Source organism: Rhyacophila brunnea, unplaced genomic scaffold (genome assembly GCF_057557595.1).
Source record: "Rhyacophila brunnea isolate RB1 unplaced genomic scaffold, BYU_Rbru_1.0 scaffold_7, whole genome shotgun sequence".
Taxonomy (NCBI): Eukaryota; Metazoa; Arthropoda; class Insecta; order Trichoptera; family Rhyacophilidae; genus Rhyacophila; species Rhyacophila brunnea.
In genome coordinates, this window is record NW_028233339.1 from 24,768,673 (window position 1) to 24,840,761 (window position 72,089).

Sequence of the window (72,089 nt, forward strand, 5' to 3'; positions counted from 1 at the left end):
CAAATGTAATGCATAGATCAATGCTACATATTTTTTGGAAATCGATATTACCACCGGTTTTTGTGTGAAGGACTAGTCTGACTTTAACAGTTGATGAATAACAGGAATGTATTTTATTTATAAATAACACTGATAGTTAATATATTTGATTTGAGAATTTTTTGTATTTCAATTTGAAACGAGAAAAGGCGAATCAATATGTCAAGCAATCTGGGATCTGATTTTGACAGCTGAAAACTGGACCACTCGTTGCTTGTGCAAAAAGTTATGCTATTAATCTAAAGACGGCGCTGGTGTGATGATGACACACAAAACTTTTCACTCGCTCAGAAGCCAACAAGCTAGCGAGTTGAAACCGTCATTTTTGGTACTATTTTGGCAAGACGTATTGAGTAGTTCGTTTTTTTTACCGGCAGGTCGCCACTATCGCTCTACTGCGCAAACGCATATCGGCCCACACGCCAGCGTGTAGCGTGTAAACCAGCTTTCAACTTTTCTCAGTAGATTGTTTACAATCTGCTTGTTAGCTTGTTCGATGATGACACTGGGCGAGTTTACAAGCAGATTGTAAATTCGCCAACAAGCAGCTTGTAAAGTAGTTCAATGTATAATGTATGTCATCGAGGCTTTAAGTGGGTAAAATGAAAGACGACATTGGTATCATTCTTATCAAGTATTTATTATTTCTTGTAACAACACATATTCTCATAATTTTTGTACAGAAACTTATGTAAGAATGTTGAATAATGAATATTATGTAATAATACTTCTGATACTGACTGTACATCACAACGATTATTTTAAACCGACATTTCACTTGGAAACCAAATAACAAAGCGGTCTCCGGCTTCCTGGAGTTTTTAGGTTTTCAATAATAATTGTAAAATAATATGTGATCATTGATATTTTTTATCACCTTTAAAATATGATCGTAATGTGTCTTTTACAATGTTGTCCACAAATTCGTCTAAATTTTTTCGAGAAAATTACCTATTTTATACGATTTTATCAAATATCCAACGAAAACAATAGATTACAGTAATAATTAAAATAGAAATCAAAATCAAAATATATTTACAATTTATATATTATTATTATATTTTGACTATGTATTTATTTTTTATTGTGACTCAGTAAAATGTATGTGACATGAAATATTACTTATGTAATAAAAAGTTTAATGAACAATAATATTATTCACAGTAATAATTTAAAAAACAATTAAAAACGATACAACAAAATCACAGATTTTTACGTCTACCATTGCACAGAGTTGAAACAAATAAGACATTATTATTATTTTTAATACAAGCACCTAAAAGTTTACCTACTGTACATTCCACCGCAGGAAGTTTCCCGAGTACTGAGAAACATCATTTTCATTAATACATACGCCAAATTACTTACATATATATTGAATATACACCAAAAGTAAGTCTTTAAATATGACTACACAATTTAAGTATGTGCCAGATGAATATGAATACAAAAAAACAGCAACCGATTAAATTTACTCGACTAGATAATAAAACGCCTTAAAGTTGTATACATACACTCAGATGAAACAATTATTATATCAGCAATCATTATATCTAAAAACTGTACAACGTAACTTAACTTTTGGTAACAACACAACGACTTTGGATTTTTATCATTATTATCCATATTTGACTAATAATTCTCATTTGAATTATACATATTTGGTGAATAAATAAATAAATTAAATAATTCATTAAAATACAAATAAATTATTATAACAAATGGCCAATTTATATAAAAATTATCAATGTATTATCATTTCATGTTAGGTAGTAATCCTTCTAATTTTCAGTTATAAGCATTATTCAAATTTTATAAGAGAAACTGATACCTACATTAAAACACTGTCAATTAAAATTGCTTTGGTCCTGAGATTAAGATGAATGAGTAAACTGAAACAAGAAATATATAAAATAATGAAATTTTGTGAATTTTGAAAATATACCAGGTTCTTCATAGATGCTTCATAGACAAGGCAGGAATACTAATTATTATGCTATGAATCTCAAAACAGAAATTTTAATAATCGGTAAGCAAGCAATAATTAGTAATTTACACTGTAGCCATGAAATATGAATTTGAATGTTTCATTCAACCTAAACAATATAATTATAGACAGGTATTATTAGGATTTTCACAGCTGGAGTCTTTGACTGCCTTTATATGACAGATTGTTAATTTTATGTTCATGATGATTCATTACTAATTTAAGTAAGTCAATGGAGTTATCATCTGACATAATAAATTTTATTCCATTCAGTTCAAGCATTTCTCTATTACTTAAAAGTCTTTGTATTTGTCACTGTTTTTATAATAATATCAAAGTGATTATTTTGTCTTGCACACATCATCGACTGATCACCGCCAATGGGATAGCGATTGTTATATAATAATAATAGGTATTTAATTTTTCACTACAGATGGCAAGCCATCATCTTCTTTTCTGTCTTTGTCTGTATAGAATTATTTTTAAAAAATACTTCATTAAAGTATGAACACTTTTTATCGTCTATACTCTATCGGGTCAGTTACAACGCACGGTTGTAAATGTGGTCACGTTTCCGTTTGATGGATGTGTCGCACAGCGGAAGAGCAAGTATAGATTCACGTATCGGAGTGGTAGGGCGGCGGCGTTCCGCTCTCGCGTGAGCTGACAGCTACGTCGCCGGCTGATCCTTATATGGGCGTTGGCAGTACGGTGAAGTCCTGCAGGGCGGACTTGACAGTCTCGTAGATGGGTCTGTTTTCCTCAGCACAGTAGCCGTCGGGGGCGCACAGTGTCTGCAGTTTGCTGAGGTAGCTGTCGAAGTTCTCGTGGCCGGGTTTCTCGGGGGGGCCGCCGCCACCTCCGCCTCCCCCGCCTCCGCCACCCGGAATCCGGACATGCTCCAGCAGGGTGATGACGTTGTTGCGCAAGCTCTCATAATACTCATTCAGGTTGTTGTTTCTGTGCGATATCAGTTGATTTTCCTGCGAATGGACAAGTTTCATTAAAATTATTGGTATTTTTAAACACTAATAAATAATTAGGATGAAATTACAAAATTATCAAGATAAAATAAATAAAATCAAAAAAATAGAAAATTTCATATAATGAAGTATTATTGGCAAAAGATTCTAATTCATATGAGAATTGAATACTGGAAATATCCATTGCTTGAACCTTGTACTGATTTACTAATTAAAACTTATTTAGTGCTAACACCGAGACTGGCGCGTTTGGAGCAGAGTTGGCCATTAGATATAATTAATGTGTTATTTAAATGTGATAATTAAAAGGTGATTAAAAGGTCAGCAGTGATTGTGTTAATGTTTTCAGTGACAGTGTCGAGAGGTGGATGTAGGCTGTTAAGATTGAACGTAAATAGTGCATACTAAACTTTCTCAATCATAGGTACTTATTTATTTTTATTGTGCTGGTTAGTTTTTAAAATTCAATTAAACCCTGCCTAAACTAAACCAAAATAGTTTAGGTATGCTATGGGTGACCCGACAAAAATAGTGCACACTTTTTCAGTCATACTTTTATTTGTTTTCATTGAATTAAGAACAAATTTTCCTATTACCGATGGTGTCAGTTAGTTTTTTTAAATTCATCAAATCTTGCCTCAAACCATAATTAATAAAAAAATATTCTTCTATCTATAAATTACCTAAAATGATGTACAGTTTAATGGCATAATTTTAGATATTTTATAGAGAAATGAATATTTGTAGACTAAAATATCTACTATGGCTTTGATTAGGCAGAGTTTAATTGAATTTTAAAACCTAACGAACACTTTCCACTTACACATAATAGTCTTAGTTTAATGAAAACAAATACAATTATTGACAAAGTTTAGTGTGTATTATTTATGTCAGATCTTAACAGCCTACCTCCACCATTCGAGTGGGGAGAGAGAGGTGAGTTGGATATACTGTCACCAGTTTGTGTACTCAAGTTTTGGATGAAACTACCCATACTCAGTATGTGTGGCCCAATAAACTTATTCCAAAAAAACCGTGATATCATCGTGAGTAGGGATTCCAATCACGGGATCCCGAGCTATTTTCGATACCTATGAATCCCGGGATTGATAAACGTAATCCCGGGATTTCGGGATTGATTTTTTTTATCAATTTTTATGGAACAATAAAAGCGAAAATATAACAGAAAAATGTTTTTAATAAAAAATAACTACATTAGAAATAAACTGAGTTTGAATGAAGCTTGATTTATACCTTTGATTTCGATTTATACCTTTGATAGTTTGATTTATGTGTAAGTTACCGATTCATTTTATTTTTTCACATAAATTATTAAAAATGAGAAAGATTGGAAAAAAACAATGCTTCGCACTTTTAACAAAGTAATTCCACCATGATCTCATACGTTTTACGGCAGTTTCATATTTGGCTGACTAATTAGATTTATGAAGCGGAAAGGCCATAAGTACGCCATGATTATTTGCTTTACTATTTTAAATCTCGCTAACCCATTCATTAGGTCTTTATTATCAGAAACAGCAATCTCGTATTAAATTCACATTATTATTTATATATTTATATATATTTAATATTATTATATTAATTATTTATATTAAATATTATAAATTATACTAGATTTAGGTACTGTTCGGTTATACGGAATACAGCGGAAAACGAATTTTGAAAATAGCCGATAAACTGGATTACTTGTTAGTTTGGGTTAGTTTAGGTTAGGTTAGGTTAACCTAACAAATAATCCAGATTATCGGCTAATTTCAAAATGCGTTTTCCGCTGTATTCCGTATAAACGAACAGTACCTTTTTGACCGATTTTATCAATGTTATATGTAATATATAAAAAAAAATATACGTAAATAATTTTTTTTTGTATTAACAATGGAAAAAAATGCCAATCCCGGGATCCCGGGATTGTCAAATTGTAATCCCGAAATCCCGGGATCAGAATTTTGGCTCGGGATTGGATTCCCTAATCTTGAGTCGCTGTTCTGTGTACTCGCCAGTTGGTAGACTTTTAACACTGTTGACAATAAATACATGCTAACGAAATAGCACTTGAATATAGGTATATTTTAATTTATTAGTCTATTGTTTTCAAATGTATGAATAAGGTCATAAATTTTGTGTCGCAGCACAGTGGTGACATGACGCACATTAGTGGTGACATGACGCACATTATAATATGGCTCAAAACATGTTTAAAAAAAAAAGACTGTTATTCATTTTTGTTAACATGAATATTGTAACCTAACAGAAAAACAACTCATAAATTTAAAATGTGTTTAAAATTTTATAATAAATGGGACTATTCGACAAGTGGAGCCCAGCGTATTTTTAGTGATTATATTGAAGCTGACACACAGTCTGAGTTCCCTGAGCCTATACGTATTTCAAATACTAATATTATGGTGTTGGTTTTAGTTTCAGTCGAGTATGAAACTTTTGTCGCATACGCACGCCAAACGCTCTATATAGTATTCCAAATACTAGTAAGTATTTTGGAACAAGTTTCTATACTAAGTATTTTTTTATACTGGTGGTAAGTATAGAGGAAGGGTGCCTATTATGAGATAGGTGCCTAATATGAGATATAGCAATAACTCAGCAACCGGACGATAATAAAATATGGTGCTGGTGTCACGCGGTAGCGAGGAGTAATAGCTCCAAACGACTGTCAGTGTGCAGCGTGCAGCGCCTGTCTTTGTTGGTGTATGTGTGTTTTCGTCGATCACTCGTCCAAGAAATTTTGCCGCGTGCTACTTTTGATGATCGTAGAACATCTCTAATGTATCGTACAATGTTTATTTCTTAATTATGCACTTAGTTTGGTAGTTTACTTTATATTTGAGTATCTTCTGTATCATTATCGACTCTAGAAGAAGAATAGTTCATTTTATTATGTCAAATTTTGAATGAGCCTAAAATGAGATACTTGGGTGTGCCCAATATGAGATATCTCATATTAGGTACACATTTTACTTTGAAACCATATCAACGTTTATAATGTGTATGTATGTTTTATATTATATTTTCCATAGATGCCTCCGTCAAAAAGGAACAGCTGGGACCTCAAGTCTATGTTTCAAGCTCTGAACGCCGTTTGCAAGAAAGAAATGGGATATCTGAAAGCTGCCAAAAGGCACACTGTACGTTATGTCAAAGATGATCGAGACCCAGTAAGCGAACGAAAAGAAAATACAAAAAGAAAAGACGGCTGAGGAAAAAAATAAAATAGAATGGAAAAAGCGATGGGAAAGAAAAATCAGAAAGAAATTAAAAGGAACAAAGAGGAATCAGAGTCGTCGTCAAGCGAAGGTGGAGAAGAGATGATATTTAACGATGATAGTGCTGATGACGACGATGAAGAAAATGATGCCATGCGTATTTATTTAGTGTAGTTGGAATTTTACGGAAGATACAAGAGCATAAAAATGGGCGCAGGTGTTTCAAATGGAGTCATGAAGACTGGGGTAATTTAACAGCAGGAGATGTTTTTATTTGTGTTTTTTGTTACGATAATATTTGAATAAAAAGTGGATTTGGATTAAATGAGACCACGTGAAATGTAAACAAATATATAATTATTCATATCAATTACAGCTGTTGTTTTTTTTCATAATGTTCCCAATATGAGATAGTCTCATATTAGGAACAGCGACTATCTCAAATTAGGAACACTTTTTGGAGAACAGCTTATTTGACATTTTTTACTAAAATGCGATTCTAAAATAAACTGGCTGAAAGAAAAATCTCATGACTACAAATTTATTAGTAAACAGTATGTTTGATGTATTTATGATAATAGATACCCTGCAATGAGTTTATTTTAGGTTTGAGAATGTCACAAAAAAAAGTATCTCATAATAGGCACCCTTCCTCTACTTAGTCTTCAAAATAGACCAGTTTTCCCATCTCTATAATCGTCACTGGTGTATGAAATAGGATATTTTGCTTCATAATATTCTTTTAAACACTAGTAGTAATTCCCAATCTTTTTTGTTTGGCGGAACACTTGAAAATCTTGAGAAACTCCTACCTAGACTGCACTGCGACTTTTATATTATCGAGACATACACGTCACTGCAGTCGTTTCTGGAAATAAAACCGTTGCAATACCGCCAGCATGCAAAAAGCGCATGACTTAATACTGTCATCACATATGACGTAGATGTCAATTTATAGAAGATAATAAAATAAAAATAGTATAGCAATAAGTCAATACTGGATATTAGAAACAAAAGGAACAGTGCGTGTAGTAGGCTGCTTCAAATTCAATTTCAACTTCATTCATTATTGGTGACCGAATTCCTTAATTTATATACCTTCATTCCTTGTGTAAAGAAATTAAGATTTTTTTTTTACTTTATTACCTACCTACTTACCAAAAAACGAAAACAAAACGAAAGAGTTTTTTTTGTAAATATCTTTAAGTTATAGTAGAAGCCCTGACATTGCTTTTTGGTTAGGAATCACTGAGTATGCGAGTAGGAGAAAGTTAAAAAAAATAAGAATTATACCTACATAAATTTGTATATTATGATTTACTTATACAGTTTATCTTACTGTCTGTTCACCTGCTAATACGAGAAAAGTACATACCCTTTCTCCGTGACTGAGATGAGACTCCATAGCATTGATGTCGGATTTGAGTCGCATCATCTGAGATTCAACTCGAGCATTCTCCCGCTGCAGCTCGGTTATTTCCGCTTCTAGAGTGATCAGATCTTCTCCGCCACCCGGTGGTTGCATTCCCATTTCCATGCCTGTAACACAAACACCATAGGTATGAGCACACAAACTAATCAATCACCACTATTCACTGAGAAAATGAGTTGCATTTATAAGAGCTTCTTCACCATATTTAAAAGATTAAACTCTAAGTATTGTAACAATTATTATCACAAAGATGTTTTTCATTATTATAAACAAAATAAGTGCTTCATTTTTGGTTGGCATCTGTTTTCATCGCAATCTCAGCAACATTCGGAACTGTAAAAATTTTCATTTTAACGTAGGATTCTTTATACTTTATAGGTAGGTAGGTACTTCTTAGAATTCGTTTTAAAATCTACAGTTGTCGAGTGAAGTAAAGATTACCATTGGTGACTCATTAGGTACCATATTATGTAGTGAATATTTATTTGGAATATTTTTCACAGTGGTGTATAAAATTGTCATTGATGAATTGTAGACAAAAAGTGAGAATAAACTGTGAAGCTTCAGGTAACTGAGAAAAATTCTAATGGTTTCCGCGCTTACAGAATGAGACTGATGTGTCAGCGTCCGGAGGTTATATAGGTATATTATGTGATAGAAAAGTTTTGCCAAAAGGTTGATAGGTTCCGATCGTGTTGGCCGATTTGCAAATGTAGTATTTTGGATGTCGCAACCGTCCCCGAGGGTCCCCCGAGCCCTGAGTCCTTACCCGAGTAAGGTTTCGGATAGAGGGGCGGCATATCCTCGGGGTACTTGTGCTTCTTGCCTGTCTGGCCGGCGGCGGGGCATCCCGACAGCGAGCGGTGCGTGAGGAAGGAGCCGTTGATGTGTCCGGTGCCGTCGCATCCGGGCGTGGGGCAGTTCACTCCCTCGAACTTCATCGCCGTGGCCGCCGCAACCGCCGCTTTGTGCTGCTCCACGGTGCCTCCGCTCTCCAGGACGCGCATTTTATTCCGGTTCGCTATAGGACAGCCGGACGCACTGCGCACAATTAAACAAATATTAATGTAGTAAAAACTAATTTGAGAGTACATATTATATAATAAGAATGTCCTCACAACAGGGTTCCCATCCGTGTTTTTTAAGGATATCATACAATTACTCAGGATTGGGAAGATTGATAATTAGACACCTGCCTTTTTAATTAGAACAGCTGACATAATTGAAATAAGTGGTGATACCTACATTGTAACTTTTTATTGAGGTTTAAATTCATCACTTCTGCACCGTGGAAATTTTAATTACCGCGCCTATAGTTGCACCGTAAATGTATTGACAAGGTCACAAATCGTCGTTAAGATATTATGAAAACCTCGTAACGAAAAATGTTAAAATGTTCAGGAGGATGAAAAAACAGTTTTACTCAAAATTTTCTTCAAGAACATGATCAAAGTTTTTTTAGAAGATAATTAATTAATCAAGTGGCGCATTTTATAGATTCGGCAGTATTTGAATGATAAATAAAATGAGTTACGAGTTTTTGTTATTCCAATGCAAGATTTTTATTGAGTTCGAGGGTTCAATTTATATAATAAATAGTTATATTTTATTTTCTTTGAAAAGAAAACACATTTTGGACCTTTCATTTATTAAATAATCTTTAAAAAGGAGATGGAAAAATATAATGAAAAAATAAAATAATAATTCAAATTTTAAAAACTTATAATATCAAGTAAGATTGTTTGAGATACGAGTATTACAACTTATAAAAATAGAATTTTGATATACCTACGAGTTTGTGATTTTTTTCAATATCTCAGTACCTAACTATAAATAAATACCACATATGAGTTAGAAACCTACATAGCTCATCAAATTGGCTATAAAATAAATAAAAAATCCAATATCGTAAAATTTGAAGTTACGAGGTTTTCATATCTTAAGACGAAATTTCAAAAAACTGTTACATATTTATACACTGTCATACTGAAGAAAATTTATAATAACCGTGAAATTGTAAAGCAATAATAATGCGTACTGACCACATTGTTTAGCGACAAATTAGATAGGTATACCATTTTTTAGTAGGTACTACGAATTGGAGTGTCCCCTTTATAATTTTGAATAGTACGAGTGTACAGTGAATTAATGTACTTATTTCGTATACCGGAGGATTTTTCTTTGTATCCACGTGTGCAGGAACCATAAAATAAATAAGGAAATAGTAAAAAATCCTGAAATTAAAATATATCCTCCGCGGTTAATTATCCGCGCCACAGTTAATTTTTGTGAACCGAATAATTCGGTTCAGATTGAATAACTCGCAGTGGCGTAACAAGAATGACTTTGAAATAGGACTAATACAATAAATTAGGTAAGTAATAGGTATACCTACTTAGGTGAAAAAATATTTTCGCTAGGATAAGTCTTTATGTCAAATTATTAAATATCAACATTCACAACAGGTACACTGTAATCATAATGTATGTAACTTCAACAGTGTAGATACGTAATTATTTTTTTTACAACTTTACAATTTTTATATTATCAATTTAAAAAAAAACTTGTATTTTTATTACATTCGGTAGGTACATAATAATTACGTAATAAGTGTAAACACATAAAAACTACAATACGGACAAAACAACATAATGACCTTACACAGAAAGAACAATGTAAATCGCATTTCACCCACCTTCTGTGTGACAAAAATTTTCCAGTGGCGTGACCAGATCCATCACACCCTGGGATAGGACATCTGTGGTAGCGTGTAAGTTGTAAAGAGGAAATGAGTAAAGTTTAACCGTTCACATTATTTGGCACCTACTAGCTTACATTGTACCAAACGTTTGTACGGGGAATCACAATATTAGGATGCGAGTATGAAAATAAATGTATTATTACTTATGTAAATATTATTAAAACCCACATTTTAGTAGATATTATTATAGTTTTTTTTTGTTTTAATTTACTTTCTATAGAAAGATTACTATATAGAAAGTAAGCGATAGATATTATAAATAAATACACACATATGAGTATATTATTTTATTTTAATAACATTGTTGCAATTTTCCAAAAAAAAAAAAGTATATATATACAAACCTCAACGGTTCGGAGTCTTGGCCATCGCGGGGTTTGCTTTTGGGCTTGTTGGCTCTCGGACAGCCAGAGAGGCTGCGGTGCGAGGAGTAGTTTCCGGTGACATGGCCGGATCCGTCGCAGCCGGGCGTGGGGCACTTCAGCTCCTGAGAGTGCGCCTGCAGCTGCGACCGGTCCGCGCGAGGACACCCCGACAAGCTGCAGACAAACAGATCATCCTGTCAATATCCCGAACCACTAGTGCACAAGAAAATTCTCCAGGCATTAAAGTCAACCAAACACAAAGAGCGACATTATTGTACAGCGTTTTTACTACTGAGCATCATTGATCCGAATCTATATAGGGCAGGGTTGGCGAACCTTTTTACGTACGCGTGCCAACATTTCCCAATTATTTTTCAACTGTCTGACGTGCCAAGCAGTTTTTCATGGGGGACACCAGAATTAAGGCATTATCTCGCTACAGAGTTGTCTCAAGCATTGTAAATCGATCAAAATTAGAGGTTCGCGGCGCGGCATCCCCCGCCCCGTTAGTGTGATAATATTATATGTGACGCACAAAGTCCAAGGACCGACCTATCCAATTATATATTCTCTTCAAACGCGTGCCATACAAAATCATCTCGCGTGCCACTGGTGACACGCGTGCCATAGGTTCGCCTCCCCTGATATAGGGAGTAATAAGAAATTAATAATTTTGCTTATATATGTTTTGGTCGAGGGAAAAAATTGTTATCGTTATCGGTTTTTGGTATCCAAGCAAATATCAATGTTAAGCATCAACATTCTATATAATAAACGGGAACCACCAGTTGCAAAATAAGACTGTTATTTTCATACCATTCGCTCTTTGGGAACAATAATTTACATTTTTCTGATCGATACTGACTGCGTTTTACAGTTGGCGTTATTCCTTCCTTGCCCAGAATAAACTAGAAGATTGATTACCTATTGTAAAATAGATATCGGTATCAACCGAAGACTATTGTATTACTGTCGTCCAGAAAATAGTTATTAATTTTTACTAGTAATGCAGGTAGTTAATGTTGATAGGAGGTACCTATTAATATTATTACTGGGCATATGTACCTACCGTTGGCGTAGGGAGGACAATACATTTTTATCTGCAAAATTTTGACTGGGATGAAAAACTGTACCTACTTACTTGGCAATGTATAATTAACGACAACACACGAAAAATAAGGAGTTTAAAAAATCAACAATGAATATGTACCATCCATCTTTCAGATTTTCCACAGGGTTTGTTTTTATAACTGAGTAACTTTTAACCACTATTTTTTCTAGAAATAATAAATAAATAAAAAAATTAGAATTTTCTAAACAGAAGAAGTAAAATTATAACTCTACGTTCTAAAAATCTGAAAATATAAGTATTTACTTTACTTAAGATATGTAACTAGCTGACAGGAATATATTATTTGTATAGCATAATTTGGGTTGTTGAAATTAAAATTTGAGTTAGTTCGTCTATTTTCAAAATATGGTTAAAAGTCCACAAAATATGGTTAAAATCCAACATTATTTTATATGTATAATTTTACACAAGAGTGTGTAATGGTCTAAAAAAACTTCCAGAATCCACCAAAAAATACGAATATAGTATGTTTAAAAACATAATGACATATTACAGAAAACGATTACTCAATTAAAATTGTGACGATTTATCAGATTTTATTTTGCGAATATTTATTGCAACAAAGGTTTCATCGGCTTGTAAAAATGGGCAAATTGTTTCAATTTGAAAACACAATACCTACCGCCGAAAAACCAACCATTTACACTCGAAAAACAAAAACGACGTTTATCACAAAATAAGATTAAATTACGGACGATATTTGGAAATAAACACCACGATGACAGAGCAAAAATCGCTAATATGTAGATACATAATATACCTATTACATATTCTATTAAAGTACCTATACAAGTAAAAAATAATATTCAGCATACTCGTTAGTGTTAGTTAGTGGGTTATGTTGTTATGTATAATAATATATTTGTAACATAATAAGTGGCACATTTTTTTATTCTCGAGAAACAACACAATGTACTAATTCTACACAGCACATTCACATTAGTAGGTAATACGATGCCATGTTAATCAGCCATCACTTCGATTTTTCAATCCTGAGTGTTTTATGTGTCAAACATCTAAATAAATATTATGTGGACGTAAACTGTTAAGTCGTCACTGGTCTTCAGATTAAACTGATTGATTAGATTAGATGATATTAATCAAGCGGGTACAGCATGGCATTCATTCGGTTTTAGTGTAAAGTTAGTAGTTACCTACGTAAATTAGTAATGGATGTTACATACTTTGAATTAAGTGAAATACACGATCTGACTACAATAATAATTATTAGTTATTATATTATTAATACCTATAAGTTAAGGACGTTTAAGAAAACTATCAACATTATAATATGATAAATTGCGTTAGACATGGATTATTATTAAAGTAAAAAAGGGATGCTATATTATTACATTCGGTCCTACAAGAGCGGCGCGCGGCTCATCCCGGCAGCGCATTTTCTGTCCAAGTTACTAACCATTATAATAGTATTCTAAATAAGGAATAATTTATTACGAGTAAGTACGTAGTTTTTATTTGGTTTTAAATTGATTGTCCGGGAGGGTCGCGCACCCCCTTGCGCTCCGAATTGCGGGCACACTTTGCTTGCCTTCTGTGAGTTGCGTATTTTCCGGAAACGTGGCCTGTGCCATCGCAGTCGAGTGTGGGGCAATGCGCAAGGTCTCTGGTGTCATGGTAGCTACCCGCCGCGGACACTCCATGCTCTTCAAGCCTGCATAATATTCGCGTGAGTGCTATATTTTAATGTCGGGGTTGAGTTTTTGAGGGCACCCACCGTGCCCTGAGCAACCGGAGCAGGAGTTGGTGCGCTTGGGATTGAATCCCACATGCTGGGTCAAATTCACGCGGTGTTTCCATCAATGTACGTGTTTGGATCCAATGCATCTACCTAACCTAACCTAACCAACGGGATAAATGAATGGGCAACAATCGCTCTCAGTAAAAGTATGTTGGCTACTTCCACGAGGTCCATGTCCATATCGAGGTTGCTATTAATTCTAAAAATCAGTTACTTATAATATAATTAGTACGTCGATACACATTTATTCTATAATTTATTGTATGTCAAAAGTATCAAGAATATGGTAAATTTACCACAGTAAATACTACTAATAGTTAGAATACCAACACCGCTAATTGCAATAATTGCACCCTCAATACCTATGCGCAATATTTTAAACTGCAGTGATGACTTACTATTCTCCTACCTATCAGTTTAAGTTTTACTTTATTTTTCAAGTGGTGGTCCAACCAAACCAAAACCAAAAACCATTGAAATATTATTCAGTTACGTTGTAGGACATTGCCATACTTATAAATTTTGCATTTTTTAGAATTGTATAATATATATATTTTAGAATTATTAATAACCATGTCCTTGCTTTTTCGTACAAGGTGGTTGTTAGTAATTTTGAACAATCACAAACACCCAGGTTTTGAGAAAAACACATAAATGTTTTTGTCATGACCGGGAATCGAACCCAGAACTCTCGGGTGGAAGGCCAGCGCCTTACCCACTGCACCACGAGAGCCGATAGAATTGTATATTATGGTAAATTATTAGGTAGGTATAACAATAAAGGAGATTGGGCCGATCGGAGTTTTCTTGATAGGGGATGGAGGATTATAATTACGTCAGTGACAGTGACGTCATTGGGCAAAGTACCGCCCTGAAGCAGACTTAGAATGCCGTTTCTTTTCATTTTTAGTTTCAAATTGTTTGCAAATCCATTAGGCACCTAGGTACATACATACATATTTTAATATTTATTATTTATATACACAACAAATTTAAATGACATATATCTACACCATTTTAAAAATAACCTACTCCCAAATAGTGATGGTTTTAGTTATGCGGAGGTCTGTAGCGCTGGAAGGTTTGACGGCACCCTTGTGAATTTTTTTTATGCTTCGTATATTTTTTATACTACAATGTCGATACTTTGTAAGAAAGTGATCGCATCGCATCGTCTTGCTTTATAAAAAAAGCTCCGCTGCTCTCAAAATATGTAGTATTTGTAGTCTTTCCTACATTAGCCGCCCCTATGCAACGTATAACCTGCCTACACCAACGGGACGTCACCAGTGTTAATACTTTATATTAAGAATACTTATCTTTAGTACGAATATGACAAAAATAGTAGTTGTTTACTGATTTATTTACATTAATTGAATATACGGGTTACTAGTTAGGACAGTTAGGTAGTTGCAGGATGGTGCATTACTACTGACACGAGTAATTATAGCTACATAATTACCAATTATCTAAATAATTTAAATTTACCAATACATGGTATGGTAGAATACTTGGACCCATCAATGAGAACCACCGGTGGCGCATCCGCACAAACGCTGAGTTCTTCGACCGATACCAACCTAGGAATCACTAATATTCTGAGGTCAAGAAGGCTCAGATGGGCGGGCCACGTTGTACGATCTGAAAGATCTAGAACTCTCTACGGGATTTACAAAGGCACACCAGCTGGCACTCGACCTCTTGGCCGCCCTCGGCGGAGATGGGCGGATATTATTCAAAGGGATGCGGAAAGGCTGGGGATAGTCAACTGGGAAGAGAGAGCGCTGGACAGAGATTCCTGGAGAAACGTTGTGCAGTCGGCCATGGACCTGAACGGCCCCTAGCGCCAGTTTAATAATTATAATAATAATACATGGTAGGCTTGTGGTTGATAAGAGCAAAACAGGGAACTCAGTTCTGTGGAGCAAAACTATATTGAGTATTTCAACAGACATGACATTATTGGACGTAACGACTGATTTATTTGCATTTATAATGTAATTACACAGTACAATGTAGATAACTACATAATAGCGCCTGTACACGTGCATGAATTTACTGGCACCAATAGTGTGTAAATTCAACTACTTATCGCAAAATTAACTGTTTACACGTAAAGTGCTGATTGTCTCGCCAATCATTCTTCAAGCAGGTATAAGCGAGGCGCGTTGTTGTCATTTTTGGTGCTATTTGACTGGTTGTGAAAAATAAATTGTAAACGTCAAAATGCTTTGCGAGGCGCGCTGTCGTCATTTTTGGTGCTATTTGACTGGTTGTGAAAAATAAATTGTAAACGTCAAAATGCTTTGCGCCGTGTATTTCGTATTTTTCCGACAGTTTCACCACTATCGTTCTACTGCGCAGGCGCAGATATAAATTACAATTATTGTCGCGTGATAATTCAGAAGCTTCTGAACTCTTTTGCTCCTTGCATGCAATCTTGCAATTTGCACGATAATACGTGTTTACACGTGCATGTTCTTGTTATTGCCGCAATAATACGTACTGTCAGCAGTAAATCCATGCACTTGTAAACGGGGTATTGATAAGTGTAAATACCTGTTCAACATTCACAAAAAATAAAAACTAAGTATGAAGAATACGTATTTAAACCGCGAGATCGCAGCGCGGCGATAAGATAAAGAAATTCCTGCAACTTCGCTATTCAAATAATTGAATATAGGTAAATAATAAAACAACAGTGACAAAAAATGAATAGAATGCTACCTATTTTTTTTTTGATATCCTGTGTAAATCATAATTATTGTATCAATACGTAAACAACAATGTTAAATTTATATATTGTACGACTTTGAACTGCACATCCTATGGCATTTAACCTTTGAGCTGGAATTACTAGAAAAGAGACTAGTAATATTATTTGTTATTATTATAACTTATTTTCGTAAATAAAATTGTTATACTATGGTGGTGATCGAAAGATGAATGTTATATTCTTATTTTAATAACTAATTTCAGCAATTGAAATTTTCATAGTATTTCACCGATTTAACCAATCAATATTTTTGCATAATTATAATAATACAATCACCATGCTCAATCGGGTAACACAACAGTAAAGCTGTTGAAAAATATTTCCCCTGAATAAATTTGTTAAGCTATTTTTCTCTCTGTCATTAATTATTACTTGTTCTTTGTTCTGAATACATAATGATTGTAATACAATTCAACTGATAGAAATTAATCCCTCTAACGAATATAATAACCTACCTACGAGAATGCTATTTTCTTTTTAGATTGGCAAATAATACAATAATTTGAAAATGTGGTCGATAAAGCAGTTTTCCGAAATAAAACCAATCTAAAAAAAAATGATATTATATATTACCCAACAAACGAAAGGAATATTATAAAATTCAAACAATAAAATTAATATGCTAAGGTAATTTACTGTGACAAACAATGACAAAGTCCATAACAATAGGCAGTTAGACTAATAATTATTTGAGGTGAAACAATTATCACCAGAGGAGATATTTCCCTATTGTTTTTTATAGTATAAGTAGGTACCTAGGTACTTAATTAATTAATATTCTGTAAACTTTTTTTTATTGTGATTCACATCTTTAGCATGTTGGCTAGTAAAAAATTAAAATGTCAAGTCTATAATTAGTGTGAGTACCTAAATACACTTTTATTCAATGACTTTGCAGCAAGAGTAAAGTGAGTTGTATTATTCTAAACTAAAAATAATATTAGGTATTCCTTAAGCTCGTAATTATTAATTCGTTAAGAAGTTGATAAGTATTATTTTAGACACTTCTATACCTACTTCATCGGGTATTTGCTAATAAATTTATTTTAAATAGTTATTGTACATATCTATTAAGTATTAAATAGGAAAAGCTGAAATTATCCGTTAGCCTTTGGCGAAAGAGTTATGTATAAAAAAAGTTAAATTTGCAAAAGTAAATACAAAAAGTAGACAATCCAAATGTTTTTTAACTCTGTGTCAAGTTATGCACAAGAAGAAAATCTAGAGAGTAGTTTACTTACTTGTACTTGTATTGATACATCATGCTCGCAAGGTAAAAAAATAGAAAAGTTATTTACGAGCGCAACTAGGTACTGAAAACGTCACTTTTATCAACACAATCACACACAGCCACAAGCCAAAGTATCGCAGTAAACTTGGTTATCATACGTTTTAACTGACAAATGAGTGAAAACTACTTCAGTCGACAGCTTTCTGACATGAGTTAATTCTGCATTGAATATTCACTGATGAAAAATGAATTACTGGTCAGCGCATGATGGTTTAGTTTAGTTCACTGACAACATTACAATATTATTAGTTGGCAAATGCAATGCGCTTTGCCCGCGGTTGTGTTTATCGGCCGCCTGACGCGCTTATCTCGCGACTTGGAATGGAGCGATATTGAAATAGCGGCGCGGCGATGCCCTCCGCTTCTACACAATACAGAAATTATTGTAAATAAGTGTGAGGAGGCGCTGCATGCCACTTGTCTGGTGTAAATTTAGCAGCGGATTTATTTTATTAATAGGACAGCAGAGTTCAAAAACTGAAAAGTCAGCCGCTGGAACGCGAGCACGTGTGCACTCACCGGACGTGGAAACACTATGAATTATTATGAACCCGCACGTCAGATTAATAAGATTATAAATGCGAAAGTCGGTCGCCTTAAACCGAGACTTTGACGGCGGTTTTGGTTTATGTAAATTCCTTAAATACAAGAAATACAGAGCTTCCCGAATGTCCTTAAATCGCGTGGTGTGGTACAGACGTAGGTAAATATTAAAAACAACATATTCTTTGACACGTGTTAAGAGTTTATCCCACATTTCTCTACATTTGAATTGTACCTTCTTACAACCACACCCAGCAGGTAACGCACAACCCATTATTTGTATGTTCTCTGTTATGAACTATAATGATTTTTTAGGTACATTCGAATGTGGCCAAAAAGATATTTCATTTTAGCAACCATTTATCCCTTGGTAATTGCTATACTTTTCAATATACGCTATAAGTTACTACTAGGTATATTGTATCGACGTAGTCCTGATACATTATAAATAATTTTCTAGTGTATATATAATTTCTAGTATGACGTACCTACTAATGGAACTTTAGGAATATTCTACATTATAAATAACGATGCAGCGTATCCCTAACTTGAACGTGCGCGAAATAAATAAAATAATAAAATAAAAACAATCGTAATATAATACCTACTTATATCATAATTTTTCATCGTACATATAGCATTTCTGAAATATTGTAATATACAATAGCATTATGTACCTATATACCTACTATAGATATGATAGATATGATTAACGCTAGACAAAGCAAAAAACCTTAATATTTGTGATAGCTACAATACAATTTGCTGTGTGGACATGTTGAAAATAAGATTAAAAATAGTTTTGTGTTGGCAACTTTAGTAAGTACGCAAATAATATGTTTTTAACATCTGTTATTGTATTGGTAATTTTATAGAAATTAACGAATGTGATAAATTTTATTGTTATATCCAGATTTTATTAACTTTTCACTTATCCAATCCTGATTAACATATACTCACACAATTGTGAAGTATCGTATAGTTTTATTAAGTGACAAAAGTGTTGACAATCACTGGTAACTTAGAAACTTCTCCACGTGGTTGCCACAAAAAAACAAACTTGTAAACGTAAACAAACTCACGGTGAGATTCAAAAATACGTCATATACCATGCATCGATTGTTTATCATTAATCCCTAGACCAGACCAGATGTCCATAAACAAATAAACATTGAATAAAAACTGTTAACAAAATAAATACAAAGATTTAAATATTTTATTGTATCCCACAGCGAATGGGGAAACATCATGGACATGTTTTCAGGAAAAATACTGTTTTAAAGTACCAACGCATGGTACGCTGTTTTGATTAAAGCGCGCAAATTTGTACTCGTACTATGTAGATTGCCTAAATAACATTTTGATTTAATAGCAATATTTGCATTTATTTTCGTTGGGTTTCAAATAGATTGTATGTGCGATTGTGTAGCAACAAATGTTTATAAACCATTATTATTATAATTTGTTGGCGAACGTCCAGGGTCTGGACTGGGCTAAATATTTTCATTTTTCATTAAGACTTATGTATTCTTAATTAGAGCTACCTATAAACATATATCTAATTTAATATATATAATTTAATTAGTTACTATATACCTACAAATAGGAGGTAGGTATCTACGTTATTAAATGCATTATTTTCGTCGAATATAAAAAATGTAGAAAACAGTTAAATGTATGTTAGGTATTAAGAGAGTTACACACTGTTGAATTTGAAATACATTATTATTCGTTTACTAAATTAATAATAATTGGCTAGCAGCAAAAGTGACTTCATAAGTGAGTGAGTGCGCCATTACGAGTAGGTATCTTATCGTAGCATGTCCGAATGAACGTTCATAGTACAAAACCGGAAATAATATAAGAATGCCGTATCGGGATGATTATTTTAGCATAAAAATAATAAAATTATTTTTAAATCGGCACGCAGTATGCATATTAATCATTGTAAATTTACCGGCTTGGTTGCCGTAAGTTTTGCAACGATTACCTGAGTTGTAATACATTCTAACATTACAAATCAAATCAGTAAAATGATAGAAATAATGAAAAATACTTCGGGAGGATAAGCAAATATGGTATGCAAAACGCATTATAGGTATTCATTTGTCAGCTAAGTGTGTATTTTTAAAAACATGTTTAAATGAATTTAATTAGAAAGATACGTATATAATCGTACGAAACAAAATACCTAGGTACCTACATACTTCTTGCTCAGATGACCGGTTCTAATGCAAGTGTTAGTATGAGTATTTATTTTATCAGATTCCCATAAACAGCATATAACAAGTAGTATTCAGGTAACATGAAATGTGTGCGAAATTGATAGCAGTGAGTATTTTGTAACACTCCTACATGGTTATGTAGGTACCTACGTAGGTACATTAACAAGATGACGTCCGTGACAAAATGCAATGCATCTACACTTTATTATTTGGCATAGAAGTAGATTAAGTTAATATCAATAAATGTTTATGTCAATAAATTGTTGGGAAAAATTCATCAGCATTTAAACGATATTATTTTGTTGATCTCCAAAAACACTTAATGGAATAAAAGTAAGTAAGTAGGTATATCGTGCTAGGAAAATGTAAACAACAGTCTAAATATATTCCAAAACAGATTTCACATAATAAAATAGAAATAATGACCTTAGGCATGGTGTCACATTGACATTTTGTTGTTGTAGGACGTAGGTATACATAATTATTGCGCTTTTTACGAAAATAGTATCGGTTTGTTTATTTATCTCCTTAGCAATGTAGAGTCCGTATGTGCTCACATGCAATTGAATCACTCGCATATAAAGATTCTCTAATGGAAGTGACTCGATTGGCTTAGCATAGAATGCGATTTTGAAGATATCGTGTTAAATCCATTATATTGCATGGGCCGGTGGGCAGGATGGTGGCGTTTTTGATCCACGCGTGAGGCAGGCCAGAGGTGCGAAGACGGGAGAAGGATCCCGTGCGAAATGTTCGCGCACGAGTGCACACTCTGCTCCGCGTCAATTAGGATAAGGTTGGCATTTTCGCTACGAAGAGTAATTACTTTAATTAACAAAATGGGCTCCCCGCTCCGGGGCAGGGGCGCGGAGGGGCTTTAGATGTGTTTAAAATGGATATTGCGAATGCGATTAGGATGGCGTAATAGAATAAGCCACTGGCGGAGCGGCGCTGCGCCCCATCTAGAGCCCCCCCTGTTCCGTAGCCGCGATGCGAAGGGGGCACATTCTCGACGAGTGCAAGCAAATATTTGCGATTCCAATTTGTCAAAATTTTACCTTTATACCTCTACACAGCATGCCTATTGCCAACTGTAAACTACGGATGCAACATGCCACCGGAGCTGAGCGTCTACGTGCAGATATGGACATTTGACAATGTAATTCTATTAGCTGAACATATTAGAGATGGGCATTACTTCGCTATGTTGGGGTGGGCACTAGCATTTCTTTTCAATGATACTTTAACCAGCTTGTTCTGACATGTGATGCGATTAATGGAACAACGGCGTGGCGTACGATGTACATACTTCGAACAGTAAATTTGTTTTCGGTCGCTACCAATGGAATCTACGCGTTTATAGATCTCGCTATATTGGTTACTTTCAATGATGACCATTGAAAGTCAACAACGTTGACGAGGCCCGTCACAGGAAACTCAGTCGGCCTCTTGCGATTCTGCTCCCCAATCATTTAAATAAACACATTTTCAATTATAGTACTAAATAATGAATATATTGTGATTTACCCACTACGAATTATCTAAGCTGAAATATATGTTTTACATTTTGTACGTTCATTCATTTTATATTGTATAATTTTTATAAGAAGCGGTTGGGTTCGAGGATTTTAATAGGTTACCTAATTAGGATTTTATGAAAAAATATGATTTTGGCCGTCCTATTTATTATGACACCACTATGCAATGCCCATTTTGCATGCATGGACGGGGTGAGCCCGGCGTTGTCAATACTAACGTGGTTTGTTTTTGATTTCAAAATATTATGATAGTTTTCTTTTTAGAAGCTGGACGGGATTTTAAATCCCTTTGGCTAAAATAGTATCGAAACAAATTTGCATTAATTATGCAAATAAGGACAGGCATTTGGTATATTAGAAGCAAACACCTGTATAGAAAATAATATTATTATAGTGAGTAGTTTTGACGTAAGATATTACATTAACTTTACTGTAATGTGAATCGTGGTCCGCTTCCAAGGTATTTTACCTTTTATTTCCACACCCGGTTCTACACTTTATATTGCGCCTACAAGTGCCTAGCGAACTTATACAAAATTGGTAATTAATAATATTTTTACCTAGGAAATTTCGTAAAAAAAATGTTTACCTCCTCTTTGTTTGCCTTTGTTAAAATATATGAGTGAGCCGTGGTCTGATAACGAATTCAGTTTGTAAAAAATATCAACGTGTTGTGTACACACATTTCTTATAGATTAATATTTTGAGCTAGTTATGGGAAAACTATATTTCGACAGAGAGATAAGATTACCAATGTGTTGTAAATAGTAAATACCTATTCATATGTACCTACCTCATATACTTATATAATGTGTTAATGTACTTTTATTTTCCAATTATACTAGAAACACATTACGGACACCACATCACGCGAGCTCACATGCTACAACCATCACAACCTACAAAATCATTGTGTCAATTATCTGTCATCTGTAGCTCCCTTCCAAACTACTAAAAACAAAGATACGCGACAGCTCATGAGTCAAAAATGTGTAATATTTCAGAAAATAAAAATTCTATCACACGTGGGGTGACATTGTTGTAGTCTTGATACATTTCGGCAGATTTTGTTGACACTGTTCGTTTTGGATTAATATGTTCTTACATGTGATGGGAGCATCTGTCTTTTAAGTAAAAAACACTTTTTGCCCGTGGCGCGAACTTACCGTGAACTCACATGCGCTCACGTGATGTGATCGTAATATGTTTCTAGCATCAAAGTTATGCACCAGATACCTACTGTTTTAGCTAATAGATCCTACTGTATATCCCGCAGGTGTGATACAAAAAGAGAGCAACTGGTACGGACCAAAGATACACGAAATGATAGTCAGGTAGTGCTAAACCACATAGGTAGTACATAATATCGTCTCTGTTCTGGCAGAACACACTAACTGGAGAATACTAGTTTTGAGTATTTTGACTTTGATGTTGTTAAAATGTTTGAAATGGTCTATCATGTGAGTTTATTAAGTAATCGTAAAAAGGATGACTTTAAAATAAAGACTGTTTATTTATTAAGAAGGTTTCCAGACGGAACATTTTGGTATAACTAACTCAATATGTAATTTTTTCGAATTAGTGTCTTCTGCCAGAACAGTGACGATATTATAACCAGTAAGTATACCGATGTATATCTGGAAATCTTTATACTGACCATAATTTTTAAATTAGATGCTGGTGAAATATTATTATGATGGGTACCTACAATATTTTTTAAATACATAGGTATGCACTAATCGAGATTGCGAACATTTAGTCAACAAAGTTAGGGGTATATATTTTTGGAACCTACCATCTGAAAGAGACTAAATCCAATATAGTCACTTACTGAATTTTATTAAGTACTAATACATACAGTATTTAGTTTAGGTTGTTACGTGTACGTCGTACACAAGGCATACATATACCTACTCCATATTATGAATGTGTCTGTATATTGAATACGACAGCGTTTTACGCAGATCGCAGGATATCATTAATAAATTGAACGCACTGGAAAAATAATACTATTAGTGCTGCTTATATTATATTGTAGCCCACACGTCAGAGCGGTTTTTGGTATATAATGTCAATGTGTAAAGTCCGGGCAAAGCGAATATTATTATTATTTTCAATATGCTATCACACGGATTAATTTTATCGATATATTCCTTGCAATTTGATGTCATACCCCACTATCAGTTAGTTGTTTTGCTGAATTGCGATAGTTTTATGTTATTCGACTTTTTCAGAGGTTTTTTCTAATAGTTATTTTACTAACTCAAAATGATGTTGTGTTATAGTAAAATGTATCATTAGCCTTTTGTTTCATGAGGTGGGTCTTATTAATATTTGGTTTTAACCGTTCTTCTTGAAGAGTACAAATAAAAAGAGGTTGTCCCATAATGCTGCGATTACATTATGATCACGTCACGTGATGTCACATCCTGGTATGGCGACAAATTTAGTAGGTGGTTTCGTCATCCCGCAGAATATTTTGAATGATTACTATCTCTATAAATTCGATTATGGAAAGTGCCAACTATAATTTATTAGTATTTTGAACTATTATTCATTATTCGTGGTAATTTCAATTAATATTGACAGTTAATACGTGTGCGTACGTTAAAATTACTTGCAATATTGCATACATAGATAATATTTTGAACAGAACCTAACCAGCACGTGATATATAATAGACGTAAACACCAGATACAGATATTTTTTTAATAGAAAATCAATACAGAAAATAAATAAATACAAAGAGCGCGCGATTTGACGTGAGTCGAAAATGTGTAGGCATGCAGAACATAATAAGACACGTTCATTGAATAATGCGGTTGCCGATGTAGTGTGGTACGCGCGAGGTGACCTCGTTGTTTTGGCGATTTCGGAAGATTTTTCTAACTGATAATGTTCTTTTAAAGGTTCAAAATGTGCTACGGGATGGGAGCATCAGTCTAATTACCAAGAAAAACGATTTTACACACCTTTTCCGTTCTTTCAGCGTACTGTGACAGCACATAACGTGATGATAATGTGTTTGACGCATAAAGTGCATATGGGCAAAGCGGTGAGTACATATCCGTTTGACACAAATATCAATTTAGTTTCTGAGTGATAAGGCTGGTTCGAGTAAATCTGGTTTAAGCAAATGTGATCTCAATAAAGCAAAGAAGCCAAAGTCGAAAAATCTAAATGACGAAAAAAATTAAAACGGATATGCACTTACCTTGCCCAGGTTGGGTAGACTATATAGGTATAAGCTGATTTTGAAGACATTAATTAATATAGCTACCTAATGGCTCACACAAGCCACGAATTATGCGTATTGTATAAAGACTGTGACAAATGAAGTGATGATTTGAACCATTTGCCAGGAGGGTTCGGATAAAGTGAGTAATATACGTTGTTTTAGTTTATGTTTACTGATGAAATTACACTGTTATATTTTTTTATCTTAGAAGGCTTTGCGTGGTCTTCCCTACCAAAAGGAGTATAAAAGATTTTTAGTCCTCCAAATGACCGTGATGAGGCGCTGGGAAAAATATAAAAATCACACATTATGGATTGCATTCCTTAGCCACCTTAGTGGATGGGTGAAAGCAATTAATAACTGAGGTGTAGTTGTATTTTTATAACTAGATTAAACAATTTTAGATGTGAGATTAATTAATAATTAGACCTTCGGCGTACACCGAAGTACCTACATATATTATATGAAAAATGGTTAACACACAAAAACATCGGTACAAACCTTGGATCCTTGGGTGCCTTGTCGTGGGGCGGTAGATGCTGCGGAGGCGGCATTGAGTAGCAGGCGCCGGGCGAATAACCGCTGGGCGCGGGCGGCGGGGGATAAGCAGCCGAGGGGTAGGCGGCGCCCCCGCACTGGGCATACTGGGCGTAGGGCGCGTACCCGTTGCCAGCGTACTCCGCTTGGGCCATGCCGTATCCGGGATGCGGACTGACGGCGGCGTAGCCTGAGAAAAAACAACACGGGTAATGTACTATTTTGATACGCACTTGATGGATGTACTGCTTTTCCAATCATGTGAAATTTCATCTTGGCCATGATGAAAAAAGTGTAATAAATTATTAGGGTTTTTTTATCATGTTCGATCGTAAGTGAATCATATGGGTCTGTACAAGTCGAAGGTAGTTTTAACAGATTTTTGTTTTACGAGAAATGGATGTTAGCCACTTTTTCTCAACCTATTAGGTCCATACCTACTGCATGACTCCAAACCAGTGATGCCGAAGGTAGTTTTAACAGATTTTTGTTTTACGAGAAATGGATGTTAGCCACTTTTTCTCAACCTATTAGGTCCATACCTACTGCATGACTCCAAACCAGTGATGCCAACCGTACTATAATTATAGTACAATACTATAATTTTGATTTCGCGAAAAATGTAAAATACTATAATTTTACGCCAAATATACCGAAATACTATAATTTTACAGGATTCAAGACGAAAAATGTTCCTGTACTATATATTTTTCAGGAATACTACATTTTTTACGCATTTGTACTATAATCAGCATAGAAAAATATGGCAACACTGCTCCAAACACACAAATAATATGTGTATTTGCTACCCCCGAGATCCACGACATTATAATCCTGACGCGTAAAATAGCGCAAGTACACCGAATTAACGTAATGAATAATGATGTTGTCAATGATGCGTGGTCTCCAAAATCTCGACGAAAGATGAAATCGTCATAAGAAATTTTACAACGTTATTTTGTAACAGATGTTCATGACACTGTACCTATTCTTTCGCTACTTTATGTTTTTGCATTTTGATATTTCGGTACTGTAGCCGGATTCATTCTCAAAGGTGACGGGTAAGACGGTAATATAAAAATCATCTTGTACGATTGAGAATGGATTTTTCATGATAATGTTTTTTTATTCGTTGCTTTACGACTAAACTTCGATCGCTGCCAGACGAATTAATAGTGAAAGATGAATTTATTCGGTCATTCAAGAAAATGTCGCTTTTCTGATGCCGGAGAAATGAAATGATACATAACACGTGGCCGTGTAGCTTTTTGGCATGAAAAAGGCAAAAAGCAGCGCGAATAAGGGGGGGTTCAGAGAATGCCCCCAGGAAAACTCTTACAGGATAAATCAAATATGCGAATATTCCATTATTAGCGCGGGAAAAGCCCGAGGCTGAGGGGGAAGGGGGGTATATTAACCCCTTACCCCGCAGACTTGGCGATGTTTTAATTTAACACATCGCGAACGCTTTCCCCCAGGATCGCGAAGTATTGATAATTTACAGCGACCTTATATGTGAGGGGCATTTTTAAAATTATTTTTTTACGTTTTGTTTTGCATAACAAAACGATCAATCCAGAACAAAGGGCAAAGGGCTCCGAGAGGCTTGGATCACAACACAAGCCACCTATTTGAGGGACGACCGCACAACTAGGCGCACAATTAGGTAGGTATATGTATACCTATGCGAATGCGCAAAGGGTTAAATTGTGAATTTTTGTGAAACATGAAGCAAAAAAAATATGTCAATATTTGAGACATGTCGGAGAGCAACACGGGTGGGGAGGGGGTTGTGCAATATTTAACGTCAGGAAAATACCCACAAAGAGTAAACCAATATATCGTGGGGTTGGTGCTAAAAATTTTAGGTATTTTAAGATAATGGTGAATTATGTGTATTCACGTAAATATTTATGTCTAAATATATTTTGACCTGATCCGATCACGGGAAGGAAATTTTTCATGTACCTAAGCATATTATTTATACAAGTTTGTAATTGATGGTTTTTCAATATGCGGCCACTTTAGAATATCTGAACAGCAAAAGGTTTGTAAAACCAATTACGGTATTCTTACATATTATGAATTGTATGATGGTGTTAATATACAGAGGGTCATCGTTATCCGAGGGCTATCCGAGGGACCGAAAAAAATACCTCTTGAAGCGAATCCGATTTAAATGGGGACCATAACTACTTCGTAAATGTGTTTAATCGGGACACGTTTAGAAAAGAAAAACGCGCGAACAAGACAGAAATTGCGTAGGAGTGTGGGATTGAAAGATTGAAAGCGACAGTGACGACTGTGAGCTATTGCATTGGCGTTTTTATAGTTTTTTGCGTTTTCCTGCAAATTCATTCATCATTCTAATTGAAAAATCTGATAATATGACTGATTTTATAGAAGATCACAAACTTTAAAATAGCATAAACATATTTTTGAGACTTACAAACTTTTGGCAGTAACCCCATATAATTATTATGCGTGTATGTCAGAAAATAATGCTGTGATACTATTAGCAATTGTGTGTTAAAAAATACACATGCACTAATTAATAGCTAAATTTTCTTTCTATAACAATATATTTTGTCACTGTAAACGCGTCGATTTGTGTTTTTAGTTCTCGCGAATTGGGTCAGTGTATAATGCAAACGAAATAATAAATTAGCATCCCGCATGTCAAAGAGTACGGTAAACAAACAATAATGATTCTGACACAACAACGCAAATGCAAATATTATTTATTACTAAGCGTGTAGTGTGTAGAATAAATGAACACATTTTAGTGACATACATAAATAATATTATTATTTATTATCTTTTTCACGTCAATGGTAGTGATTTCATTAAAAAAATTACATCCAAAATACCAAATTCACAGAGGTATGACATATTTTGTGTCTCCTGCTTTATTAAAAATAGATTCACTATTATACAAAAAACTAGTCCAAAAACAGTAATTACTAGTGTTGTATGAATGTAATTAAGGATGTATTAAATTTAGTTTTGTTCATTTAACATTTAAAAGTTGTTATTTAAAAATGCTCTGTTTCAATTTGATATTTCAAGCAATTAAACAGATATATTATTATTTATAATACCCATCCACATTGCAACAGGTAAATATTAATTTTAACATACTAATCAGAGAGCACTAATGAGAAATGACTATATTATAATAGGTATTATATAAAACTAAATATTAATGTATTTCCAAATGACTTGTTTCTAAATTGTGTATATAATTTTACCGCGTTACATGACCTGTTTAATACTATCCAACCAAAGTTAATAGAAATATCACGATTTACAGTTTATAACACATTATTGAAATGCATGCATGATGATAATAATATCAAAATATGTTATGTTATGCAGCATTCAAGCATACTTGCATTTATTTTTGATTATTGAAATACGAATCAATGATTGATCATAATATGTCACTGGAATGACATTAACTGCCGAATTGTGCTAATTTTCTGAGATGTATTACTTAAAAAAACGAAATTGGTAGGAGTATGGTAGGTACTTAAAGATCAGTTGACAGTATCTCTCTGAGCGGACGAAATTGGTAATGATTGTGTTTAAATTTTATTATAAAGGTTAAGTACCTATGTACCTACTGCATATTTTGTTATTACTTACCAGAGCACTAATCATTTTAGTTATAAATAATTTTTGTATAAATCACGAAAATACATTTTAAACTTTTATAAAAAGAATGTTAAAAATTCATTGTTTTATATTATTTGTTTTCGGTTTTCATTTTTTTTGTCGATTTCGTGCTATCTACATAATATTATGTTATAATATTATGTAGATAGGTAGTTAAGTGGATATAAGCAAGTAAAACTTTTCTAAGTATGAATACAATGATTTTTTCTACCGTTTAGTTTAATAAAAATGAAAAAGAAAAACCATTGCGCATAGTAGGTATACGATGTGTATTATTGTTACACCTATAATATGTGGACCGTTGTAAATTGGCCGATAGATTAATACTGAATGGTAGTATGTATATAATAGGTACCGCCTATGCCGCGTTTTTTTAAAATGGAATAGAAAAAAGCAACACATTAAAAAACAATGGCGAAAGGAGACGTGCCGCCTACCATCCGTTCTCCGCGGACGCAGGATTTATGAAATAATAAGTCGGCAACGGAAAAAGCGGCAACATGCGGAAGCCGCGCGCGGGAAACCGGACGGCAAGCTTGTTCTTTTTTCGAAAACCGAGCGGACATTTTTATCGGGGTGGCAGTGGCGCGCGGTGAAAAATCGAAAGCGCGCCCGGAATTCCGTTCGAAATGTGTGCTTGCAATTTATTCATCATGCCGCATACTTCGGACAATGTTAAAATTTGACGGAGCAAAATCATAAAGTCCACATGGGAAAATTAAAATAAGAATAATCCGTAACACACAATTTACGGATTTTTTGTGTTTAACAAAAAATATAGGAATGAAATTGCGTTTTTAATAAGTAAATTAATATCGTTATTATAAATATTGCTAATTTATCGTTTGTAGAGTTGTTGGTAAAGAATTACAATATTTGAAGGTGGATAAGATTCTGAATTAATGGTACACAACACGCGGTCCTCCGTGTAATTTATTGCTGCCTATTGATCAAATAATATTCGTAATAATTATTATCTATCCTAGGTTTTCAAGGAAACATGGTAAAATGATTTCATTTATGGATAAATTATAACTTTTATAAGTATGTTGTTTGGATGCATTTATAAAATCATTGCTCATGCAATGATCGGAGATTTTAATGGGATGGTATTCACGAAAGCACATTCATTATCACAAAAATAAAAAATATGTGACTTTTCACTTTTACAGAAAATCAAAATTTTTCTTATCGTCAAGGAAATTCTATTCATGTGAATCAGCGATCTCGTTATCGCAGACACTAAGTTTTATCGTTCTACCGTAACCTAAGTATGTAGGTACCGAATGCTGAGCGGAGAGTGACCGGTGCAAATATTTGGTATACGCTTACGCATTTAATTCACAATAATATATTATCTAGATCGGTATATAACTTCAAAAATCTTAGGTCACTTAAGTTATTCCAATAGGATTTTAAATTCGTTTGAAAAATGACGCTTTCAGACATTAGAGAATAAATTTTCATATAACCATAGTTTGCATGCAAATGATATGTAGGTATTTGTTTGTTTTTTTAATATTCTATGAAATAAATAGATAGCAGAATAATGCATTTTGAATTTGAAATGACTACATATAAAAAAAGAAACATAAAACAGAAAAATACCCCTTTCGCGTTTAATATATTGTTATTCCGATTTTCTATTAAAATCTCCAATACCTAGCAAAATATATGGAAATTTATGAAAACAAATGTTCACGAGATTAGTGAATTTTATGTGGCACTAGAGATGATTTTGCTTTAGCTAAACTATAAAAAACGGAAAGATAGCGTAACAGTGGTGATGGTAACTCACCAGCAGGGTCTCTGTGATATGCGTCCAGGTAAGGGTGTGATCCTCCGCTGTCAGGGGTGGACTCGCGGCTATACGCGGCGACCGCCCCCGGGAAACCTCTCGCCCTGCACCACGCATCACTGCGTTAGTCAAATCAAATAAACACAATTAAACAATCAACCTACTCAGGTCGCCCACTATCCGTTTTGACTTCCCTAAACATGTGAGTTCGTGGAAATCTAAAGGATAACGAGAATCGAAATACATGAAACACATAACATTGAAATTAATAATAATTTTGATAAAATTATACGGAGTATCTCGGGTATGTCATGCAGCACGAAAGGTGACTGTAAACAGCGCTCGAAATGGAAAATTTTACGAACCGGAGCGCTCGATAATTTTACGTAAATATTTATATTATGTGCTTGTTTATACACATGTAAATACACAGTTATTTAATTTTATGTTTATTTTAGAAAAATAAATGTGTTAGATTTTTGTTTCATGGCCTGTTTAGCTCAGACGGTCAAATTAAGTTTACCAGGAGACGGAGAGATAATTTTTGATGGATTTTATGAACCGGAACGGCGCTCCAGTGCGTTCCGATCCATTTCGAGCGCTGACCGTAAATAAATTATATAAGGGGAAAATACTGGTAAGAGTGTAAGAAAAAATCATGTTTATAGTAATTTGAAAGCGTTTTGTAATATTGTATACAATGTTTAGGAATCGAAAAGTAAAAATTAATATTGTCTCATACTGGGATAATGGGGGGCTTAGAATTAAAGGTAATAGTGACATAATTATACGTGTAAATAAAAAAAGTTAGGAGAATTTTACACACCATCACACATCAATATATACTGCTTGAAAATAATTTAGTGGAGGTAACTGCTTTCTACGAAAAGTTATAAACATTTTATGATTGTGTCTTGTATACGATGTTATTATTTTAATAATAACAATTTAATATTTTAAATATAAAAACTCACTACATAAAAAATATTATTTTTCTTGATATATGTATAGTATTATTGGAAAACCATACTTCATTTACAGAACGTTCAAAACAGTTATGTGGAATTTATAATCATATTATATTAAAGTCGATTTACACGAAATGGTTCCTTTTGCACATGGATCGCTATAATTTTTAATAATATTTTTTAATAAATTAAAAAAATATATTCATGTATCATAATATATTCTTTTTAACAATATAACGGGCCTAGAGGCCCAATGACCGTAGTGTAGTTTAACAGTAGTGTATTTAGTTATATAAGTGAAACAATCACAAGCACCCAGGATTTGAGAAAATAACATAAATATATTGTGTCTTCGCCGAGATTCGAACCCGGAGCTCTCGGGTGAAAGACCAGCGCATTACGCACTGCACCACGAGAGCCAATCATCAACTCTTTAATTATACTGGAATCTATTCGCAGTTTTAATAATAACTTCCGAAATATAAATAAAGAAAAACTTTTATTACACAATGTGGAATTAAAGAGTAAACACCTTTATATTATTATGTAAAACGTATCAGAAATACCAGTATCTTCAGAAAAGAGTTTTCTAATTTTGTGTGAAAGCTTTTGTCCTTGATAGCATTGTCATCCATTTTATTTTATTGTCCTATCTAAGATAAGATGTTTCTTCAAATTGTGATTAAAGAATTGTTGATAAATTATTTATTACCCAGTATTACAGAAATCTATACATACTCTGATCGGTAATTTATTGAAACCTAGTTAAATATTAATGCTTATTTAATTAATGCTTATGATTGAATGAGTTTCAGATTTAGACTAACCCGTACCCGTGCGAGAGCCTGGATACACTAAGGTCGAGGGTCTGGCCTTGCGGCGAGGGAACCTGAGGACTTGCTGCTAAATGTGAATGGGAGTGGGGACTGGCGCCACCGCCACCGCCTGGTGAGCCTCGCGTTCTGGGCCCTCCGTATTGAGGTGATGCGTAGGCGCCCTGTAAAAAAAATCATTAAATAAACATCGATTTCCTTCAAAATCACGTTAAATTTTACTAGATATGCAGTTTATTATCAAATTTATCAGAAATATATGTATATAAGTAAAATGACTAGGACTGGATTCCAATGTGTTAAAAAACTTATGAAGCATATCATTTTTATCTCTAGAGTTTTGGGAGATGTGAATATTTCGCCATTTTTAATCATCATCTCTAATAAGCACCTTCAATTATTATTCAACAAAACTATTTATCATGACAACCGGAGAAGATTGAGATTTTATGAATATATTTAGACCAGGCATACCCAATTTCAAGTAGGCTGTGATCTACAATATAATATTAAAATTGTCAGTGTTCTGTGACACTGTCCTGTTGTCATTCTCCAATTTGAACAAACGTATAATATTTGGCTGAAGACACTTAGGCGTTACAAAGTAAACAACAATTTTTGACTTCCATCATTATAAAGAAATAGGTACCCTCAATTTTCCATTCGTCGTGAAAATGATAATCACGATGAGAGGCCATGGGTTTCGCTTGATAGAGAACGGGCCGGATTGCACATCCTTGCATGGCCACCAAGACGTTGAACACGTTTTCTGGGGTTGCCCGCTTATGAATTCTGAACGAGCGGATCTGTTTGCTAGGGTCCGTTCACACGCGGGTACAATGTGCCACGCAGACTTGATATCAACCGAATCCCACTTTGAGGTCTTTGAGAGATTTGCAGCGTTGTATGGAGAGCAGATTAATCGGGTTGATCCCGATTTCTCCGTAGAGTTATCGAATTAAAATTTTGAAATTCAGTAAGCGGATACAGAGGTCATTTAATGTCACCGAGACTAGCTGAGCTTGTCCAATACTTTCATTTTCTCTCTAAATTCTTTCTTTCAGCACCACGGTGCATGGTTGTTACATCAGTCCCGTGCGGCTCCGTATCGGGATAGCAGAGTGAACAATTAAAATCTTTTCTATCAGAAACCTTTTAATTGTCATGGAAAGCGGCCCTGCCTCAGCTTAAGATGCGAAGATTCATATTTTCTTTTTCTATCATTTCTGCGATAGATCGTGAATAGTGCAATATAATTAAGTTTATATATATTAAATAATTATGTAGTTAATTTGAAAATGGATGTCATGTAAACTTATTAAGGTAATAAAAAGGAATTGGCGATCGACAAAAATCCATCTTTTGATCGACCTGTTGATCGCGATCGACGCGTTGGATATGCCTGAAAATTGTGGATTCTGAAAAAATAATACCTGTGGGCTAGTATTCGAGGTAGACAGGTCCATGACGGGTCCTTCCCTCGGAGAAGGTGAACCGCCTTTCATCTGCGCTTGTGCTTGGGCCGCAGCAATTTTCACTGACAGGTTGATGGCAGAAAATCCTGGAGGGACTGCGCCACTTGACGGGTCATAGTGGTACATTGGCCTATGGGAAATAAAACAACAATACTAATTTAAAATGTGTAAAGGCATCAACGAATTTGGACTATAAATAAAAAGAGCCTTTATGTAATTTCTAATACTCTTATGACATTAATTTGAAATATTACAGTAGTTGCTATTCTGATTTTATTATTCTGCCATTTTATGTTAATTGCGATTACTTACACGAGTTTTATAGTTATAAATAGTTTTATACACATTTTACAGGATTTTTTAAACTAAATATTAATGCCGTAGTGTAGTATTATTAGCTGCTTTCTACTCATCATGACAGATTGTCTATTCATATGCCATGCAAATTAGCAAATAAATGTTACAACAGTAATATGAAGTTCTCTGCATCTGTCACTTGTAACGTAACCAGTGAACCGGAGGTTTTTTGTTGCTTAAATTTTATATCTTTATAGAAAAAGGGTTTTTCCGATAATAGCATATTACCTAATAAAATATAAATTTATTCATTTACTTAGATCGTCGTTGAGACTTTGTTGAGAGTAAGAAACTGTTTTAAAACGTTATCCGAGTAGTGAGTTTTAATTAGGTTTATAATTAAATTGAAAAAAATGCATAATCACCTAGGGTAAATGGGTCCGGTGCTCTGTTCGCCTTCCGAATGGTCAGCTTTCAGAAGCGGCGCAGGCGGTAGAGGGTGGTGATCTTGATATCTCTCAGAATCGTCCAGAGGAGTCATATAAGAGGGATAGGCTGATCGCTGCTGCAGTCCGCATGACCCTCCACTCCCCCCTCCGCTAGGTTCATACCTATCAAAGGCCCCTACACTACTTTCGTAAGGTCTATGCGTGTCGTATGCAGTCCGACCACCCATTTCTGTCGAATAACTAACAACTGGTCTAGCAAGGCCACCGAGCTCATTCATCTGAGCGTATGACCGCACGTAGGCGTCTTCTGCCGGTGGTGGCGGAGGCGGAGGAGGTGGATGATCGTAAGGAGATCGTTGAGGGTCGGGCGGGCCATAACCTTGAGGAGGCGGCGCCTGTTGCGATGGTATCCCTCTGGCCGTCATAGTCTCCATACTTGAAACTGACGACGAATTTGAGTCTTGGTTTAAATACGCGTCGTACGATGTCCTGGGATGCGAAGGAGGTGTCGATCTACAAGATCTTGTCTCGTGTTCTGTCTTTATGACGAGAAGTTCTTGTTTTGAAGATTCTGGTTTTGGTCCTCTAGGGCTACCGCGTTCTGGGGTTCGCGGTCTCTTTATGGAGTGCGTCGAAGGTTTGCCGGTTCCGTAGAAGGAGTCGGTGTAGTCGTGTTGAGAGGAGGATGAGGTCGGCAGGGGAGGGTAGCGAGGGGCGGGCTGCTGGTCGCGACCCGCACTCAGCCTCGTCGGACTAAAGTCTGACTGCCCGCTGGAAACTGAAGAAATAAACGCAATATGCGATTTATCAATGATTCCAATCCATTCAAGAGTAATTATTTAACGATAAAAAGTACAAAATGATTTATGAAACTGAATAAAAATGAAATGTTAAATATTTTAAACCTTCGTGTGATACAAGGCCAACTATATTCAGGCCATGTCACTGAATTGCGAATTATGATGGTAGTGCCAGTTATTAATTATCTCCGATATTCAATGCGGTAACCTGTTTGCAATAAATTACAAATTTCAATTGAATATTTCGTTATAATTATTACAATTTATTTCAAAATACAACAATCGTCATTAAAGTGTGTCTTAAGGGGTATTTGTACCTAGATATATTATGGCACATTAAAATAAGTATTATTTACTTTTAAATAGTAAACCAAAGAAAAACAGAACTATGTTCATTCTTCTGGACACCTACTCAACGATCTGTACTTATTTTCTTGTATGTAATCAATTTTGTAAATCTAGCCAGGTAGATATTACGTTTGTCTAATCATTACATTTATAGTGAATTAGGTACCATGTATTGAACATGTTTGCATATTAAATATTCTTAAACTAACATTTTAGTAATCAACGCATGAGATATAATTTAATATTCATTTTTAATTATGCCTTTGAATGTTGTTTTGAGTGAAATGAAAGCAATATAACAAGCGACATATTTTGATGAATGAATGAAATAAAAATAATAATTCAACTAAAATTCTAGTCAGCCGATTGATGATTTAACTGAGAGTGAAATGAAAGTGCACGGAGGAGATTCAGAAGGATAGGGACCGGTGTGGGGTTTACCTGGCGCCGAATGTGGAGGCGATCGAGCCCTGATGAGAGCCGCGTGCTGCCGCTGATCTCTTGCTGCTGCTTTCCTCGCCGCGGCGGTGGGGCACCCAGACAGGCTGCGATGAGTGCTCCTGTTGGAGCTGACGTGTCCTCGTCCGTTGCAACCCTCAGTCGGACACTTCAGGATCGTCTCATGCATCGCCAGGACTGTGACGAAGGCGGGAAAAGGCGCGCGAACGCACACACACACATGAGCCACGTCAGACATTTTTGAGTATAATCAACGGAGAATCGGATCAAGCGGCGCTCCCACAACGGGCAGGTAAAGTAAAATATCAATTTAACTCTTCATATAGGTAAGTAGTTTTTAAAACATTTTGACTACTTTTGATTATATTAATACAATTTATCAGTACTTAGTTAATTTGAACAATCGTGGTTTCAGAACGACATCAAATTGATTAAGAATTATCCCAAACATTCTGGTTAATAGCATCATAGATTAAATTATGAAACATTCGATGTTTGATGGTCGAAATTGATAGCGGCATTGCAAACAGTATTTTTTCCGACTTTTTAAAAAAATATATGGAAATATTTTGTTCATATTTCCAGGGTTTCCATTGTATGAGTTCAACAATCACAATATATCTAATATTCACGATCAAACGGCACTCGAAACAAATATTCAAACGCAAACAATAACAAAAGGAAAAGAATCGAATAATAAAAACAGAAAAATAATAATAAAAAAACCAATATCAACACAGCGGGTAGAGAGTTGTTCAATACAACCAAATAACTAAAACAGGACCAAAAAACAGAAGTAAAAACAAACTTTACCGATATTCCTTTCCTTGAAAGACTAGACTCGTGACGGGTTCGTATAAAAGACATAAAGAAAATAAAATAATACTTCGAAAATATAAAATAAATGAATTTATTGCTCCGCGATTACCTGCGCCGCTCGAGAGTTGGTTATACTCAATGGTCTTCAATGGCAGGATCCAGAATTGCTGGGGGGTTGGTTTCTGCAGGTCAGGGAAAGAAATCAAATAACAAAATAATAATAAAAAAATAACAATAAAATATCTAAAGGATAGTTATAATACCAGACTACGGTTTAAATAAATAATAATAATGTGTAAGGAAATGAAAATAAAGCCTAGAGATACGATGCAAAGAATGTAACATGACTGCTCTCTATCCCGCCAAGGAAAACAAAACTACGTCTCGATTAACAAAATAATATTTTTGTACAAAAAAAGCAATGCGATGATTTTCTATTTGACGGAGTGCAAAATTATATACTCACTTTCAGGAGTGACCTTGTCCTTCCGTGGGCAGCCGGACAAGCTGGAAAATAAATACAAAAACGTGTAGATAATATTATTACATGGGTAACATTGTCTACAAAACAGTGTTTAACAATTAAAAATATGTACCTAAAAGACAGGCAAATAATATAAATGAATTTGGGTTCCTAGATCTATATATTTGTATGCAAGTAATTTCAGGTAAGCAAGAGCTATTATATCGAGTATTGACTTTCCCCCGCCTGAACTCAAGGTGGATTTAATTCATGAACTACACAATTAAGGCTCGGTTCAAACACGCTGGATTCAGCGCGGATGCAAACCGCGTTCTATATCCGCTAGTCGACCGCAAAAAAATGGATACGCGCGGAATCCGAAAGCTAGTACAAATTGACTCCGCGCGGTCCAATTCGCCGTGTCTAAACTGAGCCTTATAGTATCCTTGAGTAGATACAGTAATAAATTATACAGTATTCAATATAAGTCGCTAAGTGGGTAAGTTTTTGCGATTGAAACTGACATGCAATACTAGATTTTTTAAAAATATAGCTGAGAGATGGAGAGAATTGTTTTTCTTTTTTTATGAAAATGCATATTATTGTAACAGACAAGATAGCTTAAGTATTTATTGCATTTGTATAAATCTGTAAATGAGAGTAAGCCAAAATATTCTGAAATATTCGTAAAAAATTCATGTGAGTAATTCAACGGCAATATTGTTATATTAATTATCAATAATATGTGTGTTAAAATTATATATTTTACCTCCTGTGGTGTGAGTAAAGACCGGTGACATGACCCTGTCCATTGCAGCCGGGTGTTGGACACTTGTTGCCTTCTGAAAATCAAAATTGAAACAAAACAATATGTAAATGTCAGTTAAACCATGGAATAAAAGTAATTAAAAAAGCAGTGTAGGTATAGGCACTTTATCAAAAAAAGGCATTAAGTATGCAATCCTTTATCAAACAATCGTTCTTCGTTTAAAAACAATCGGAAAATGATGTCATACTCAAGAAATGAAAATATAAATAATATTAAATTCTACGGGTTTATTTTTCATGTTTATATTTCATTTATATTTTCAAATGGAATTCTACCAAGTAAATGCTAACTCAATTAATGATGGCATACTCGTTTAACATTCTAATGATCACACATATTCGTAGACATAATATTAGAGACCTAGGTAGGTACCATGCAGTTCCCTCATGGGTTAATGTCATCTAATTTTTAAAATGCTGATTTTAATACAATGTTGTGAAAAATATAGAGTTTTCAAAAATTTATGTTACACAGAATATTTTTCGTTGTGAATCCTTCAAAATTAAAGAAATTTTGGGTTATTTGGTCGAAAATTATAGTAAGTAGTATAATATACCTACTATCATACATTTTTCGCAGAATCATTCGGTTGACTACACTGACGTGATATTGAAAAGATGTCCATAAGTGATAGATCTACGAGCGTTTTCATCACGAAAATCGGCCATTTTGAAACTCGTTTGAGACTAGCAATGCACAGACTACGCATGCACTGTGATGCGTTCATCTAGCGAAAAAATGAAAGTAAAAACATGTACGAATGTAGACAGGGCTGTTAGGATGTATTGATTAATAGTAATGTCACATTAGTGTTTTTCTTGTAATGTTGACTGTCTACTTGTATACTATGATTTTTGGTTCCTCACCGTTTATCTGTATCATTGCATAGTAGGTATATACACGCCTGTAGATGTAGAATTATTCTTGCAAATAAGAAAAATATTTGCAGGGAGACCCAGAAAGATATTTAGATTTTATGTCCAAACTAAATTTACGTAAAAATAATCGCGTGCCATGAAAACACAATATATTTTTATGTAGGCTAGACAAAGATTTAAGCTAAACCGCTGTTGTTTTCAGTTTATGCAAATACTTTCAAAAACTCTTGATTAGTTTTATTTGTGTTCGTATATTGATTCAAAATAATCATTCATACCACTGAAGTTTTAGTATTAGGTGATAACTAAACGCTAATAATATTTTCTGTCGTACACGTAATCGGAATATTTAGTAATTGTACTCGATTAGCGAGGGAGGGAGGGCGTAGATAATATTGTAGTGAATGTTCGAAAAGAATAATTTTAATCGCATCAAAAAGTTGGTATGTAAACCGATTCAATTTCGCTGTCAATGTGATTACTTATGTCAGGACAATAATAGAGATTTATAAAATATGGCTACATAAACAATACATAATATTATAACTGTCAGTAAAAGTGTTTCTGACTATCGCGGTTGACAAAAATTTGACAGGATAAGAAAATAACGCAAATTGCAGGCAGAAAAAACACTAGATTTTCTCAAAATTAAATAAATATCGAAAGCCCGATATTTTCAAAATTCAATCTTATTTCGAACATTGTTTTTACGAGTACATATGTACAATTATTTCATTAGTAACAAAACCATAATTAGACTAAAAAAAGAAACTTGGTCATCGCTGAATATCTTAATATGTTATATTTTTATGTTATTATTAAATTATACGGCAAAAACAGTCAGCATGTCGATTTCACGTGAACATGGCGTGGTATTAGATCGTTTTTATGAGAAAGGTTTATCTACGTGCGGTATCAAAAATGCTAGGACAAACGCCGTTTGTTTAAGGTATGCGGTCGCCTCCGCTGACAGGTTTGGGTGCCCCATGCAATGCACAGTATGCTGTGTAATAAACCTCCACTGGCTCTTAAAAGTATCGCAATGTTACCTACTAACATTTAAAAAATCTTTCATTGATTTTCTTCCAGATTATGAGAAATAAGATATTGTTTCACGAAGCGACTGCCTCACATGTTTCATGGAAATATCATCATTTTGCGATGCGTATTTCGTTGCTCTAGATACAATATCATATAATTTGAATTGTTGCTATTCCTATACATTTTGTATACTTACATACAAATAGTTTTAGTCTGTGAGCAGAATCCAAAGCAGAAAGCGTATTAGCTATTCTAAGGTGGATACTTTTCGTAACGTTGTTATGTATGTTTTATGCCTAGCTAAATTGACTGGATGATGTAGTCAGGTACATAAATGAAATGAGATCCTTAAATAGGATACTGTCACAGAATGTATTCTTTCATCCCCAGAGAGTGTCTGTATAAATAATTCAGAAGCGTCCGCCCCCGGCCATCGCGCGCCACCCGCCCAAGCGCAGGTGGGCGTCTAGCGGAGGGCCAGCACATAAAAAGAGCATAAAAACTTCGCAAACGGAGCAGCACACGTTACACACGGCCAGGATTGACATTTGATCTGCGCAAGAACGAAAGAAACACACCCACCCCGCGCGGCCAACAGTTGCGGTTTCTTTTTCCGTACAAAAAAGAAGCGAGTGGATTTTTCTTCCGGCGGCGCCCACCCCGGCGCGGCTGATAGGCGGGCGAGACGCGAGGGCGGGGTCGCGCCGCCGCCTAGCGGACTCTGGCCTGCTTCTTTTTGCTCCGTTTCTTTTGCCCCCCTCCGCGCGCCCCGGGAAACTCTGAAACGGTCACCCCGCCCGCGGCCCGCGACAGCGCCGACGGAAAACGATAGCGACTGTGGAAAATGGGTTAAGCTGGGAATGAAACTCGGTTTGATATTGTTGACCGTCAATTCTTGCATAAACTCAGCTATCGATTTTACCAAAAATTTCGCTTTGGTATTAATAGAAACAAGACGCGAAAATGTATGGTGACAGATATAAAACGCAATTTAAAAATTATATTATCTGTGATTGTGTCGAGTTTTATCAGATAGTGCTGGATTCAAATCGAAGTAAATTCAGGACTCTAAAAAATGAATTGAAATAGTTTAAAAATCAACAAAATGGTATTGAAATAAGAAATTGGTGCGTTTTCCAAAATCTTTTAGGATAGTTACATATAGGAGATAATGCGCGATCTTGGGTTAATTAACGCTTTTACTCAAAGTATATTATTGTAACTAGAAGAGATGGTTTCGTTAATGTGTTACAAAATTTTATTTTGTTTTATGCAGGGATAGCTAGAGGGCAGCATAGAAGTGCGTAGCCTCCTTAAGTGGCTCAGCGTCCAAAGCATCGATGATCTGATAGACTGGCCCAGGATAGGGGGGGGGGGGTTTATGTTCTGAAATTTGGTCATCAAAATTCGATAAAAGATGGCACAAAGAAAAGACATTTATTATAATCAACATCGTTAGCCTGAATCATTCCGATGCTGGATGAATGTCTTTCTGAGTTGATTCCATTCATCTATGTTATTATCCTGTGTATTGTATTGTTAGGTCCACAAAACTTAACTATCTTGTCGATTCTGAAGTGACCTATAGGTATAATTATCGAACGTTTTTAACATCTTAGTGACGAGACATCTCCAGCAATTGTCTCTCGTTCGAGCTACATCCAAGTAATATTAAGTCTATTGGTTTTTTGTACAAATATTTAGTATCATCGTCATCTCACATAATAACGAGTTATAAACTTATAAAATAAAATAAAATATCTGTAACTATTAAACAATCACCCCAGAGAGTACACATCAGTTAGGTATACACATAATATGCGTATAAAAGTACGATAATATTAAATACACTATAAGAAATATATTTAAGAAAACTCTCATTTTACAGTCAAATTTATTATAATTATTACAATAATTTTCAATAAGATTTGTTTTACTTACGACTGAATAATACTTTTCAAATCGTCCAAACTAAAATTTGTCGTATAAGAAAATAAATGTTAGTATTGTTAATACCTTCATTTTAAAATTACGAAAAATGATTGGCAATATTGACAGTATTTGAAATAAAGTCTTTGAGGCATTGTTATTTAAAAAAATCTGTATGTTAGTGATTACGGACTTACACATTGACTGCTGACTAGACAACTGCATTTTAATTACCACATTTAAATGGCATGCTAATTATATCGAATGGCCACGTCAATCGTTACACGCTGAGCGCGTCTTGAGCGTCCAAAGTATTAATTGGAAAAGCTGATTGCGATGAATGTGGGTTCACATTCCATTCGGTCCAATTTTTTTGGATTCTGGATTTATGAAAACGTATATTTCTAAAATATGTCTGATACAATAGCAAACGAAGACACACTGTAAAAAAATATGAAATTGTAGCGTATAGATATTTAATTAATTCTTTAAATCGTATACGGGTAACAAGTTATTAGCCACTCTATTAAAACTGATTTGATATCGCATTACTTTCCTGCAATATTTTCCCAGAGACTCTTTGCAAAGTCTGGAGCGCAATAAACTCAAACAGAAAATAATATAAACGTCTGTGATGATATTCGAGGCATATTTACTCCGTTAAAACTACAAAATTGCATTCGTGAATGTAAGCATGTCTAACTAATCAACGCATATGAAATTCTTAATTGAATCTGTCTGCTTTCGTATTATTTTCTTGCAGATATACTATTTGTCTTTCACAAAGGATTCGTTTTACTTCGGCCGTGTATTTGAGTCTAGTACTTACTTATATTATTATAGTTGCGAGAATAAATTTAATGCGCGCGCGTTATACTTCCGCTAGACGTTTCCTAGACAGGGGTTTCCCGTGGGCGATGATTTAAGTGAAACATTAATTTTAAATTAGATAATGGAAGTCACTGCCATGTCAAAGTTATCGCAGTCGTAAACCGTAGACAAAATTTTCTGCCAGAAAATATAGCATACATAGTACCTACATAGGTACGAATTTTAAGACGAGCATTTATTTTGTTTCTATGTGAGAAGGTGTTTACAATCAGAGTGCTTGTAGAGATTTAAAAAATGGCATAATAAGCTAGGATTTTTTTTAGTAGAGAAGATGTCATATAATAATATTATACTCGTATAATACCCAATCATCATAAGACTATGGTCACTTTTACTTGTAGGGATGTTGATGAAAAAAAATATATATATCTACACCTACTATTTGCTACATATATACTTAGGCTTTGTGAAAGGTATGATGTATGATAATCTAATCATATATATATATAAACGTGCACGATAATTATTACTAGCCGTAAAAGTATTCGTAAAAAGTACAGGTAGTAAAATTTACCACACCATTGCGCAATGGATATATTTATTACATTATATTAATTTAATATGTATGGGAATGCTTCACATCTACATGAAATGCACACCACTGCGTAATCATACCATATTTATTTTATAATCATATTTTCATAATTATAAAGAGCATCGCATACACAAACTTTTGTAAACATTTTTAATAATACCTAACATAATATAAACAGACTGTCACGCAGGTTGTGGTTTATATGTCAATTTAAAATACATAAATTATTTATAAACGCGGATCTGATCTACCAAAGAAACTAAACTATTATACTAGAAAAGTAATTAGTTTTTTTTTTACAGCGATTCTAAAATGTTTGAATTGGTAACTACAAAAAAGAATAATTTATGCGCTGGTATCATTGATGTTAATGCCTGGCGTTGATGTCTTACTTTTTTTTTTTTTTTTTTTTTAAATCTAAATAATGATGGGTTTATCTATAAAAAAGACACTGGTAAATAAATTTCATAGCAAAATTGTGAAATTTACTACAGATGAATCTGTACAGCAAAATGTTTTACATGAAATTTATATTTTAGTTTCGTTTTGTCATTTTCTTTCACACAAGGTTTTTCTTAAAATTATTTTATTCAGTATTTGTTCTATATGTATTTTATAGTAGGTATAAGAAGAAATAACATGTAGCTATTTTTAATAAAAAAAAAAATAGTTTTCATTATAAATCAGATGTTTATATAAATTTCCATAATATAAAACATCCTATTAAATTTGACGTGTCCTGTATAAATAAACGCTAATGAGTATATTTACTGGAAAAAATATAACTCAATACTTCGTCACGGACTTGAAAATGTGGGGAGACGAAAGCCTCTTATTGACATTTCGACGTCTCCGCCACAGGGGAGACACATCCTTTGCTGGTAGCCGTAAAACTTGCCGGTTCTAGTTAAAAGACTTCAAAAGGTAAACTAAAAGCTCTGCGGGACGTAATTAGACGACGTGCCCGACGAATTATGTACACACCAGTTTGCTTTTTACTAAAACTTGTATCTACTCGCCTGCTTGTATTTCAAAAAGTCCAAATAGATCTCGTGGACTGTCTAATATCTACAGCTCGAGAGTAAGTGAAAATGTAAGAATCTGTCGGAACACTGTAGGAAAAAGTGATTAAGTAGGTAGGTAGGTACCTAATTATTAATGACCCCTCTCTTCTCTCTGCGTCGCGATTTAAAATATATATTTTTTTAATATCAATGTTTCATGGACAAAATTCAATGTTTTCAATAATGAAATAATTTAAACGTACATACTACCTACCTATTTCGAAAAACTAAAGTTTCAAAATTAACAATGTGCAGTGACTGCAAAAGCTTACAAATAGAATAAAATTGTCTACAACTTCATTTTTTTGTGGTAGAGTACAATAAACAAATTATTTTCACGTGACTTTAAATGTTAATTTAAAAGCTCGGTATTCTATTCTTACTATGGTTATTATCGACTTACCTTATATAAATTTGCAAATTATTTATACATTACAATGATTGTTTACAACTTTACATTTTTTTACCCCTGTTATACTTAACATGACGTACCTCTGAGGTGGTTCACAATTTTTAAATATTTTTCAAGTGTTACTACAACTCCAATATGTTGGGAATCAGTGTATTGTATATACTAACTACTAGTAAAGTTACAATATCGATGAACATTGTCTTCATAAAAAATATTTTTCTACATACTAGTATTAATAGCATGATACTCGTATTATGCTATCAAAGAGTAAGTTTAAAATAAGAACTATGTAAGTTTTAGGTACATGGAAGTCTGATTGGTTAAATAGTTTATGTTTATGTGTAGAGCAGGGGAGGGCAAACTGCGGCCCGCCGGGTATTTTTTTGCGGTCCGCCATCATTAATTGTACTTCTGATTACGAATAACTTTTTTATATTTAAAACATTGACAATAGATTTGAATTTGAAGAATTTGCTGTTTCGTAAATGTATTAGCTCAGTATGTCTTCCTTGCGTCTCGTCTCACACTATGTAATGACTATTTTCTACGATGAACATCGATTTCAATAGATATTGATAGTGTACCGACAGAGCTACAACTTGAGATTATTGATCTACAGTGTGACACTGATTTAAGAGAATTGCATCGTCGTGAAGAAATCTCCAAATTTTACAATGCCCTTAATTCAGACAAATTCGACCGACTTAAACATTATTGCAAGAAAAATGTTCGTTATTTTTGGATCAACCTATATATGTGAACAAACATTTTCGATCATGAACCTCAATAAAAATTATTTACGATCAAATATCTCCGATGCCAATTTACAAGGAGTTTTGAGAATATCAACTACAAAATTATCACCTGAATTTAAAAAAAATGTTCAAAAATGCACAACAGTTTCATTCTTAATAAATAGTGTATATCTAAAAATGGTATTTTACTTGCGGCCCGCCGCTAATTTTGAATTCTTGAATTTGGCCCTCCATCCAAAAAGTTTGCCCCCCCCCTAGTGTAGAGGCATCTATTAGAGTAATGTGATATATTCAAAAACAAAACATAATGTCGACAATCTTTTTCCCCAAACTGATATCAGTGAATCTCTTTTAAATATTGCTTTAGAAGTAACAACCACGATATTGCAATATGGCGATTATTAGGATCGCAATTATCTATTATCCAATATTACTAGTTTCCAAAAGTGAACATTTGATAACTGCGGTAGGATTCGCATACACACATTTCATTTTACTATTCTTAACTTTGTGGGTATGATGGGTGACAGTGTTGCCAATTATCATATACAAAAATATGCCAGTCGGGATTAAAAAAAATGCTTGATTTTACAACAAAATTTACAAAAAAATTAAAAACAAAATACAAATTGACGAGAAATTAGTATTTCGAAACAATAAGTCAAAATAATTTTCACAAGATGATTTGAAAAAAAAATGTTTCAGATCGAACAGAAAAGTCATAAGTACAACAAAAACTAATGCAGATACGAAGTTTGGTAAAGAAGAAACTTAAATATTGCATGTTACATTAAGTTTATTGATAAAATGTAGTATTTAGAAAAGTTCAGCACGTTAATCTTCGAGATTTTGGTTTTTCATGGAAAATTATGAAGCTGTTTGTGGTATCAAAAACGGTAATAGTAAAAGGTAAAGGTTCAAAAAAATTTAATCTAGAGTAGAAAGAAAAACGCTAGTCTGACAACGCTGATTGGTATAACCTAGGTTATTGCTTTGCACTAAGAATATTATATTTTTACGACTGTTTATTTGATATTATAGTATGAATATTTTAATATTTTGTCAGTTGTATACATGTCATGTATACAAATATGCCGAAAGGTGAAGCCAAACAATCGCAAAACCGACCTTAATGAAAAAAGTAGAACAACTATTATATTAAAAAAAAGAATATTATTCAATGTAGTTTGTTGAATAATCACGAGATAAGTCAGACCTAGAATATTATTTGAGATGAATAGATCTCACCTCTACTGAGACTGGCAGGGGAGAGTGCGGGGGTAGGTCTGCAGTCGCTAACAGCGGCAACACTTGGAGCTCCTCTTGCGGCTTCCTGTAACGCCGTCGCCGCCCGAGATCCAATTCCCGCTGGCTGGAGAACAGTGTACTGCTTCCCAGCTGCTATCGCTCCAGAATTTCCACTTACGCCACTACCAGCAGCTTCAGAGTTTCCAACTGCTTCACCATTTAAAGACTTAACCGGGGAACATTGTTTGCTTTCAAGCATTAAAGCTGAACTATGGTGGGGTGCTGGTCCTCCATCTGGATAGGCAACATATGTGGCTTCAGCAGGATAGGGGCCGAGACCTGCAGCCCCACCAGTTCTTCCTTGCTTTCCTGATTCTGATGGTGGTCTAAAAGCGGATTGCGAAGAAAAAGGATGCGTTGCAGCTCGATATGCACTATATAAAGATTGTCTTGGATTACTTCCACCAGAATCTCTTTTGTCTTCTGACTTTTTTCTTTGTTTGCTACCACCTTCAGATTTTTCATCATCTTCTCTGTCATCGCTCGGTTCAGACATATCTATTTCGAGATCATTTGAAGAGTCATCAACTAATTCATCAAAATCAGGAGGTTCATAACGAGAAGAATATTTATCTCGAGGTTTTGGAGAATCACTTCTATCTTTTGAAGAATCTCCATCTTTGTCTATTCGTCTATTCTGCTTATTCGTCGATTTGCTATCTAGTTTGGAAGAATTTTTATTTTTAGCTTCGGCTTGTTGATCTCTGAGAGTTATGACATCTTTCAGACTACACGAAGCATCTACGCTACCCGAAGACGAAGCCATGGATGCCGAAGATGGTGACATTTTAACGCTAGACTTTTTATCCTCGAAAAGATTCTCAAAAGCTGGAGAGTCTTCCGGTTCTGGGCGGGTGTAAAGTGAACCTCGTTGCTCGTGAGGCCAACTTCCTGAAAGACTTTTTAATGCTGCTTGAGTTTCTCTAATAAGAACTTCATCGTCTTCCGGTTCCGGTTGTCGATCTAAGTTCTTAGGCTTTCTTGATGGACTCAGTACTCCGGAGACGTTGGCGGGAATGACTCTTTTCTTTTGCGGTAGCGGTGCAGATGTTGGGGGCTCCACTTCATCTTCATCGGCAGGTCTTCGGCGACGTTTCGCTCCTGGGACGTCACTTCCCGCGCCTATTAATTCACCGCCTTCTTCGTCTCCTCCACCCCGCCCCCTCCCGGCTCCCATTATCTTCACTTTGTTATCTAATTCATTGGCAGAATCGAGTTTCCGCTTTTTCAATTGCATTAAATTCGTTTGAGCTGAGGGGATCGAACTGGACCTAGAACAAAAGCAACATTTTTTGTTTTAGTGTACAGACCGTACTCATATTATTATAATATACGCGGGAGCAATATATAATGAGACTTATTAATTTAATGTTTACTGCAAGTATATTTTTATAAGTTTAATGCAACTAGCTCTCCACTAATGTGAAGTTAGTAAGAAATGTAAGATTTGTCAAAAGTCGCTCCACATATCTTTCGAGCTAAGCCGCACGTAGGCTGAGGCAAAAAATGTTGCTTTGTTTGATCAAACGTACGGATTATCCCAAAAAATACTGTTGATGACTTCGAAATCAGGCCGAGGGCGTAGCAGTAGCGAGGTATGGCGTCATTTCGGCTACGAAAACTAAAAATTACCTACCTTTCGTGACTACATCAGTTTATAAAAAAATACAAGATAATTATATGAAAAAGTGACAACCGCAATGACACTGTTCATTGTCCACGATTATTAAAAATGTATAAACAAAATCTTAATTTGCATTGCTTGGTATATAATAAGAATTAAACATTGACAAAACATTAAAATTAAATGTAATAATAAATTTATTAAGTCCATGAGAATTAAAAGGACTATAAGGACCCAAATATATAATACGTATCTAAGAATAAATATGCGATTATAAAATCTAAATCACTATTTTCAACCTAAAAAAAGCATTTTTTTCAAAATAGTACATTTTTCTTATGCCATAAAAAATATTAATATTATCTCTGTTTTTAGCGTTTGAAGGAGTTTACAAAAAAATTAATCGAAATATTACATTTTAGTGCCTTGCTATGTACCTTTTATACACAGACGTTCTTATAAATTCTTATTCGTTCGTTCGTTCTTATTAATTCTTAAAAACCCAATCTTAATAATAAAATACTTATAATATTTTAAATTAAAAATTAGCATGGTTGAATCTCTTTTCACGCATAAAGTGATGTGAAAAGATCTTCGAAATATTTTTTACACTTATATTTATTACTTGTACTCTTTTAATCCTCAGTACCTCAATTAGCAATTATTTCATTATACAAATATTGAGAAATTAAAAAAGTCTACCTGTATTATGTATTGTGAGATTGTCATGCTTGTGCATAAATAAATTTAAAAAGTACATTTTTATTAATTAATTATTACAAAATGGTTATACCGAACGCGTACGAGCATAAACACAAATACTTTTAGAACACACCACAGGTTAATTTTTTAACTTGAAACTTTTAAACGGATACAAAAAAACTTCCGATGTTCAATGGGATTGTGGACATTGGGAAAGCGTACCTCAATATTGTTGATGTGCTTTAAAACAAATCGACTGGAAAACTTTTTATTAAATGCATTACAACGCGAATATACGCGGCGGAAAACTTTTTTTACTAACGCAAATAAAAAAAAACTCGACTCAGACTCATTGAAAACGGTTCGAATGTCATTTACCGGCATTCTCTTGTTTTCGCCGATGGCGAAATTCGAAAATAGAACTAAAAGAGAACAAAAAGAGAACAATCTACATCACGTCATATTATTTGATCACGGAAAAATGCAATGTCTATGAAAGTTTGACATACGAAATTATTTATGAAATATAACATAATTTACGACTAAAAATGACTAGATATTTTTTATATGTATTGCAACAAAAGTTTGTCAACAACAAAGAAAGTTAAATAGGATAAAACATATTCGATAACAACTTGCTAATAAAGAGTTCGTGTCATTATAAACTTACCTACCATCTCATAAGAAATAAGGTTCAATATTTTCGAAAAATAAGGTTTGAGAGAAGAGCACCAAGCGAGACAACGCGATAAAACAGGTGCGATATAAATACTGTCGGTAACTGTAAAGAATATACTCATTATCCACTTGTAATTACTATACTAATATAAAATATTGTAGAATGTATATTTTTAATCAAGTCCCACACCATAACATGTTTGCTCCCATATAGGGCAGTACCGAAACTTGTAAGAATAGTTTTAATTAAATATTTTACATAATACCCATGCGTTATTTGTAGCGATTGTTTTTGTGTAGGTATTATTATAATCCATTGTTATTTATATTTTTGTAAGACACTATAAGTAATAGGGATTTAGCGGCTCTCGTAATCTAATGCGTAAGGCACTGGTTTCTCACCCAAGGGTTCCGGATTCGATTTGATTGGTGAAGTCACAATACATATTATAATAACTGTGATTATTTCAATAGTGTAATTATTGGTACCCTCGTGGTCTGTTTTAGCGAGAGAAAAAAATCCTAGTCCGAGGAGGTTAAACATTTACCAAGTTATTGGCTCAAACGATGGCGAATGCCCAATAATACTAGTACTAAATAACGCAATATAATACCAAAATACTAATATTAAAATTTATATGAATCTTGTACATTACGTCTTTCGGCATCTTCACAATTTATATAGGTAAAATTAAATATAAGTAAATGAAATTTCCTTCAGGTATCAGACAATATCAGTGGCGAAAACTATCTAACTATCTAAACTAAATGATTATAAGAAACGAAAAAATAAAATAAATGTTATTAGAAAGTATCTAATGAATTTATTACAATATTGTAATATATACCTACCTCGAAAATGTTAGAATAAACTGAATATATTCAATAGTTATCATCCTTATTTTTGCAAAGTTCAGAGCTAGTTATTTTCATAACTTACGATTCACGATAAACTGGCGATGATCTACGATACTTCTTCAACTTAAATAAACATAATATCTGGATGAGTTCACACGGCGCTACAAATTAACCAACAATACTTGTCTCTGACCATGACAAAGAAAATATTCAATTTCCCAGTTGTCATGGAGATAATAAATGTTGGTATTATTCTTGCACTCATTGTCACACTATTGTATCTACTACTGTACAAAGAGTTTACTACATGAATGTAAGGGAAAAGTACGCCTCAGTTTAAAGTAAGGGTATTCACAATATATTCTCTTTTTCTCACTTCTGCAGCAGGCCGTAAATAAATAAATACGAATCAAGTGATACGACGGAGTGGTTAATGCTTCCTTTTTAATCTCAGTTAATTCACATTATATTACAACTGAGTGTGCTGTTTTATATCTTTATGATTCAATTCCTATAGGTATATACTGCGAATTGCCTGCAATCGACAGGTCGATCATTATCACTGGGTTGGATATACCTGATATAAAGTAACACGTTGTAATGTCATCCTCATCACTTTTTAATAGTGCTGATAAATGATATATTATTTTAAATATAGTCTTTGCAACTAGCCGATAAAACAATAAAAATATATATATTTTTTAGAAATTATAGCTTTTCTAAAAATTAAATTTAATGATGATCAATTGTAACGAAACATAATAGTAACGAGATATCTACGCAGGGCAAAAGTGGTGACAGTGAACGATAAGTTATATGTAGGCATTTTTTCTGTAACGATTCAAGCAAGTGGAAAAATAAGTAACTATCCGTTTCCATGTTATAATCTATAATGACTACGACAACATGATTTCTATATAATTGGCATTTCGTTTGAGGGCGTACCACTTCGGTCGGCTCAACAACATGTCATTTACCCTAATGCGAGCCACAATCGCGCGCATTGGAACCCTTACCCCCGGATTCATTTGATCTTGTAATCATCCAATTTAGTTTGATTTCACCTTAATGCCATGTAAAATGCGGCGGCGATATTCAAGATATGCCGATGGAAACATGCGAAGGAATCGTTTCGGAAATATGTCTCGTGACGTAATCATGATTATTCGTGTTGATCTACCTATGACAGGTTCGGCATGAGTCACTGATGGTATAACAATATATTGTCCCATATAATACTGACGTAGGTATTTTGTTTAGAAAAATGCCGCCCATCATCGAGCAGATGCGCTTCTGATATCAATGGTCGATGTGTTGTAATGGTTATCATCATTTAACTGAAAACCCATCCTCATAAAAGCTACTTCCAACAAGGGAGATCTATATTACTAATCTAAGACGAAACTGGAAACACTTATGTAGGTATCTACTCCGGCAGTATCAATATTTTGTTTATTTTTCAATCAAACGTTTCTAAAAATACGTCCATTTTCTGTCTTATTTGAGCAAATAAAATTATTATAACGTGATTGGTGTCATATTGTCGGGGTCCGAGAAATTTTATAGTCAATTGGTACAAAATCAAATTGTATCTCCAACATAATATAATTTTTACAAAACAAAGGGTTGACATGAAAGTTAATAAAACCGATAGACAAATATTGAACAGCTTAGAGGGAAATAAAAATGTACAAGAAACACATCAAAGACCAGGTTTCAGAGATTAAAGCGTACGATCTTAATCAACATCTTAAAATTTCTGTGATATCAATCTACACATCCGTTATTGCTGACGATGTTCAATATGTTTTTTCTGTTTTTTTTTTTTTTTTAAATAATTCGTTAATCGAACCAATTCGGTACTGAAGCCGAATTTATATACATGATTGATTTGATATTATGCAGAACTAATAGCATATCATATGTAGATACACATTATAATGGATAATACAACTAAATCACCGTTTGCGCTCCAACGCTTTTACCGAAAATTAACAGACTCATAATAGCAAGAAACGGTTTCATACTTGAGATTGTAATAATATTATAAACTAATAAATTTCTTTAAATAACACTTCTTTAGTTGAGAAGAATATGTTATTTTGTAAAAGCAAACCCCAAAATCCCGATAATCCTACATTTTCAATATCACTATTTCAAAATTAACAAACATATCGAGAGCCTGGGATTCCCAAATCCTTATTGATACATATTTTCTCAATCCTCTAGGACAGTGATTCACAATCGTTTTAAAGAGACAGTATACATTTCAAATTATAAAATTATCGCGACACACTGAAGAGTCCTTATACATATTATGACTATCACTTTATTCAGACTCTTAAATTATCATATTTTACGCATTTCACTTAAATAAAAATATTTATATCAGAGACTATAACTAGAAGGTACTAATCATGTGATTTTTTATACTTATATATTTTAATGACGATTCTGTAACGATTTTAGTTTAGTTGAATTGATAGTCATAGGACAATAATTAATAGTATGTACATTACAACAGTACACATACAAAGATGATGACTATACATTATTGTTTTTAATCGTCATCTTTTGGTATCTTTTTTAACGTTATGTTGCAATGTACGTATTGTGATCTTATGTTTCCAAATAAAGTTATTAGAATAATATTCTACTAAAACAGTGAATTTTCAAGATAAAATATCCGGTTAAAATTACGGTAAAAAATAATAAAAACTATGCACTAAATAAATGAACAACAAAGATGATTGCTTCGCAGGCTACTTTTCTATATTATATATATTATGAGTACTTACAACAAATATGTTTGAAAAATGTATGAACATATTAGGTAATTTTTATCGGGATTGAGATGATTTGTGAAGAAAATTGAATGAAATACTGCGGCACACCGGTGGGACATACTAAACTGTTCTAGACCCGACAACATTTTATTACTCAAAAAAAATACAATTAACTCAGCTAGACTCGAACCAGCGGTCCACTCATACTATATGGGTCCATTCACAATGCTGTAAATAAATATCAATATACAGACCTACAAACTTATCAGAAGAATGGGATGGGGGAGCTACTGTCGAAAACTACCCAGTCAAGACTCGTAACTGGACAAAATCTGACATTCGAATGAAATTTTCAAAATGGCGTCCTATTCGTAGTTCCATTTTTGACCATTTTACAGTTCAATTTGTAGGTCTGTACTATAGTTTAATGGTGAGAATTGAGGAATAATCTAATGTCAATCAATTCGACACACATTGTTCTAGACTCACCCAATAATCTTGAATACATTAAAACTTATAAAAATAACCGTTGCAGACCTATAATTAAATCTTATCTATTAAAACAACTTACTAGTTAAATCTGAAAAAGTAAATATAATTTTCTCATTAGTAGCATAAATTAATGCACAGAGAGTTAAAACGATTTTAACATTTTTTATAATAAGAATTAAATGAGAAACAATCATTTTTCAGATGAAACACACGTGATTTTTTCCCCTGATATCCCGGCCACCAAATCGACCGGATCTCGGAATTATGGTTTAGAAAACCATAGTGCGCACTTCATAACAATATTCAAAACAGTCTGGCAAGTGTTTGCAGTTTAAAATAAACACTTCACCGACATCTGTAAGTTAGCCTGGCAGACATGATAATAACAGTACGAAGCAAATAATATAATAATATTTTGACTTCGCAGAGAAAATATCTCAAATTCCAAGTATGTAACATAATAATGGCCAATATTAGAATCTCTTGTTATTATGATTAGTGATATGAGAGAATAGTAGGTTTGTCTGAGTGCTCTGGTAACTGCACTGAGATTATTAGTTTTCCCGTGAGAGGGACGTTACTTGACCGCACAGAGATGCTTCAGTTTGAAGCGTGAGAGCCGATGAAAGTCAATGCTGAGAGTTGGTGAGGGATGAGAGAATGAGATTTGGATGCTACGAATGTGAAAATAGCTAGATACGGAGGTGTACTAAATGTTTATGTTTGCATAACACAGGTCAGTTAATTAAGACTAATTGAAAACGATAACGACAAATGGTTTAATATTATAACAACAAATTTAAAGCCATCCTATTTACGCAGTTGGATAGTTGATGATGACACAATGTAAGGTTCGGAAATTTAGTACTCGACGAAAGAAATAAAAAATAAAAATTTGAAAATGGAAACACTAAACGTATATTATTACTCGATATATTTTTTTTTTTTAATTTGACTATTGAATTTTTCTTGATTATTTTATAAAACAATGTCAGTCATTCGTTGGTGTCATTTAACGAATTAACGTATTAAACCATTGCGGGTTTCCAGAAGACAGAAAGGCGAACTAAGAACTGATTGAACTCTTACAAGTTGAAAGGATATCGAAGAAGCGGAATTGAAGATTTTAATAATATACAAATAATTGTGGGCAATGAATTTATACAGATCTGAATAGAGGCAAATACTGAAGAACTCGTAGATTCACGAATAATTGTATGAAGATAAATAAGATTACAATAATTATTAATGGACACTTTTTTGTTCCATAGTTCTGCGATATCTACAGCTGTTTTTAGATATAAAAATATTGTTAGAGTATTTATTCTAAAACAGATTTTTTCAGATTGAATGTTTTGTTTATAATTTTATAATTAAAACAGCTGTTAACATACGCAACGTAAGGTACAAAACCCACAATATAATATTATATGAAATTCATCAAATAATTGAAATATTCATGAAACTGCAATATAATAAACAGTAAGGTATAAGTGCATAGTAACAGTCAACAAAAAACACCTTTTATTACAATATTATAAATAGTTTTCTAATGTACTAATAAGTGAGAACCTATAATACCATACTCGTGTCACTTTTCTAGCAATTTAAATACGAAATACTTCTTCAAAACATTATTTTTGAAAGTAGTTAATAATGAAAATGTAATTTTTAACATCTTTTCGAGTAACAAAAGTAGCAAATAATTACCATACCCAGAATAGGAAATTATATTTTAATACAATATAAGTTATGGTGCATTCTCAATGTCCACCTATATCTCGATCGCAAACCCACTATTTGTCAGAGTGCGACTTTGCCACTCAGGTATATATTAAAATATGGCAGACGACGATTACTAGGTATAAAAATGACAATGTTCTGTTTGGAAATGGTGATTATGTTACTAAATTAACTAGATGATACAATAATCGGTTACCTAATTAGATATTTATTTTGTTTATTTCTAAATCATAATAATGAAGCATGTTATAAAAAATTGTTAATATAATATGAATTTAATGAAAAGATATACGTTTACATTGTTCGAGTTACATATTATGAAGCAGCAATAAAAATAAATAATGATTTCGATAAACAATTCCACCGAATGGATTGATGTAAAATAAAGTAAACATAAATAATTATTATTAATTATTTCAATTCTTTGTCAATAAAAAAAACACACAAGAATATAACAACTATTACATAATATTGAATGTTTATAGACTGGAGCATAGATATGTCAATTAGAACAAAAATATTTAAACCAAATTTACCTAAAAAAAGGAGATTTAAATAACAAGGAGTTTGTAATACGTATTTTCATAGGAATACTGGTTATGAAAATGAAGAAATAATTTTTTAGAAAATTACTGATGATAATGATACAATAAGTATGTTATTTTACTGTTATGTTTAAATTACTTAATAATGCACTTTATATAATATTATTTGTGTGTCTCAAATACGTTACATTTATTTATTATATTTTTAAATCCAATATACAAGATTTAAGAATATTCTCAAGCGAAAGAAACCTACATAACCTAAATATACCTATTAGAAAAAAATCCTTGATTTTTTAGACCGAGTGGGATCGTATTAATTCTCACGAGTCACAGATGGATCGGTATCTCAAAGGATTCAAACTCGGATAGTGAAGTGCCCAACTGTTTTTTTTTTATAGGATTTTAGCTAATGGGTATTTTTCAAAGGGAAGTTTTTCAAATTGATGTATTTTAAGTTTTTATTCAAGTGATATTTTTACTCATTTTTCTTTTATTTGTATGAAGTATTAATTTTTTCTTTACCTTAGCAATATTGAATAAGTAATGATAATTGTAGGTACCTACATTTAATGATGTGGTAATATATAATTATCTTGAAATTTCGTATTAACACTATCACTTATAAATAGTATATATATTACGGAAAGTAAAATTTAGATTACATCAGCGGTGTACTAATATTGCAAACTTTAAATAAGTCCCGCCAAAATCGCCCAAAAATGTAAAAATCAAAGTATTGTGTTCTCTTCTATATACTATGTGCATTCCACATTAATAAGTATAATTCAAACATTCTTATATACATATAGGTTAGCTTGGTTTATCCTTATCTACATACGTAATTTGAAAACACCACAATATGTATGTAACTAGAAAAAATATTTTTGAAAAAAATGCGACGCTGAGCAATCTTTTCTAGTAGGTATATAATTTTGTTGTTTTTAAAATATATAAGTCTAATTATAAGAATGTTATGATATCTTGTGAATTAATCGCTGGATATTAAAATGGTTTACCCTAATATAATTTGAAAGTTTTAATGTCATTTTAATGTTTATCTTCATATTATCTGCATTATTAATAATATAATTTGTGTAGTAATTTACTATAGATTTCATACACGCAATGCTATATATTGTCACACGAGATATTAACGACTAAATAACATTTTATAAATACGACAGTTGCCAGTAATAATAAAAGAAATAATGTTATATTTTTGCGTTAGAAACAGTAAACACCTGAATGATTTTATTTCAAATCTATTCCAATTCGCCAACAATACAACAGTTTATTATATTTTAACAATGAAAAATATAGCTCGATAATATTATATGGTATGATAGTAAATTAGCAAGTGTATAGATATGTAATAAATATCTATAGATACATCTTTTTATTTCAACTCAAAAAATACACGCAAACTTCATAACAAAAATGAGAGGGTAGGTTGATAAAAGATAATAACAAAATATACTACTGAGGCCAGTGAGACACACAATATAGGCCAAAGAGAAAATAAATATTGTACAATATATTCCTATTATTGGAAAATCGAAATTGTAATATAGCATTAATATTTCTAAGCTGCAATGAATACAAAACCCTACCAATTTGTTTGTACTTGTTGTACAAGGAAGCCAGACCAAAGTGATTAGATCTGTGATGCAGTGAAAGTAATAATTGTCCCCAGTTAATAAGAGCTTTGGTTCTGTGAGTTCGGGTGCAACGCTCCAGCGGTTCCCTTCATCCCTCTTCAAATTAGATAAACCTACCACCCACCCTTGCCTACCCATCATGGCTTGCCTCTGGGGCTGCTCGGTTAAGCCACTCGCCCTTCAAGGAGTCAGGATCTTTAGCGATGAGCGGGTAAGAAGAATATTAAGATTAATTTGAATCAAGGATTTAATTAATCTAATACTGACGAGATCTCGAGTGACATTACTGCTTTGAATTTATGTTTTTACTGCTAATAATAATGTTTGATTTAATATGAATTACATCACCAATTATTATCTATAAAGCATTACGCTTATTGATGACAAATAGGCGGCTCTCGTGACGCAGTGCGTAAGGCGCTGGCCTTCCACCCGAGACTTCTGGGTTCGATTCCCGGTGAGGACACAATATTTATGTGTTTTTCTCAAAGCCTGGGTGTTTGTGATTGTTCAAAATTACTAACAACCACCTTGTACGAAAAAGCAAGGACATGGTTATCAGTAATTAAAAAAAATGAATACAAATAAATATTTTTTTTTCATAACCGGTTTTGTTTGTTCCATCATTTAAACTATGATGAATATTTAAAAAAAATATAGGGCAGATTTCGTTGCTTAATAAGTTATTATTTAGATTAACCATTTTTTTATTGAAATAAAGTATACCGAAGATTGCAAAATGTAGCAGTCTTCATTAAACATACATATTTTTTCATAAAACCTGTTAGAAAAATAAATGTTTGGATAAATTTCATTTAAAAAATACGATGTCAGGAATGCAATGGTTCTAGGTTCAAGTCCCAATCGCTGCATTTTCTGATAAAATATCACTCTGTATTTGCATCTGAGGCATTTACGTTTGTGATGTTCTTCTATCTCATTTCCCTCTCTATTTTACTAAACAGTTATATCTAATTGAACAAATTCTGGTATATTTTTAATATCCCTCTATATTGTAGGTGTCGGCTAGATACATAATATACGACTGTAGCAGATTTGGTGATATTCATAATTAAAATTTGTATAATACGATTAAGGTATGTATATACCTAGATTCTATTACCTAGTTTAATTTGAAAGTACATTAGCTTATAGCTATCGATCTTGTTATTAAAATATCATAAGCTGACATCTTTGATTGATTACTTTAAAAGCCAAGTCTAATGTTTGCCGTAATTAACGGAATATCAATGACAACCTCGATTTCTTTCGCGCTGCAATATAAAAAAAATGTAAACAGAATATTTCAGTTTGGTAATCTTTTAATGAATATAAAAGTATGTGTATACTGTATACCGATTTAAAAAAGTAATTAAACACTGTGAAGAATTTATTTTTTATTTTTATATGTACGTACTACCCTTTATTAAAAGATTTTTTTATTATCAACCAAATTAACTTTTTCTACAAAATAATAAACGAACAATAGAAGAATGACAATCTCGATAGGTACTAATAATAATAGAATTTTTTATAATACCATGTATTATATTTCGTAACGATTTTAGTATGTCAGAAATGTTATATTATATGTAGCATTGTTTGTGAAAAAAAAGAAACATGTGCTTGTTTTGGACTATTTTTGCAATTTTATGTTTTTTCATCTAAATAATGATTATTCATTGAATAAAAAAACTATATTTAGGCTTGTAATTACCAATGAAAGGAATTTTTATTTAAAGAAAATACATCTCGGCGTACAAAATTTATATATATAAAATATACGATTTAATAGTATATGCTATAAATGAATCATAATACCAAAATTCTAGTAATGTAATCAATGTCTGTTTCACTTAATTATCACATATGTGTCGCTAGATTTCAAAATCAGCCAAGTCCACGTTTAGGTATTTTTGACTTTTCTATGAATTGCTGAAGAACTACTACTTTCTAACATTTCTGCATTATCGGAATGTGGAACTTATTTAATTTTAAATATTCTCTACTCGAAATAATATAAACTTTCACCCTTGTGACTGTGTACTTGAGAAAACAAAAAGCCGTTTTTCTCCTATTCATCTATTATGGACTTGGCTGATTTTAAAATCTAGCGACACATATATTCAAAAATCATAACAGCAGTAGGCTACATTTTGACATAAGTAAGTACTTTATTAAAAATCACTGTCAATCACTATCAATCAAAAATCACTGTCAATATTTTAGGGTTGTACGTGTTAATTAAACCTTTAAAATATTTTTTTAATTCTGTCACATGCACTTTTATATTTCGGTTAAATGCTACAGTATTTACATAATAGTTATAATAATGTATTGTAATACATCAGAAAGGTTAGAAAGAAATGTCTTTACCACGATCGTACACACAATGGATGTAATTAATAAAATAACATTTTTTTATAGTTCATCGTATTTCCGTCGGCGAGTACCTAACTGGTCGTGGTTCAGGTTCGATAGGTCTGGATTAAGAAATTATCACTTTTCTTTCGGGAATCCCCGACGACTCGGGCACATTTCACTGTACGACTGTAAATCAGCGGCCAAATCCTCGGGATTAGAATAAGAGACTGAGCCACCCGACCTGAGGATTTGGGGGACACTATCTTATGGTACGTTTACATTTGACACTAATATCGTCATATTTATGTATGACACCATATTCACTTAAGTGTAAACAGTAAGTATATTTGTATCTGCCACTTATTTTGCGTGTGTCGACTCTCACCTACCACTTATTCAATCTACTTATATACGCAAATGTAAACACCGCGTTTTCGACAAGTTCGAACTTGGAGCGATATATCACCGAAGTTGGACCACCGTCTACTTTTATGTCAAGTACCTGACACAATATTCGTAGTTTGACAGGTACATAGTGAATTGCATATGTATATTTCTAAAACAACGGACAATCAATAATCATAGGTACACCATAAATGTATGCCCAACGTTTACGTTAATAAATGTACTGTAGCGATCTGTCAAAAATCATAGACAATGAGAAATAAATCGGATGTGCCGTGTTCTATGGATTTTGTTCGAAAATAAAATATCGCTTGTTCTCGGCACATACGATTAATTCTGATGCACTCTGTGAAGAAAAAATGCGCTTCAAATGGTATTACCTAATTCATTTTGGCCCACACCTGCACTCGTATTAGGTACGATAATATTATATTGAATATGCAATGACGATCAAGTGCTAGATATCGCAATGTTACTGTTAATCGTTCTTCTACGCATTTCTGAATTGTGTGTCTTGTTTTTTGGCAAAAGGTCCAATCTTGCAAACTAAAGTTCACAAATTGAGTTGGATCTTCGATTTTAAACTCTGACATTAAACGGAAGGCACCTAGTTCTTCTCGTCGCTGAATCCATTCCCGCACCCATCTAGACCATTTTTTCCTCCTTTTTGTTGCCAAAAGACTTAAAATAATAACACTCGCTGCTTTCTTTTTTAACATTCCCATATTGACAACTGACATAACGTTTTTGAGAAGTATACAAAATAAGTGTCCGAATAAATTACAATATCATATGTAAACACCGCATATATTTATTCCAATGTTGCCATTGAATAAAGTGTCGAGACTTTATTTCAACGAGAAGTATACCAGAATTTTATGTCAGATCCATGCAGGTGTAAACAGTAAATGAAATTTTATGTCCGACACATAAAATAAGTATAACGGTATAAGTGTCAGATGTAAACGTACCATTACGCGCGAGTCTGGATTTAGCGCCGACACTTCTTCTCCTTGCGTGTGAGGACGATTCTAGCTCGCATTTTCAACTAACACAATGGATGCCTCAATTTCACATTGCCACACAAATTAACACTGAGTTATGACGTCGCAAAAGTAAAATTACATTTATTATAAAAGCTCAGCCACATTCATATTATGTAAAATACTATCCATCAACAACCCAACATATTTACGTGTTATATATTTAAACGAAATAATAAAATCATTCTCTTTAAATTCAGATATAAGCATCCAATGTTCTCTGTATGGCCACAGGCAAAAAAAAATCTCATTCAGTTTTTTCTTCTTGTCCTACTCTACGAGTATAATAAGAATTCCTTCTTGAATTTTCCGCCTCTATACAGTGCATTATTTCACTACCCATGATTTCATGAATAACAACCACCTGAAAATGTTTAGGATTTCATTATACTGAACAACGAATGCCGCTATGGTAAACGTTCTCCTATAGAGTCATAATGAAACTATATGAAAAAGAAGCTGGAAAAATGTAACTAAACCTAACGATTAAATAAACTGAACGTCATTTTACATTGCGATGTAACAATCGTGAATGAAGATTTTTCTATACTATGAATACTTAGACTACTTAAATCAACAATCATAGATACACGAAATAGCAATACCGACCATTATATTCTTTATGGAGCCTTTTTTAATTGAAAAACGTTCAGAATATTATATTATTTTAATACTAAATCACACTACAAAATATATTATGTTATTCCCATCAAATCACCTGTAGTTATCATTCAAACTCTTTGAAAATTACCTATTACATTTAGTAAGTACTCAACGGTCATTGCTAGTAATTATTATACGTTGACGTGTAACTTTATATGAAAGAAAATAATTTATATTACAAAAACAAGATAAAAATACTGGATAAATTGCAATATATATGTTAAGAATACAATACATATTTAAATGTGTAAAATAAATTATCAATTCGTTATTCAGGGCGTAGATATCTATATTATAATTAAATTAACATTGAATTAATTAATCATTGCAATAACAAAATAATATAAATTATAATTGATTTGAGTTTTGTACTATTCTATTAATCTATTAGAATTTAAATTCAAATTCCAAAGTCGATAGTTGATATAATAAAATAATATAAGTTGTGTCATCTCTACAAAGGGTTTGCTAGATTAAATACATACAAAATTAAGTATAATATAACGTAATTACATATATTTGATTTAGATATTTACAGTGGAAACTTATGTCTGATCGAATAAAGACGTAATATATACCTATGAATACAAAATATACGGGATAAAGAAAACTATGTAGTTCAAATATGGATGATACTACACGGGAACTAATTAATAATTTAAATAAGTGAATTTATATTTTCATTACTTATTCTTAGTGTACTGTGATGTTTATTATTGGTCTTGGATTTATATTAATTTGTTATGGAATAAAATAAAATTGAAAGTGTTGATTAATATTGTACTGTAGGTAAAGATAGCGGGGGTTTAAAGTTTTGCGAATTGATGTTTAATATTTGCTATTTGATGAATAGTTTCAAAAAATCTTTATCTACTGTATTATTTTGTATGTAGGAAACATCTTAAGTTGTTACAAATAAATTTCCTTATAGTGGTACGCGAAAATATTTTCTAAGGGGAAAATAAATTGTCAAACGGTTAAATAAGTATAATTAAAAAAAATAGTCATAAAAAATAGTTTAAAATAAGTAGTAGGTACTTAATTATAATTAAATTTCATATATAAGATATTTTTAATGTGAATATTTTAAGAATAATAATAATAATTACGAGTAAAATAATTAAAATTTCTTTTAGTCGTGTAACACAATAACCTATAATATATTTTTTATCATAATGCGGTTTTGAAAAATAAATCTCAAAGCATGATCGTAAAGTTCATAACAATACTGATTTTGCAATGCCAATTTACTTCCAGCTAATTTCCCTATTATCTGATTTTATTTTAGTTTTATTTAGATGTCTTCGATTTACACGTATTTTTATTCTAATTGAAAGGTAATATTGAAACCAAACGAAATTAGATATATTTTGTATAACTAATGGTAATGTGGGGTATAAGAGTGAGTAAACATAACCTTTTTGTCAAACCGTTTGTAGATATCACGCAAACAACACATACATATTTTAGCACCGCTTAGCTTATTGATAACGATAATAAATATTTTTTCGTCGCATTTTGGTGAGTAAACATTTAGATTGGAAATAACGGAGGGAAAGAGGGTTGATTTGGCGCGGAGGGTCGTTGGGTCAACCCTGCTTGGCTCCCCTGGGTTTATCGAGCTCTTGTATCTACGGTAGGTAAGTATCTGCACACAGTGGTGTGCCCCTAATTTAAAACACACTTAAAAAACTGTTGCCATTATGTAAGCAAGGGTTATTATGTAAATTATCATAAATATATGGGCGCAAAATATATTTAATTTTAAAATTATAAGGATTCGTTTTGTGAGGGATTAATATTCGCCATTTACTTAACCTCAAAAATAAAATGTGTATTTGAAAGACACTATATTTGAACACTCGACTATATCTATAGTACAACTTAAAAAAATGAATATTAGGAAGAGGGTCTAAACTTACACGTTACTGATAAATGCAATAAGTAAGATGCTTATTTTATAAATATTATACAGAATAACTATACAAATATTGTACCGCGTAATAGTACTGATGATAGGTATACTTATAAAATACTTTATTATAAAGGTATGTATGATTCTTCTGATTGAAAATACAACAAATGTAGCTGTCATTATAGATATACCAGCATAAATTGTCCGGTATTCGAATTTAGAAATACACTCATCACAGTATAAAAAATATTGAATGATATTATGTCAAATATTAGCGTAGTTATGTGGCGCTCTCACTCATAATACGTATACTGGTAGATCTGTTATAATATATTATCATCTATAATAATGTAACGGTTTTAGATTAAACGCAGTCAATTATATGATACTGAGGAAATATGTGAGTGATAAAACAGTGTATAGAAAAACTATGCACGAAATACACATTTTGGTATTTTTGAAATATATAATATATTTGTAATTTCTGTATAAGCATATAAATGTTAGAGAGCTACCACGGTTAACAAGATAATTAAGATTGTTAATATATTATCTTTTTGAACGATTATGTCTAAACTGGGTTTTTAAGTGCTAAGATTTAAATGGTAAAACAGTAAAAGTTAAAATAATATTGTCATCTAATATCTATATGTGAATAAAAATAAGCGGATCTTTAAATAAAAAAAATAGTTAATATAAGTAATTAAAAGCAAGTCTTAGATATTTTTTCAATCAAATACCATGATTCATTTATTATTCACAATTAAGTCCGTTTTAATTTGTGTGATGTTGGATATTTTCCAGTAAAAATTGTAGTTTAATGATCGACGGGTGCATAATGTAAGTAATTGAGACTGTGATTATATTGAAAATTTGAAAGTTATATACCACATTTCTGAATAACGTTCGTTATAAAAAATACACTATTTTACAGCTACATTTGTCCAGGAAGCCACTGGATACACAGTGTAGTACTTCTACGGTAGAATGCAAGTTACCCCTACAAAACAGCACGTATGGGAAATGGTGAACTAAGTATTCGTGAATTATTACGAAGGGTACAAATAAAAAGCACTGACCGTGAAATTTTTCAAAGCTTTTTTTCAGTAGTTGAAAATCGATCTGCCAATTGACCAGTCGATACAAATTTATGATGTGTGCGTAATAGATAGTCGATGATGTTTGTGTTTTGCACATATATCCTTAATAAGTGTACATAATATATGTACTTACTTATTAAATAATTATTGATTTACAATGTTCATATCGATATATGTAATGGATGTTATTCTTTAAAATACATATTGAGTTTTTAATAATTATTGATCATGAACGTAACATTAGATTGTATTGTATATTGATAATAATCTCTTCTTTATACTCACTATGATATATACTAAAAGTGTAAAATTATATTACTTAACATTAGATTGCGATAGAGGAAGTTATCATGTGAAGTACTACCTAAATACCTAATTACGGAGTTTTTTTTATTTACTCTTGAATCTGTGGGATTTGAATAATAACAATATAATGATTATTCAGAATCTAAAATAAGACGACTCTTGTCACCATTTTCTGATTAAATTATGTATTAATTCTATTTATGATACATAACAAGGAAAAGCTTTAAATCTTAGACCTAACGGGATTCTAACTCAGTTCTTTCACTCAAGCATGTCAGGTCACTCGGTATAAGATTTTTCAATGATTTTAATATATGTATAATTCTAAAGCTTTTTCCATTCTGATATCTATCTGCTTTATTATTGCGTTCAATTAAAAAAATACGAATATACAAGTATTACTACTTTAATTTAAAATTATATAGCCATAAATTTAAATACAAAAGCATAATCCTTAAACCCACATTATAAGGCAGCTTTTTTATAATTGAATATTAGTCTCATGGGAAATGATAAAGGTGAATGTAATGCGAGTATAAATCACAGTTTTTGCGAGAACATTTAAAGGGAGCTCTTTCTGTCTGGAATATAAAAAAAAACAACACTAAATTTCATTTAGAGGCAAGAAAAAACTAGATCTGCGCATAGAATGTTTTTAATTAAAATTTTTAGAATATTTAAACCGACGTAGTTTTACACTTTTTTGATTTTTTTTCGTAAAAATATTACTTTAAGTTGCGTTTATAGGTGTTTTAAGTAATATGATGATATGTATTATATGTAGGTAGATACATTAATTAACGAAGTATATTGTAGCGATATCCAACAGTATGTATTTTTTTTTTGATTAGGTAACTTATAAGTTCTAAAATATTTATATTTGCTTCAAGTTACTAAAAACAAATACTTGTAGGTATGTAGTCACATTCAAATTCTATTCAACTATATACTATTCAATTTGAGTCATTTTACCTCAGTACATTGTATTAATTTACAAAATATTTGTTTTCATAAATTAAATTAATAACTTAAGTCAATGTTATATAAATACTAAGAGGTACATATTTATAGTTACACTAAGACCGTTTAGGCACGGGCAGTATTTGAATATTATTAATATAAATAGATGCACAATAAAATATTAATTGTTATCCATTGTTATGAATACTAGGTATTATTACTATTGAATCACATTTAGATACGTTACAGTGTGTCTAATTCAATATACAAAAATACCTAATGATAAACTTGAGCTGTTTTCAATTGGGAAGTGGGTTAAATAGTACTCGTGATATAGGTTTTATCAGTTGTTATTATATTGGAATGTCACAATATAAATATATTACTATACGTTACTAAGATAATGTCACATTTTGTCAATGTTTATTTATATGTAAAGTTACGTATGATAATCTCGTTAAACCGTATAAGGAAAAGCTGTTAAAGTATTCAGAATGAAATCTGCACAACATAAAATATATTATGCAGTCATTCTGCTTAATACGCAATATTATTTTTTAAGCAAGCCCTTCAGCCTGAAACCCTCTTGAGCGAAGGTAGAGAGACAGGTAAGGGTATATTTCATTCATAAAATTAAGGGTAGCGTTTTCCACAACCGCTCATACGATATTCAAGCAGGGAGGGTTGCGGTGAGCACATGTTATTAGATTATTCGGTTACTTGGTCTCCATAATGAGTAAATCGTTTCGGTTGACATCGCGATTGCCGTACCAGTGTTCTCGTTATACGAGACTTAACGAGATTGAATCCCATTTGCATTATTTGCCTTCGTGTTTATTCTACGGTACGGTAATTAAAATATTTTGTCTCGTCTTTTGTGAATAATTAATCTCGTGAATGAAATTGATTTTGGCAAAGGACGGTCACAGTCATAATAGAATTTACAATTAAGTACCTACCTATTGACAAAGCTGGGATATTAATTAAATTTAATCACTATTGTTCGCCAATATCTGAAATATAATACATTTAATCATCATGTTTACTTTAAAACTCACTGTAGCAAATAGAGTGTGGCCCATATAGTATAATAAGATATTTTGTAGCTAGTAGCTACTAATTTATGAATGCCATTTATAAAGTATATTATATTTTCTCACCGTTATAAATAAGCAAATATTTAATTATTAAAATACTATACCTATTAAATATACTTGACAATAAATAACTAGGGGTCTTTCATCAAATATTCTTTAATTTGTTGATACGATTTTTTAATTATAAATAATATAATAAAATTGATTTAAAGTCTAAATATAAAATAATATAAGTTAAGTTATTTTATAAATTGATTTCAATTGTATACAAAAGGCCTATTCCGTAATATTTAAAAAGGAAATCTTGCCCTATAGTGATAGATAATATAAAGCATTCACAACCAATATAAGAAAATATATAGATATATCCTGAAAATCATTAAATAACTACAGATTTTAAGTAATACCTACATATTCAATATAAAATTGGCATAGAGATAAAAGAAATGTTTTTTTAAGTTATTATTTTGATAGTATACCTATATATTTAATAACTTGTATAGAAAATGGATTAGTCTAAGTCCATAGTAAAAGAAAAGAATACTTGGTACACTGTAGTATTTAATACTAGTATATTATTTAGTAATTTAAACTACCTACGCGATTTTAATAACACTTACAAAAATACAACTATTCACTATAAGTTTTATGAAATAAAAAAAAAACAATAAATCGTAAAAGATGACTTTACTCACAACTGATAAATAAATAGTCTTAAATAAAAAAAGGAGTATTTTGGATTATTATATTTTCTTATTTTAAATTTTGTAATACAATTATTATTATATGTTGATGTTGAAGATATTTAATATAAATGCAAAAAAAAAACTATCTTTTGGAATCACATAATACGGTATCATCGATATTTATTGTTGGTCGAAACCGAATATAATGCTAAGTTCTATACTTCCTTTCATTTATTCTAAGGAAAAAGAAAAATATATACATTAAATGAAAGAAATAGAAAAGGGCAAAACTCACCACAGGGGTCTGACCATTGCAGACATGTCACGCTAGAAAAGACGTCACGCACTTTGGTCGCATGCTCGTCTTTATCATTCACTTATAAACTGTCCTGACATATAACGGTTCACGTAATATAAAATACCACTACTAATTATATTTATAGAATTGACAGAAATACACTTATGTTAAACTTAAAATGAAAGCATATAAGCAATCTTACACTGAATTAATCTGGTGAGCTTTAAGCTGTTTCAAAAAAGTTTGTAATTTTACAGAAATATCGATGCCTTTGTAAGATGGTTTAATAGTAAATTATATCACAATTTTTAAAATACGCACTATAATGAATGTATATTTAGTTCGATCCGCACTGTTTTTATTGTTCGTAAAATTATTGAGACAATTAAAAACCTAAATACGCAAAGATTTATCGATCGGCAGTGTCCGTATCGGGTCGGCGCAAAAGTGGGTGAGTAAAACTTTTCGGAAAATCGACGCGAAAGGCCACGGAGCTGTCGCTGGGAAGGCTGCCGGAAAGTACCCCGCGTCGGGCGAGAGTGCGCGCCAGAGTGAAGGGCGGCGGAGGCCCGAACCCCCGCCCTGGCTCTAGACTTGGGCGGGACCAGGCCCGTGCGCACGCAGCCTTTGCCGCCCAGACCTGGTGGGGATAGGCGGTAATTTCTCATGCTGGGAAAATTTTACGAAGCCTTTTTGCTAGCCGTCCAGCCGCTCTTTTTTCCCACGATAATTTTTCTTTTTATAAACGCTTCATAATAATTTATATAGTACCACGTACTTTTCTCGATTGAAGGCAATTTATTGTTTTAGGGTTGATATTAAGTAGTGTTATTTAGCTCTTGGTAGAGTACTTGGTAAAGAGCTCATTTCTGAAGTCATGCGTGCGAGTTCAAATCCCTTATTTGACAAAAAGTATATATGTTAAATAATTATCCTGCTGGCTTCACAGCAAAGTCTCAATGGATTTGCGGATAGCTAACAACTATGCCTCGTAAATAGTGTGTTACTATAAATTAAATTCCATGAGAGAAAGGCAAATGGTACTTTACTTTTAAATGGTGCTGGGAATTTTTAAAATAGTCTTAAGTAAATAAAAAATAATAGAATACATACACTGAAAACGTTTAACACAAGACGTGTAAGTTATGTATTCAATATTTTTTTTTGTAATTATTAAAAACAAATACCTACCTATTATGTCTGAATTTACAATTACAATTACAATTTTTGTATATAAATATTCGTAACAAATAAAATGTCTATTAATGAACTATTTTTCAAAAGATAATTAATTCTGTGAGCCATTTTTACCGGATATATAATTTATTAAGGATTTTAGCCGACTCATGAAGAGGTTTTTTTTAACATTTTTTAATTACAATAAATGACTGCTATTAATTCACGTAACCCATAAAAGCCATGCACAGAACCGAAAAATAATATTTAAAATTTCCAAACGCGGAATTCGAACCCGTAACCCACGGTTTCAAAATGGGATACTCTTCTTCTCGTCCATAGCGGACGTAAGGTTGGCGTAGTGTATTATAATCATATTAAGTAGCTAACTAGCTCAATATTATTGTATTATATATTTTACTTTTTAACGGAATATAATAAGCATCAAATCAATGATGGAAAAACACAATATAAAAATAAATAATATTATTTTTAATAATAATTATAATATAATTCAGAGCAGAGTGAAAACAATCAGAATTATAGGCTGGAAATACCTTGCTAGCAACATTTTCAAAGTTTAATTTCTATAAATCATTAAATAGTAGTATTAAGAGTGGTGATAATGTATTACGGATATTTAATGGTTTTTATTTTAACTTTAATGAATAGTCTAAAATAGCATGAAGCAGGTAGCATTTAGTTGTACACAAAGAGAAATAAGTGTACCTCTTCATAAAACATTTTTTTCAATTAAACCACGCAAAGCTGAGCATTTTGAAGGGCAGTAAAAATAAAATCGAAACGCTCGAAATATTTCAGAGCACCGCGTGCATCGGAGAGACGTCGCGGGCGTCGTGCCGTAGCAGGCGTCGTGTCGTAGCGGCCGTAGAGGGTCGGAGAAGGCACGCTCTGCGTAGAGGCGCCGTACTGTGCTGCCGTCAGCGGGAAAAACAGGCAACACACCTCATCGACAGCCCTGTGATTTGTGTTTACCGGTGTGAGGGAAAAGTACGCGTGAAATGACTTCCCGAATCGAGGGAATTTGGCAACATGATATATGTTTCTACACAACATTACAAGCTTGCTGTTACGTCATAAATAATAGAT

At 33.0% G+C, this 72,089-nt stretch overlaps 1 protein-coding gene across 1 annotated transcript; it reads right to left on the bottom strand.

Moving 5' to 3' along the window:
* Nucleotides 1-658: 658 nt before the first annotated feature.
* On the bottom strand, nucleotides 659-51,327 carry LOC147064666 (uncharacterized). Its single transcript, XM_085957686.1, has 16 exons — nucleotides 51,284-51,327; nucleotides 48,157-49,148; nucleotides 47,818-48,024; nucleotides 39,005-39,077; nucleotides 38,239-38,279; nucleotides 36,936-37,130; nucleotides 35,323-36,124; nucleotides 34,559-34,730; nucleotides 33,120-33,289; nucleotides 31,325-31,443; nucleotides 25,813-26,038; nucleotides 10,789-10,983; nucleotides 10,379-10,441; nucleotides 8,453-8,724; nucleotides 7,627-7,790; nucleotides 659-3,009 (listed from the first exon to the last, which is right to left on the bottom strand). The coding sequence occupies exons 1-16, from the start codon at nucleotides 51,325-51,327 to the stop codon at nucleotides 2,716-2,718; spliced, it is 4,029 nt and encodes a 1,342-aa protein (XP_085813812.1). The 3' UTR covers nucleotides 659-2,715.
* Between the last annotated feature and the right edge of the window lie 20,762 nt (nucleotides 51,328-72,089).

Bases quoted from the DNA above. Each gene is read 5' to 3' on its own strand.
- LOC147064666 (XM_085957686.1), bottom strand. From the start codon at position 51,327: ATGTATTGTGACTTCACCAATCAAATCGAATCCGGAACCCTTGG. The intron at 33,290-34,558 runs GTATTATTTTTT...TTTTTTTTACAG, and splicing joins CCTCGAATACTAGCCCACAG to GGCGCCTACGCATCACCTCA. The intron at 26,039-31,324 runs GTGAGTTACCAT...GTTTTTTCTCAG, and splicing joins ATATCACAGAGACCCTGCTG to GCTACGCCGCCGTCAGTCCG.